General features: G+C 41.0%; 2 protein-coding genes across 2 annotated transcripts; one reads left to right on the plus strand and one right to left on the minus strand.

The window, feature by feature from the left end:
* Positions 1–10,786: 10,786 nt before the first annotated feature.
* htr7c (5-hydroxytryptamine (serotonin) receptor 7c) lies at positions 10,787–32,761 on the minus strand (the record flags this gene model as incomplete). The annotated part of the gene is made up of 2 exons (XM_083978826.1): positions 10,787–11,525; positions 32,295–32,761. The coding sequence occupies 2 exons, from the start codon at positions 32,759–32,761 to the stop codon at positions 10,787–10,789; spliced, it is 1,206 nt and encodes a 401-aa protein (XP_083834952.1).
* Positions 32,762–40,155: 7,394 nt separating this feature from the next.
* On the plus strand, positions 40,156–58,830 carry piwil2 (piwi-like RNA-mediated gene silencing 2; the record flags this gene model as incomplete). The annotated part of the gene is made up of 23 exons (XM_083978627.1): positions 40,156–40,569; positions 40,656–40,765; positions 41,661–41,771; positions 43,850–44,028; positions 44,155–44,245; positions 44,385–44,495; positions 44,717–44,834; positions 46,527–46,651; positions 47,928–48,008; positions 48,104–48,217; positions 49,181–49,369; positions 49,583–49,667; positions 49,930–50,019; positions 50,590–50,730; positions 50,919–51,032; positions 51,308–51,496; positions 52,852–52,953; positions 53,077–53,193; positions 55,542–55,630; positions 55,732–55,837; positions 56,458–56,711; positions 57,091–57,198; positions 58,674–58,830. 23 exons carry the CDS (start codon positions 40,156–40,158, stop codon positions 58,828–58,830), a joined length of 3,195 nt encoding a protein of 1,064 aa, XP_083834753.1.
* Between the last annotated feature and the right edge of the window lie 8,815 nt (positions 58,831–67,645).

The following is a 67,645-nucleotide window of genomic DNA, read 5'->3' on the forward strand; positions in this document are numbered from 1 at the left end:
AAGGGCAGAAGATGTTGTTATGATGCCATGTAAAGCCCTTTGAGACAAACTGTTTTGCAAGAAGGATAGACACTCTCTTAGCTTCAGGACCGGACTTTTATTGCCTGGACAATGATATGGAAATAACTGGTCAGCTCACGGTCAAGCACAGCACTCGTTTGGCACAGCATGGGCTCAATCCTCGCATACTGGCCTTATTTGTGTACATCATTAATTAAAAATAAATATATAAACAAAAACACATGTACCTGGACAATGATACGGAAATGACTGGTCAGCTCACGGTCAAGCACAGCACTCGTTCGGCACAGCTTCATGGAAGAAAATTAGCAAGTTAGCTTAGCCTTCGAGCTAAGGTCGCTAATTATAAACACTAAACAAAATAAACCCACCGTAACACATTTAGTTACATATGTGTAACAGTTGTCTGCGTTGTGTTGTTTATTTGCAAGAAGGACCAAAGGACCCTGTCTATTACACATGTAGTGGCAGTATCAAGATTTAACTTGGATTTTGAGTGCACAGCAGCAGTCAGGTTGCACAAAAGTGAATTTGGATTTGAGCCGAGCCATATGAAAACATGTGTTCCTGTTAAAAGGGTTTTCTATGTTTTTCCTCAGTGGATGTGAGGGTCTAAGAGCAGAAGATGTTGGTATGATGCTGGAGACGCACCTTGATTTATGCACTCGCGGCCTCAGCTGATGTTTTCTTTGCTCCAACTTGGTCCATTAAGCTGTGCCCAATAAACAATAACAGTCTTGTCTGCAAACTTTCTTTGGAAATTCTCAGGCGCACTGTGAGAATGGCTCCACCAGATGCCATGTAAAGCCCTTTGAGACAAACTGTTTGTAAAAACCAGCTATACAAATAAAATTGCCTTGCCTTGCTTTGCCTTTAACATGATAAAAGGGTTCAAGTGAATCAGTGCACAGATTTATTTGTTCTGTTTACACAAATGAACTTGGAAATCCTGTAGAGAACAGTCTATGGGAATTTTTAGCATATTATGCAAGGGGAGATGAGAGTCACTCAGTGTTTGGCTTTCCAGTCCTCATAATGTAAATAAGGTTAAAGCTGCAAAAGTAACAAATCATATTAAAACCTTTTCAAATATGAAATAAAAAAAAGAAAAGAAACAAACATATGGAAACTGCAGAGCAAAATAGACCATCCCCTCAACTACAGTGAACATTTTTGGGTATTGAAGTTTAAGCCGCAGCTTCAAACTGTCTACATTACATTCTGGTAACGTAATGTAGACAGTCCATCAAGGTTAATTCACTGTCAAAGCTACTTTGTGAACAATTTAGAATTTCAAACTAGTTTAAAGGATCCAGTAAAGACATTATAATTCTACACATAAACTTAAAGCAGAAGTGAGTGGTCCGGTCGTTTTCGCTAATGCTGCGTTCCAGGCAGGCTTTTGAAATCGTAAATTACAGCTTCAAGTCACACCTTACGACTTTGTAGCGTTCCAGGCAACCCACTCGTGTTTTTCCGACCTGTTTTACCGGTGAAAGTCACTATAACGGCCACTCGTAACTTCCGACCGGTGAACTCGTACCAGATCGAACTGGTACCACTTCACGGTCGGAAAAATACGAGTTTCCTTGAACGCACCATAACAGTCCTCGTCCCTACGTCACCACATTCACGGCGTTCCTTGGCTGCACACACAGCCCTGCATGCCGTTCTCTCTCCTCATTGGATAAAAACTGTAGGATACGATAAATGTTTTCTCTTCGGCTCAGAGCAGAGCAGAGGGACTGAGAGACCCGTGTTTCGGTCCAAACACTCTATGTAAGTGATTGCTGTCGGAAGATATAACTATTTAAGACTTATATTAACACAAATATATCACTCACTTCTGCTTTAAACTAATTAATTTCTTGCATAAAAAGTCTGCTACTTAATGTCCTTCAGCATGATAGTGTGTTTTATATCTGAGTGAAGCAGACAATTACTGACGAGGAAGAATTAGATCATACTAAATGTGTTTGTTACAGGTCAAGACATGCCATTATACTGCCATTTATATACATATTATATATATATAACTGTCTGCTGTGTACAAAAAAGGAGCCCATTATCTTAAATCACCAAAATGCTGTTTTATTCCACTGCTGTTTAAAGACAGGAAATGGGCAGTCAAGGCAGTAGAGCAGATAACAAGTAGCTGACCCTGTGACCTGGGTGACGGTGTGTGATGTGTACGGACTAAATGATGGTCAAATAATGTCAACTGCATACAAGGTTTATGTCAGCTTGGCCAGAAAGAACATGCTGATTGGATCAGCTGGGTTACTCAAAAATACAGCAAACCTCATTTTTAAAGGCACTTCAGTGGATTACAAAGCTCTCTATATTTTTCTAAATATAGTCAGTATGCTGCTGATGTTTTTGAGCCAGGTATTTGCATCAAGTGGGAGTTTTGAATTTTAGAAAATCAAACAGCAGGTGCTTATTATAGGTCCATCTGAAAAATCTGCTTTACAAGATGCTTTACATTCCACATTTTCTTACTGCAGTGTATTAGTGTATGAGGAAAGTGGCACGCTTCCTATATGTAAAAGTTACCAGGTTATGTAAAGGTTACATTTTGATTGAAGAAAAAAAAATTGTCTTGCAACAGTGTCTTACAATACTCCTCTGGATATGGACTTACGCAATTTCAAAGTTTATGATCAGTGCACAAAGTCATTGAGCTCCCCAACAAGATTATTAGATGATTTAGCAAGTGCAATTACAACTACAAAATACAGATTCTTTATGGGGTGAACACGCACACACTTAACAGATCAGTATCACAGATGAATTGCAACACAATGGACAGACTCAGCCCATACTCGTGGTGTAGGAGGGCTCTGATTCTTGGCAGTCTGTAGTGTGAACATGTGACAAAATACAAGGCAGTGAGTCAACACTCAGATACTCCACAACACAACATACATGGCAGTAAAATCGTAATCGTAAAAATTGTAATTTCTTGCAAAGGATTAATAAAGTATCTTTAACTTTAACTTTAAAATCAATACAATGTAAGCGGAGTGATATCTACTATGTTCACTTTGAAGTGTGCAATGCGGGTGCCCTCGTGTACAGTTCCTTTGATGCTGGTACCCTTAAAAAGCATGAATTTACCTTCAAGCACTATGACAGAACCTAATTACACAAAAGCTGCCTCCAGAAAATAAAATGAGGGTAAAGAGAGTATTTTGGCTGTCACTTGACACACTGCAGATAACTTCTCTGCTTGTTAATTTGCTACAGGCCCATCACCTCAGGAAGTGGCATAAACTAATATCAGACCCTCTTGCTGTGATTGGCTTCTGATGGTGGCTGTGGGTGGAAAATGATATTTCAGGACACACCACATAAATCGGATTAACACATAATTGACATGTTTACTGGAGTATTTATAGCTCCCATTTGATTGGAAAGTAGGGAACAAAACTACATTCATGGTCCAGTTAGCCTATCAGAGGATATAACTGTTATGGTAAGTGAAATTTATTGATAGTAACCTGGTTAAGGAATTCATCATTGAGGTATTTCTTACAAATTATGTTACTAATGAATGACCTCTGTAATGTTAAATGTAAAAATGGTAAAAGATAAAAATAATAATAATACACAATTATGCAAATAAACAAGGGACACCATCATATTTGTCTTGTGTCAGTATTCACAAGAAGTAACAAATCAAACAGATAGCCACCCACCATCCAATTAGGGAGTAGGAATTATCCCCTGTGAATCCCTAAAACCCCAGCTCACACACTTTGCAACTCAGTAACCTCTTCCCAATAGCTTGCAGTTAGAGATATACACTGATTCAATATAGTTTACATTCCCCTTCCCCACAAAAAGCTGGACTACAGGATGGGCGAACAGCTGCCAGATGAACTAGACAACCATGTCCAGTGAGATGCTCCATGCATTTGTCCTTGAGTGGGTCCCCCTGGACATCCTGCCCACAACCATGCTCCCCAGCAAATGGCAGCCCCTCAGTGACAAAGATAGTAATCTGCCTGTGGCAGAATTTCTTCAGCTCCTGGTTCACCACCCTGACCACTCTGTGTTGGCTGGGTAGAGAGACATGTGTCCCTTCTGTGACATGGTGCTTCTCCTCCCTAATGAAGCGAGTATCTGATAGTGTTATACTTTTCTCTACTGTAACATTGGATGTGTATAGCCTGTTTCTTTGTAGTGTTAGTTTTATATTTCAGCAGCTGAATTTGCATAATGATATGCTACACAATCTGCAAAGTAATATCGAGGAAGTCCACGTAAGTCTCTGGATGTTGTGGGGCTGTCGTGGCTGACATGCCTCTGCAGCATCGCGTGGCAGTTGGGGACAGTGCCTCTGGACTGGCAGACCGGGGTGGTGGTCCCTCTTTTCAAAAAGGGGGACCGGAGGGTGTGTTCCAACTATCAGGGGATCACACTCCTCAGCCTCCCGGGGAAAGTCTATTCCAGGGTGCTGGAGAGGAGAATTCGGCCGATAGTCGAACCTCGGATTCAGGAGGAACAATGCGGTTTTCGTCCTGGCCGTGGAACGCTGGACCAGCTCTACACCCTCCGCAGGGTGCTCGAGGGCGCATGGGAGTTTGCCCAACCAGTCCACATGTGTTTTGTGGACTTGGAGAAGGCTTTCGACCATGTCCCACGTGGCATCCTGTGGGGGGTGCTCCGGGAGTATGGGGTCGGAGGCCCTCTGCTGAGGGCTGTACGGTCCCTGTACGATCGGAGCAGGAGCTTGGTTCGCATTGCCGGCAATAAGTCAGACCTGTTCCCGGTGCGTGTTGGACTCCGGCAGGGCTGCCCTTTGTCACTGGTTCTGTTCATTATTTTTATGGACAGAATTTCTAGGCGCAGCCAAGGGCCGGAGGGGGTACGGTTCGGGAGCCACTTGATTTCATCTCTGCTTTTTACCGATGATGTTGTCTTGTTGGCTCCCTCGAGCCAGGACCTTCAGCATGCACTGGGGCGGGCATGTCCCGAGGAAGACCCAGGACACACTGGAGTGACTACATTACTCGGCTGGCCTGGGAACGCCTTGGCGTCCCCCCGGAACAGTTGGAGGAAGTGTCCGGGGAGAGGGAAGTCTGGGGATCCTGCTGCCTGCGCAACCCGGACCTGGATGAAGCGGAAGAGAATGGATGGATGGATGGATGGATGGATGGATGGATGGATGGATGGATGGATGGATGGATGGATGGATGGATGGATGGATGGATGGATGGATGGATGGAATCTGCAAACACAACGTAACTGAGTAACTGAGTTGGCATAATAGTTGGCAGCATACATCGTGAGGAAAAGGGGTGATGCACAGTTTATTCTTAACCATCTTGTGTCCACATTCCTTCTGGAAGAGCTTTGTAGCCAGAATCTATGTAGATACTATCTATAAAATGCAGTCTCCTTGCACTATTTGCTCACAATGGGTTTCCCCCAGGGGTGGGGCAGGGCGAGCAGTGACTGATTTGCAATTAAAGGGACAGGCTCTGAAACCAGCCGTTCTGAACAGGGCTGTTTTGAGAGGATGAAAAGAGCTGTGATATTTGATCCTTGGGGTATTTTGACCATAGCATGTCACGGACATGTCTTTAAGACACCTGGGAACTATTTTAATTTGTGGAAAAGGGGCATGATATGTCTCCTTTAACACGCAAATCCTTTCATACAGCTTTAATATAACTTCGGACTATGTGATATATGTACATGCTGAATATCTTAGTGACCATAGGTGTTGTTTGTGTTCTATCCAACAACACAACACAGGACAGACTTGAATGAATAATGTATGACAGACAATATTGTGTTTTGATCTTCTAACTACATGAATTATAAATATTACAGGATAAATGATTTGTTCCGAGCAGATTGTTTCATTCCTTCACACCTCTGCACTGAGTGTTTACATTCGGGCGTGTAAGGGACATATTGAAAGATAGTAAAATCATAGTGCTTTAATTCTCTTTCCCCATGCTTAATCAAAGCCTCCCCACTGATAGTGATGACACACATTAGGAGGCAGTGCAGGAGGCAAGCCACACTGACTGAAGCACTCCTCTCGGGCACAATGGTGTCCATTTTCCCGAAAGTAACCCCTGTTAACATGACTGCTGGGAGGCTGGGCATTTTGCGGGAGACACACAAAGTATGCCACAGCTGCTTGCTATTTCATGTGCTAAAACAAATGTCAACATGCTGGCTCAGGCCATTTTTCCTGCTCTTTACTCCAGGGTGTTTCAAGCATTTTTATGTCACTGCTCCTCAAATAGACACAAATTAAGCCACAAAGCCCGATTTAAATAGATTTTGGCCCAGAGACTCCGATGTGAGTTTTTAGTATTGAATTGTAACTGAATTATGTAACAGTGTTCAGCAGACTTGGAGAGTCATGGTAAGAATGAAGAGTATAATTAGAAAAGTCCATATGCTCTCATTGGGAACTGTCCCACCAAATCATCTGACAGACGGCGAAATGCAGGAATTGTCCAAGTGCACCACTGGCACCAACCCAAACAGACAGATGATTTTTAGACAACTGTATTTAATGACACAGTAGAAACACTGAGGCAGCTTCAGGAGTTTAAACAGGTCCTACAGGAAAAGGCTGAACACAAAACAAACAATGTTACCTTTTAGTCATTTTATGCACATGATGCAAACTATCAGCTATAATGATTTCTCCAAATGATGTATCGAAAAGTCAAAATGGGACTTGGTTAACCAAATACCTGCAAAACCGGTGGTATTCCCTGCACTCATGAACTTGCCCTTATAGTCCATGGGCCAGACCAGATTTCAGTACCACTCAAGGTGGCAAAGGTTACTAATATTTTTTGCAAACATCCACGTCTGTAGATGATATTTTGGTATGATAACCCCTCCTGAGTCACAGCTAAATTACAGTTATCACCTGTTGAAGTTAATTTACCCCTAGGAAAAAATGAATTTTAGATGCTAGTACATATCTTGGTTTAGACTTAAAGCAGAAGTAAGCGATCCAGTCGTTTTGGCTAATGCTGCGTTCCAGGCAGGCTTTTGAAACTGTAAATTACAGCTTCAAGTCACGACTTACTACTTTGTAGCGTTCCAGGCAACCCACTCGTGTTTTTCCGACCTGTTGCCTGTGAAAGTCACTATAACGGCCACTCGTAACTTCCGACCTGTGAAGTCGTACCAGTTCGATCTGGTACGAGTTACGGGTTGCCTTGAACGCACCATAATGTCTTGTCAGCCGATGGAGTTAGCAGCCCCCGCCCTCGTCATGGATCTATTGGTCCTCGTCCCTATGTCACCACATTCAGGCACATTCCTTGGCTGTACACACAGCCCTTCATGCCGTTCTCTCTCCCCATTGGATAAAACTTGTAGGATACGAGAAAAGTTTTCTCCTCGGCTCAGAGCAGAGCAGAGTGACTGAGAGACACGTGTTTCGGTCCAAACACTCTATGTAAGTGATTGCTGTCGGAAGATATAACTATTTAAGACTTATATTAACACAAAAATATCGCTTACTTCTGCTTTAAGTTCAGGATATTTGTCAGTGCTTTATATTTGTGACACTTACAGTTAGTCTACTTGCCAGCCCATAGGGCCCCATTGTGAACCCGGAAATGTTGAGTACCCCAAAGTTTTATGTTAGAAATATATAGTATGGGTCCCCAGTATTCAGAAACTGCCGGATGCTAACTTATATATATTGGGCAATTAGCACAATTGACATAATTAGCATAAATTAGCATAATTTCCTATATTGGGCAATATTTCAACAAAATTGACTTGGCTGATCTGGGCAATATTAGTGTGGTTTTAGGGGTTATTGATGATGCTGAATCCATTTCTGACATTTTCAAAATTCAAAATGGCTGTCTAAACCGGTAGTGACCAGATTTAAACCGCCAGTGGGCCGATTTTGATGGATTTCAATCTGGTCCCTTCCGGTTTAGACAGCCATTTTGAATTTTGAAAATGTCAGAAATGGATTCAGCATCATCAATAACCCCTAAAACCACTCCAATATTGCCCAGATCAGCCAAGTCAATTTTGCTGAAATATTGCCCATATAGGAAATTATGCTAATTATGTAAATTGTGCTAATTGCCCAATATATATAAGTTAGCATCCGGCAGTTTCTGAATACTGGGGACCCATACTATATATTTCTAACATAAAACTTTGGGGTACTCAACATTTCCGGGTACTCATTTTTGGCAAGTAGACTAAGTGGTCACCGGAGCTCTTCAAACTTTTAATCACACACATTTTTCCACAATTTCTGCCAAAATCATGTAGGGTACTTTCCTTTGGTCCTGTGACATCAAGGAATGTCAGAGACACAAAACACCAGCACTAGAATACTCACAGGACTGAAGTTAACTTCAACAGGTGATAACTGTAATTTAGCTGTGACTCAGGAAGGGTTATCATACCAAAATCTCATCTACAGACATGGATGTTTGCAAAAATTATTAGTAACCTTTGCCACCTTGAGTGGTACCGATAAGTGAAATTCTGGTCTCTGGCCCATGGACTATTACTGTCAGGCTGTGGAATTTAGCCTAGGGCTTTACATTTATCAAAACACCAATTGTTAAATGTTGGATAAACAACCTGACAGCTTTTTTCCTGTAGTTTTAGTTCTTCTCTAAAGATTTGAAGAAAACCACACAACATGCAGTTATCATTATTGTTACAAATATCAATGGGAAGCCTTCATGTTGACATACTGTGAGAAAATAATGAAGAGCAACAAAGCTAAAAGAAAAGGGGAAAATACTCTTTTGACAGGTGGTCATGATTATAAATAAATCCCAATGTATTTTTTTATGTGCTGGGTGTGCAAGACCAAGTCTCAGAAGAAACAACTGTGGCTTTGACTCTCAGTCTGTCCTCCTGAGCTGGTTACACAAATGAACACCTCCACACCTTCTGACCATGAGCCATGGCTCATCACTCACATGTCAGTTTCCACCCCATCCTACAGGACTGTTTCAGTCATGAAAGCAAGAAGACAGCTGTCACCCAGGCTCTGAATAAAAGATTTAGCTCCAAGTAGACAGAGAATAAAGGCAGTTTTTGGGTCACCATCCTCAAACATATCTCCAGAGTCCTTGCAGTAGCCTTGGTGCTAATTCTAATGCTATGGATGTTTTAAAAGCATCTAGCAGGCCTTTAGGTGCAGTCTTATTCCTCACAGTAGCCAATCCAGTCAGAGAGGATGATGAATTTTGCACAACAACTTGTGCACATCAGGCTTTTGATGAGGATACGCTCGTGGGGCTAGAAAGGGGACCAGTGTGAGCTGTGTGGAAAAAAAGTTCTTTTGATTCTCAATCTTTTAAGAACTGCAATTCCATTGCTGAGTCAGATGTGTTTGCATGAATATATATCATCTAAATTTAGCACTGTAGGCCACAATGGTATTTTAACCAAGTTTTTCTTTATTTACAATGTGTGAAGTGCTTTGACACTTGCCCAGTTTGTTTCTGAAGGTAATGACATGGGTCAAACAGAGCAAACACAGAGTTTACTGTAGACTGATTGATTTTACACAATATAAAATAGCAGTTAATTACAAAATGATGCAAGACAGTGCAGTACACCTGTTTGGAGGAAATGTACATTAATCTCAAGAAATTTGAGGTAGAAAAAGCACACACTGCTCAACTGATGGCATTTGACAGGTTTTTACAGGTCACCAAACAGTTCAAATAGAAGTGTGCCCAGGAAGGACGTGGCCATATCCTGGTTCGAAAGGAACGATAAACACTGTTGAAAACCAGTGGAGCAGAAGAGTCTGAGGAACACATCAATTCTCAAACTTGAAACCATAGAGTTCAGTAGGTTTTGTTTGTTGTATCATCCAGAAAGGTCGGCAATCAAACGTAGGATGAGACCGACCAAGGCAAATGAAGAAGAGTGACAACAGTCCACAGTATCATGGTTTCTGACACCTCTTGAGTGTGCAACAAAGTATTTGGGTGAAACGTGGTAAACTTTCTGCCAAACTGTCATTCACAATTCAAAACCTCTAATGATTTATGTATACAGTGGCTTTTAAGACAAATATGTTTCATGCAGACATTATAAACTACTTTCAGTTTCTTTTTATGACAACAAACACAGAGATTCCATGAATGGAGGATCTCCCCTCCATGTTGCATTTTAACACCATTTTCCACCCACCCCCGTTCATTTGGCATCACCACATTTCAAACATTTGTGAAACATTTAATGTGCTCCTGTTAAATTTAGTGAGAAGATCAAATTGAACTAGAGATAAAGTGATATATAAATAATATTGAATCCTGGCACAAAGCACAGTACTCCAGTGTCCAACTCCTGTTATAGATCGATCTGGGATGTCCTCAAATATTTGGTTTAGGAAGATGCTCAGAAGACACTGTGCGCACAAACCATGTTTATACTTATCAAACAACAATTTTGATAATATACAGTAATATGTTTGCCTTCTGTTGCCTTTGAAAGCCCTGGGATGATTGATTGTGTTTACATGTCATTTCCTTTGTCACCACATTATCCCATCGTAAATCCGGAGTCAGGACATAATCATGGCATATGCACAAAAGCAGTGTTGAGTTGAATAGCCCATCAAGTACGCTCTATAATTTTCTTCCCAAAAATAGAATGACTGAGTCACACACACGCTGAAGTGATTGCCACAGACATTGACTCACCAATTGTACAAGCACAGGGCCACCACTGCCCACTGTTTGAGACGGAACGCACACTGTTGAAGTACCCAGGTCTACACCTTTAGAGCCTCATGCACACCCACAGCAGACAGTCGACGGTTGATGTTGCGATAACGACAGCGGAGAAGGTCGCGGTAAGTAGAGCGCAGGTCTCGGTTGAAGAAGGCGTAGATGAAGGGGTTCATTAGGGAGTTGGCGTAGCCTAACCAGAGCAGCGTGCGCTCGAGCCAGATGGGCACACAGCTACACTCCACACCACAGATGAAGGGCCTGGCAGTGGATAGGATGAAGAATGGCAGCCAGCACACGGCAAAGACACCAACGATTACCCCCAGTGTTGTGGCTGCTTTCTGCTCACGCTTGAAGATGGAGATGTTTCTCCGCTCACGGTTCAACAGGCGGGACAAGGCGGCGCATTCCTCCACCACACCGGGAGGCTTCAGGCCCTGCATGCGCAGCGTCTCATTAGCCACCGTTTCAAGCCGCTCCCGCCGTGAAAGGTCGGTGAATCGGTGCTTGGCGCCACTCTTGCGAGCAGCCCTGAAGATCTTGTAGTACATGACCAGCATGACCAGCATAGGGATGTAAAAGGCTACGGCTGTGGAATAGATGGTGTAGCCAAAGTCTTGGCTAATTAGGCACACACCGGCTGTGTGGACATTTTTGGCCCAGCCGCAGAAAGGGGGCAGGGTGATGGATGCTGACACCAGCCACACTCCCAGGATCATCTTCGCCATCAGCTGACCGTTCTGTCGGGCTGGATAGGTGAGAGGCCGTGTGATCCCAAGATACCTGCGAGGACAAGATACAAAACAAGTATCAGTACCAACTCCCAGGCATGCTTTTCAACCCTGCAGAGCACACACTCTCAGAACGAAAACCTAAGCAAGTCTTTTGTACTAACCTTATTACACAACAACTGAGAACTGAAAATAACAATAAAGAGATAAATGAAAAGTAATACACTGCCAAAGTTAAAGCAGAAGTAAGCGATCCGGTCGTTTTGGCTAATGCTGCGTTCCAGGCAGGCTTTTGAAACCGTAAATTACAGCTTCAAGTCACAACTTACGACTTTGTAGCGTTCCAGGCAACCCACTCGTGTTTTTCCGGCCTGTTTTACCTGTGAAAGTCACTATAACGGCCACTCGTAACTTCCGACCCGTGAACTCCTACCAGATCGAACTGGTATGACTTCACAGGTCGGAAAAACACGAGTTACGGGCTGCCTTGAACGCACCATAACAGTCCTCGTCCCTACGTCACCACATTCACGGCGTCCCTTGGCTGCACACACAGCCCTGCATGCCGTTCTCTCTCCTCATTGGATAAAAACTGTAGGATACGAGAAATGTTTTCTCCTCGGCTCAGAGCAGAGCAGAGTGACTGACAGACCCGTGTTTCAGACCAAACACTCTATGTAAGTGATTGCTGTCGGAAGATATAACTATTTAAGACTTATATTAACACAAATATATCACTTACTTCTGCTTTAAGCAGGATATGAACCAAAGTCCCCAGGATGACAGGTCTGTGTTTGACCCCTTCTGCTTCCTTCGAGTAGCCTACAGTCTTTATAGTATCTGCTGCCAGAAATGCTTCTGGCTGGAGGTACTAAAGAGACTTTGTGCAGGTTTACTCAGAGAACGCCTTGAAGCCAAACATTATCTATCTATCTATCTATCTATCTATCTATCTATCTATCTATCTATCTATCTATCTATCTATCTATCTATCTATCTATCTATCTATCTATCTATCTATCTATCTATCTAAAACACTTTAATAAAGACCAACATTTCAATGAGAGGTCAAGCTTTGTCATTGCCTGGTGGGCAATTAGCTGCCATTCTTTGGCTTTAGAGGAGCTCAGCAGGTAGAGTAGGAGCCATCAATCAAACAGGCGTTTGAGTGGTTTCAAATAGCAGCTGGCAGTGTCAGAAAAATAAGGCAGTTAGGAGGCCTTCAAATCACATTCAGGGTTTCAACACATCATGTCTGAAAATCGTACTTCATCTTAACCCACAAGCTTTAAAGGTATAGTAGCATTTTTTTAAAAGTGGGGTTTTATGATCTACAAATAGATTTACAACATACAGTATTATGAACAGACCCAAAGAAATGGCCTATTTTTGCGGCCTAAAAGAGGTTTCACCTGAAAAAAAATACACAGTTCCATTGTTCGCTAGAATATAATTTTTTCCAGCCCCTCAAAGTGCAGGAAAAACACTGTTTTTATTTGGACCTAACCAACTGCTGATAGGCGGGCGCTAACCCTGGGTTGAGGGATACGTGAGTTGGTTAGGTCCAAATAAAAACAGTGTTTTTCCTGCACTTTGAAGGGCTGGAAAAAATTATATTATAGCGAACAATGGAACTGTGAATTTTTTTTCAGGTAAAACCTCTTTTAGGCCACGAAAATAGGCTGTTTCTTTGGGTCTGTTCACAACACTGTATGTTGTAAATCTCTGGGCAGGGCTATGGGCTGGCGTTGCTAACGGGAGGAGCGCAGAGAGTCTTCTACTGCAATTAAAGTACTTAGGGGCTATTTGTAGATCATACAACCCCACTTTAAAAAAAATGCTACTATCCCTTTAATGTTTCTGTGCTTTTGCACTTGTGATACATTCAGATAAAGGCATTAACTTACAACCCCACTTTAAAAAAAATGCTACTATCCCTTTAATGTTTCTGTGCTTTTGCACTTGTGATACATTCAGATAAAGGCATTAACTTTGTTGTCAAATACGCTAAATGCCAAAAATGACTCGGAAATCCATTCCAGTCCATGTTAACACTTTGCTGGCACACTGTAGCTACAGCATCAAAAAGTTGTTTGCAGGTACAAAATGGCACTGATCCAGATTCCCAGCTTGCCACAAGCTAACTTTTTATAGTTAGAGTAGTCATGGCATTTCTGCTCCACACACTGTAGCTTGTCAACAACTGGCAACACACAGTGCAAGTGGTATTGATCTAGATCAGAATTACTTGGAAATGACAAGAAGGTTACAACTATGTGGGTGAAATACTCTCCCTGCCCCCACCCACTCCTATTTTTCCTATTTTCAGCTCCTATCTGGCCATCATTTTCAATTTCTCATGCACCCCAGGCATGTAACCTACATGCAACTTGCACAGGAGTCAGTCAGTGTTTCCATGACAACAACTAAAAAACTTCCATCATTTATCTGACACATGTCATTATTTTGTTGCCCATGGCAGCACAGGTGTTGGTATGGAGGACCATAGGGCACCATAGAAGACCATACCATGTTCTTCTTAAACATCCCCTGGCTTAGGTTTGTTGTGCTCAGTGAATATTGCATAATAACTAGTGTTTATTCAACCCCAATCCTTCCAACCACTGCTCCGCCTGGCTTACAACTTACTTAAAATGTACTTAAACCTTGCAAGGGGGACTGAACACATCCAGGCGAGCACTGTCAAATAGATACAAGACAGATCTTGAGATGGGTACACTCCATCCTGTGGGAATTCTCAGGAATACATAATGGATTGCCAGTAATGCAACACTCCTCTCTGAATGCATTCTTCAGTAATGAAGGTGGTTGTGGTGCTTATTTCTCAGGATATTTGTGCATGTGTGAAGCAGAGGGCAGTTTTCCACAACCTATATGACTCATCTTCAGCCCTCTACAAAGCAGAGCTGATTCCGATGCACTCTCATTAGATGCAAAATCCTTTCACCATCCTCCTAGAGACAAACGACTGCCAGGTTGGATAAGATACCGCGCATTTTAACACTTCATTACACAGCTTCCTGCATGTATTTTAGCAGGATGAGCTGAGGCTGAACATCTGTGGGGCCTCCGTTGCTTTTATCTTGTGTGTTTTGACACAAAGAGATTAAACTTTACTGATCTCTGTGAGGCACAACAGGATACAGCAAAAAATGAAAGGTATACCATGAAGCCTACATAGACAACTAACGACCACATATGTGTAATGACTGAATGCACAGTATGGTGTATTTAATACAGTAAATATGATGTTCTTTTTGTACTGTATGTGTTTTTTATGTATGCAACATGTTCCCTGTCTCCGCAACAAATTTCTCCCTGGTGGAGACCAATAAACTAACCTAACCTAAATATACCGGAATAGAGCAAAATAAAAGCAATATGTATCATAAGTCATGGAACAATAAGATTGATCAATAACAGACTTTTATTATATTTAGAAAGTATTTTTCATAAATGTTCTGCAATACTGAATTAATTAGAGTGAAGAACATGAATCAGTGAATTGTTGAATATTACACAAAATCCATGATATATTTAAAATCCCATTGACTACTTCACACCACACACAGCACAGGCACAGCTAAAAACCAGATGAAAGGGATAATCGGTACAACCTCCTCCCATAAAACAGTGTGTGCTTAACACTCAGTGACACACACTAGGAGTTTCAAGGTTTGTTTTGTTTCATATCTCTGGAGGATTTGGGACATATCCACAGCCACAGCCGCCCTCAGGGATTACGCTGCCACAAGCAAACACTGTGCCCAAGATAATGGAGGATTCCATTACTTCCGCTAGGCTACCAGTAAGGGGCAGAGTAAAGTGAAGTGAAGTCTTCTGCGCCAGTGTGCAACAGTCGTCAGTCATCTCCAGGAGCACCTGTGAAACCTTTTATGTCTGAGAGGGGATACACGGTGAAATATTTACCAAGCTGCACTAGGTTTGGGTTGTAGGGTGATAAATTTAGAACAAGTTCCACTAAAAAGAAAGTAACAGTGACAAGGGGGAGGTCTGTCAAATACCTTTTTCCCCACAGAAAATTTCCACTTGAGAATCTTCACTCATTCATTTCACTACTGAGGCCTTTATAATTCCTGTCATCGCACTTCAGGGCAATCTAAAATTAGCCTCTGAAAAAGTGTTAGAGATATATCTTTTTTTTCTTCTTTTCGCTTCACTCTCACTCACTGTGTGAGTGAAGTGGGCACAGAGACGCAGACGTCGCCTGAGATATCACACCATTTTTGTTGAAGAACTGTCTCTTCCTGAACTGAGAAGTTCAGAAGAGACTGCTTTTTATCCAGCAGTTCGCAGTGTGTGTACACGACTTTCATGCTTGGTGTGTTTTATATAATGTGAATGAGGGAGGAAAAAAAAGGAAAACTCAAAAACCAGTACCTTATAGAGTCTATGGTCCGTGTAAATCAGATATATCTGCAGAACATACATATAATATATATATATTATTTCATAGAACACTGAAAAAATCAAGAATCAGGCTCAGAAGCGTTTATATATATATATATATACTGTATGTGTATATATATATATATATATATATATATATATATATATATATATATATATATATATATATATATATATATATATATATATATATACACACACACACACATATACATATACATATACACACACACATATACATATACATATACATATACATATACATATACATATACATATACATATAAAAAAAACTTCTGAGCATGAGTCTTGATTTTTTCAGTGTTCTATGAATAGTTTTTTCCAGTTAGACTAACCTTAAAACCCATGTAAGCTTTATCAGATGACAGCATTTCAACAAAAGTCACAGCAGAGTATTTATTCTAAGCTGCTCTGGGTTGAAGAGCATCATATCTGTCCAGTGGGAAACAACAATCTGAGTTCAAGGGATGCCTCAGCTCTCATATTCTATCCATCCAGAGTTGCTGCTCTCTCAGAGTCTGTCTCATACTTAATTCAGCCTTACGCTTCTCTGCTCAAATAATGGAGCACCTGTTCAGGTCAGTCTGTGTTTTCTTTTTTGACTTCAGCTCAGGTTAAGGTTAGAATGAGTATGAGTAAAATAGCAGCAGTAGTTTTTTTTTTTTTTTGCTCATTTAGACTCTTACATAAGCCAAACTGAGTCATCCCTGAACAGACGTACCGCTTCCTTCAGATTTGTCGGCGGGAACTGCTAGCTCAGGTCAGACCTGTGTCAGATAGTCTGTGAATAACTGCTGGCACTTATTTTAGTCTAAACAAGTATGCTTAAGGATTACCAAGGGCTTCATTGGTACAACTGTGTTAACTTTATTTTAACTGAGCAGTTATGACCTAAACGTCTGTGCTGGCAGACATCTAAATATTCAGTTTGTTGGTGTTGAAAAAGAGATTTATAGACAGGTGTCAGACTTGCTTGCCTGAGCCTATTATAATTTTAAGATAAAGGGTCCGTTTGGACCAAATGATCATTGTGCTCCTTACAATAGGTTATATCTAACCATCCAGATAGCTGATAATTACATTGTGATAACTCTAGCATCAGGATTTCAGGGAGTTGCCAGAAAGAAAGGGGGCGTTCAAACTTTCAGAGGCCTTTTAGTCTTTACATAAAGTTACTTCAACGCATCTCAAGCTCTGTCTATGAGAGCCACTAATGACTTTAGCTGCTCCTACTGTACAAGAGCATGTGATGATGAGAAAAGAGAACATGCTTCTGTCTAAACCAAATAAAATAGACTCTTCTGTTTAGAGGGAAATATCTGATAGTGCCCCATTCAGTGTTTGTCAGAGTGCCCCCCAGTCACCATATCCAAACTTTCGAATGGCACTTATTGGGAAAAAAGCACTTCCACTACGCTAATGATCCAAAACGGCCACACTGTTGAGTAAAAACCCAGTTAAAGGGACAACGAGGAGTTTCTATTTGGTTATAGAAAAGTCTCACGTTAATTGAATCTATGTACGTTACCCACACTTGTTAATGGGCCCATTTTCAATAAATATATTGTTTTGTCTCTATCGTTATTTTGTTATTATTAGTGGTGGCGGAAATGCTGGTCGAGCCGACCAACGTTTCCTTACTTTCGGTTTCGTGGCGAGTCATGAGAATAATGCAGCCAAATCGCCGTTTATGGTCGGGACTACGACGGTAACTGAACCTCTTTGAACCTCTGACTTTAATTCTTGATGAATGAAAACATGAGTCCGTCTTGCGCCGGTCGAAGAATTCTACGGTGCACGGGGAGGCTAATAAATGTAGTGTGAAAACGCTTCGCTTTTCCAAAACTCCTCGTTGTCCCTTTAAGGGAAAACCTCGAGAAAGAGGACACGGACGCCCATTCTCACCGACAGACGAAGGACGCTTGGGTGCACCATTGCTATTGCAACATAGCCATCATCAGCATTAACAGCTGTTCAGTATCAAACCTCATTTGTTAACCCAATAGGAACTGTCTCCAGTGGTGGGAAGCAAAGTCAATGTTTACTCTTCTCTCTATGACATTTACATTGTCACTTTCTGATACTACAGAGTCAGGACGTAGGCTTATCTGCTTTGAAGACATACAGCTGCTCAGAGCTTATCAAGTCCACCAATGATCACCAACACTGCTCCTAGACAGAAACCACTTTCAGTAGCAAGAAAAAGACTATAACAATCCATTTGCAGGATGGCTATACAGTCATTGATGAACATCATTTTCTGTCTCTTGTCGGCAGCTGTTGGAGGCGAGCCTTGACATTGTGAAGATTTTTTAGTCTATATGTTGTGAGGCCTAAATCTTTATGTAACAGAAACCCATCTTAAAATAGTATCAGCAATATATCCTGTTTCTTGGTCAGCTATTTTCATGAATTATTGTGTACATACACACGCACACACACCTTACTTCACATCCACTCCAAGTCCTGACCTTTATGATGTCTGTTTTACTTCCTCCTAATTGTTGTAAAGGGTTACTGTGGATATTTTATGGCCTTTGCAGCACAGCACAGCGCACCACCTGTCCCTATCGGTTGTTTAATGGCTCTCACAGCAATCGAGATGATGGGCAGCTATTAGTGCTACGGTGATAAATGGATTCCCCCCTCTAACAGTCAGTGTGTCCATCCCTTCTGGAGCCAGTTGTCCTTGGACAACAAAGCAAGAACTACAGGCTGTGCAGAGCAGATGACAGCAGAGTAGAGAATAGGGGAAAGAAACTCAAAGAGATACGGCAACAACAAAAACAAAAACACTTTGGCCAAACTCAACAGCATTATAAAGTAGGCCTACTACATTGCTAATTTAGGAAAACAACAGATTATGACTGTGCATAACACTCACAGGGCTCTCTTTCATGGCGCAGCGCAGGGTGGCGCAGCTCAGCGCAGTGGTAATTTAGTCCAGTGCAGCGAATTTGGCAATTTGGTAGACTGAGGTGTGCCAAGATGGGTGTGGCAGCACAGCAGGGGGAGGTGTCGACAGATTCAGATTGGCGCAGTGACAATTTCGTACCAAGAGGCTCTGCCAAATGTGCGCTGAAAGCTCGCCAGCTCCAGGTTTCCAGAATGTCAGGCACATTTCAATGCAATAATTAATCACAACCACTATTTTATGTAACTATCTGAATCAGCACATACATTGATATCTATATCGACTGTCCCGTCACATCTGATGTCAGATCAAAGGCTGGCACGCGTAACGGAAACTCAACCTGACTGAATTAACGCAGCTGAAACTATGATGCACACTAACGAGAAAAAAAAAATCATCTCTCTCAGCCAACCACAAACAGCCTCAGCATCAGATAATGAGGGGAGACTGGGGACAGTTGCAACACTTCTCACATTTTTCTCAGCTCCTCAGAGACTATTTGGACGAGGCTCACCAAACTTTGATAGATTAAACATACATGTGTCTGCTAAGAGATAATAACGGAACGTTACGAAACGGAGCCGTTTTCGAGGTAAATACAGAGTCTGCTTGCTGAAAAACTGTCCCTGAACGCAACGCGCATCAGCAGTTTTGCATGAATTTACCTCTAAAACAACTTATTATATATATTATTATCTCATAGCGCGGTGATTGTGCAGCTCACAACTTGTCCACGACAGCGTTTTGGAGTTGTTGGATTGTGTATTTGATGAGGAAAACAAGAAATTAATTTAGCCTCCGTAGCATAGCTCTGAGCAGCCTGCTGCTCCGCTCCGCCGTTCTAAAAATATCTTGCACCGACAATTAAGTAACGAACCTACTGCTATGACTATAGCGATTATGGCAATGGGCCAATTTGCCAAAATGTTGAACTATCCCTTTAACCAACTCCTTCTTCATTGCTTAAACCCAACCAGTGCAAAATCTTTTGGGGGAAAAAATTCGCTGTTAAAGGAATTGTCGGAAAGGCAGGAGGTTTAAAAAAAGAAAAAAATACTGTCATTCCGATCATAGGAGGCAAAAATTGTCGGAATGATGGGACGTTTGATAGAAAATTAAGTGTTGCCATTTAGACAATTGGAGGCCTATGTTGGACTGGTGGGATGTCGGAATGGTGGTTGCCCCCCGAGGTAACTGCTGCACCTGACCAAGAGAGAAGTCTGGCACATGCAGTTTGCAATGTGCATGTTCAAATTGTGTTACCTTTAGCCTATTTACTGTTTTTTGACAAAATGTAACAGCTCAACAAGCTTCATTTTCTGGCTTTAACTTTCATTGTCAAACTTCTGTTTTCAAGGTAAGAAATGAACTTATTTGCTCAACATCAATGGCCTGTTAAGACACAGTAACTCTTGCTGTTTTAATGTTCTCACTTGCCGCCTTTGTAGAAGCACTCACATATATCAGCTGTTTAATGTGGACAAAAGAACAAACCTTTCAGCCATCATCAGCGTAAACAAGTCACGGATGTGACACTTTATAGGTGAGGTTTTCTGCAAATGACTATGCTGCAGTGCAAGCAGGTCCATTTCATTTTAAGATGGATAAAAACAAGCCGTTCTCATCACAAGCTGTTTACCATTCTTCTCTCTCAGCTCCCTGTCCCCTCAGACTCTGACAACATCATGTGACCATGATCTCTAACTGAGGTTTCGACTTCTTCCCTCTGTCAGTAGCAGCATCTGAGAGCTTCTCTCTCCCCAAGACACTTGGAGAGAACTCACACCTATTTGTGTTATCTGCGGCTGCATTCATTACCAAGTGTTTTCTTGTTTTTTACTGCCCCAGCATTAGACGGATGTGTGATCTGACAACAAAGCTGCTTTGAATAAACTGAATAGAAGAGAGTCATTGAAATGCATAAATCATGTCAATAACATTTCTGGCTGCTGTAAAATATTTGGTTAACTTTGGTAATAGATTTCATACACAGTATGCACATTATTTACTGTTTTATGCCTGCACTAAATCATCAAGTCATTTTCTGTGTGATCACCCCAAACTCCCAGACATTTTATTCATATTTGGGGCGGTGTTTAGTTCAGTTGGTAGAGCACCCGCCCCCAGCTCTCTGCCTCCCCATGTTTGACTGTTTGATCGGTCTCAACCAAAATGTTGCAAATGAGTCGTATGTAAACATACAGGCCAACATGGAGGACATTATCTTTTTACCATCATTGAGCATTACTGCAAAATGATTAATTTTAAAATGTTTCATCTGGTACATGGGTTTATGCCAAATTATTTTATTTGGTGCTACAAATGGTTAGTGACATTTATTCTGCAGTTGGTCTCTCCTGGTTGAATGCCCAGCTGCCTTAAGTTGTTGCTGCGTCTTCTTCCATAAATTCACAGATGGTCTTACTGCTTCTTAATGCTCTGGAGCTGAAACAAATTGGTCCCAACCTTAATTTTCATGGTCTTACCTATAAATAATTATTATGTAAGCAAAATACAAATTTTACATATGTGTAACAACAGAGAGGCTTTTTTTGACCTGCGCTGTGAGGAAGCTTCACAATTAAAATACTTTTTGGGTGGTGTAGCCCTATGGGTGTAGTGTGTGGTGTGTACTGTTTCCTGGATCTGGCCCTGAGTGGATGAGAGTCACACCATTAACTATCACTTTGTGAATGGATTTTTCTTTTTAATCTCTCTCTTTTTTTTCTTCTTTTTTTTTGCATTAATCTCAGATCTTAAATGGACTTAAGGTGGCAGCCATGTTGACCAGATTTGTGAAGCTGCTTTCTTCTAAAGAAAATTAGATTTGCACATATACATGTATCCCATTGCCTCAGTGAGATGTTTCCATAGAAAATCTTTGATTTGCAGTGCCATTACTGACCTGACATGAAAATGTACATGGGTGGCAAACCCCCAACAGCACCGAGGCTGCAGGGTCATTCAATGAGAGCCCACAACTCCTGAATGAATATGCCGAACCCCTCTTCATTATTTTACAGTGTTACTGAAGTCTGTGAGTGGAAGGTGAATAAGTATATGTGCCAGTGAGTCCATCTTCCTCTCCTTTTCCTGTCATGATGATGTGAAGTGAACCAGTGTGAAGAGCCACCCTCCCTCCCACCCACCCGACCCCCACCTCTCCAGTCTTTGTCACCTTCCCTTCGGTTCTGTCCGGGTGTCTCTCAAAGGACACCTCGAAAACTAAATCAGCTCAGAGGAAAGGCTTGGATGTGGGGGAGGAATCTCATTCTTCACTTCCTCCTGTTTTTCTTCTGACCTTTTCGAGAAAAAAAAATGCTGAACAATTTTAGTTCCCAAGGATATCTCAGGCAGCTTCTCTTTTGAGCCATCTCACTTTCTTCCAGTTTGGCATGTAGCCAGCAGTTAGTATAGCTGAAGTAGCTGCACAGCCCATTATATGTCATCATTTTGTGGCTTGGTAAATGGAAAAGGACAGTGAGCAGGAGTTGTATCTAACTTGTTCCAGAGTCAGTAGACACCACCATGTAACATAACAGCAGCAGTCGAGGACTGTGCTTTTTTTCCACCTCATATTCTTTTACTGACCTTTTATTTTCAGGACATGAAAATATCACAGACTCTTATTTTTTTTTTTAAAGCCCATATCTGTTTTAATTTAAAATGAAGCAGCTAGTCTGAATTCTGGCATTTGTTCCCAGACCTCATCTTGTGCTCACATGTAGTTCTGATACAATAACGCATCATTGAAACACGTTTATCAATATAGTATATTTTCAACTCCAGATCTCCCTGTCAGTTTTTTAATTAAGAGGAAAAACAGATCAAATCCTTGAATAATTCAATTGTTAGTATTTGTCAGAAAGTCCAGCATTATCATTAGACATGAATGAAATTTTGAAAAATAAATTTAAAAAAAAACTCCTGATCAAAGGCTTCATATGGATTTTTTTCTGCCTGGCACAGTATGATGCATGAAAACATGTTCAATCCACAAATGTCCACTGGGGTGCGTGCGATCGTAGCGGAAATATAGCGGAAATAATTAAAGTAATTAAAGTAAACAAACACTGCATATCTCCAAAATCAGGCAGGTTTCCAGGATGCCATGTAGCCTATTCATTGTAATGTGACAAGTGCCGATGAGAACCGGTGTCAAAAAGGAAAAAAGGAAGAAAAAAAAAACAATCGATCACGGACTTCATGATCAATTTTCCATGGCAACGAACGAAGCTTCGAAGCTTTGATTTTTTTGGGTCAGCCCTAGTAACATAACTGACAAAGGCATCAAACAGAGGAGCAGAGAACCAATAGAACAGAACAACAATATCCCTGGTCGCTAAAATTACATGCAAATAATATCATGTTAGTCTTCATCCAGATTCTGTGTTCATCATTTTAAGAAAAAATATGCAACTGATAGTAGGATAATAATTAATATTCTATGAAGGACCATATACTGTAGACAAAATTAATTAGAAAAAATCCCTAAGGGAATACCTTATGTTCCGTTATGCCAGAATAATAATTCATGCAAAAAAAAGTAATCTCAGCAGCAGACTCCTTTTTTTTTTTTTTTACAAGAAGTAAGTAAAGTGAATGTAATTTGTTTTTGTAGCAAATGGCCTATATCAGAGTGTCAGATATGGAGGTGGAATCAATGTTCCAGTCTGAGCAGTGTGTACCAACCAGAAGAAACTATGACTGATGACAGGAATATTCATTACCAGAGCAATTTTATTGCTGTTATCTCGCCTGTGAGCAGTGAGAGGGAGAAAATAATTCAGAGTTATTCAGCCTCTGCCTACTGGAAAAAAACAAAAACAAATCTAATTGTACAAGATTACGTTTGTACAAGTCAGAATTCATCTCAACAAGGCTAATTTGAAAGATAGACATGCAAAATACCATTGTACGTGAGCAAACATAGTTGTGACAATAAGGTAGGCTACTGATAATTCTGATCCAGGGAAGTAAAGGTCACTTTTGTGTTGCCAAAGCTGTGCCCAAAATGATGGGTGCAAAACCGTTAATTAGAATGCCTTGCATGCAATAGGGTAGCGCTACGACCAATCAGAGCAAAGAGCAGGATGACGTAGATTAAACTTTTCCCATATCCCGTCGGCAAAACACCAAATACATCCTTCTTCGAAATGAATGACTTCAGTGCAGTTTCTTGCTCAACTTTAAAAGAAAATGACAAGTTAAAGCCCGCCCAACGACTCTCTAGACAGATTGTGCGCTGTGATTGGTGAACACAAACGGTGTTCACAGTTGTTTCACATGCACTACAGTGACAATGCACACTTTAAACCCTTTAAACTAATGTAAGTAAAATTGACTTTTTTGTTATAAAATTTACCAGAAATGCGACTGTTGTGTCCCAAAAAACATGACACAGACAAGGTGTGTTCGGATATTAAAACAAGAAATGAACATTTTTTCTATTGTTTTGAAGGATTGTCTTTTCCTATTTGAATGCAAAAATGAATTTTTTGCACTGTTATATATAATCAGAAGTGTATTGAATGTGAGAATTATGTGCTGTTGCCCTTAACACAGATACAGTACAGATCGGAGAATTAGAAATGCAATATTTCCTTGTTTGAAGCAATATTTTTTCATGGTTGTAATAAAAAAGCAGAGGTGTTTTGTGGCATATGCCCCAGATATTTTTTGTTGTTTATTTCTTCATAAATTAATGAATTAATCTACTGTCCCTGGTATTTGTATGAATTTATGTACTTAAACCATTAAGTGACATCTCAACCGTTTGGTAGAGATCAATATTTTAAAAACCACAGGGTCTGATGAAAAAAAATCATTGATTGTGCTTATGATTCACCTAAGGGTAAAAGAAATTCAAAGAAATCGTTTTTTCACCGGTTTCTTCTTGGTGGGGTTGTTAAAGGGTTAAGTTGGATGATGTTTTCATACAGGTAAGAGATAGCTAACATTTATGCTGCACAGAGAGACTAGAGGAAAATAACAGCAGGAACTCAACAGCAATACACACTTGAACTTGAACTTTGGGGTGGAGAGACAGTGGAGGGAGACAGTAAATATAGCACAAACTCTGGCGTCTCACTGGGCCTAATCCACTGTATACACACACACACACACACACACACACACACACACACACACACACACACACACACACACACACACACACACACAACCCATGACTGCCAAACTGAAATTCTAACCACTGCTTTAAACTGCAGTTGCCTGCTTCTGTCTACATTGCTACAGTGTTTTTTCACGGCTTGGCTGGCCAACAGACGAGTGTAGCAAAACAACTGACAGAAATTCCTTCTAAGAGCAACTCTGCACTAACCATTTGTAATATCTTCCAATTTCCATTCTTTCACAGGTGTGACTTCATCAAATGCAGGAAAACCATGACTAATGGACTTTGTGGATTATTTTTTCCCAGGGTTGTTCCCATGGTCTTGAATGAGTTTCTTCCCAGTATCAGATACACAGATACAGTTATTTACATAAAAAAGAAAAAAATGCTGCACTGCATACAGCGCTATGACCCAGTTAGTAGTCAGTTCTAGGGTTCAGCATCTTGCTCAAGGGTAGTTTGGCAGTGGTAGGAGTGCCATTACTGTAAGTCAATTTGCTTTTTCACAGCTGGAATACCAACTCACTGCCGGGAGTCATATCCCTAACTTCTAAGCATCAAAATTTAGCACCAAAGTCACAATGAATATTCCCATCATGCAATGCTCTTAGATGATGTGTTAAGTCAACATCTATAATAGATTACACGGAGCAATGAAGAGTAGTGAAAGAAACATGAGGCAGTTCATTAACATCTGCATGTAGGCTACCTGGGACTTCTTTTAAAGGAGATATCAGTGAAATGTTTTTGTTAATATAAGTCCTAATTAGTCATATTTTCCGTCAGCAATCACTTACATAGAGTGTTTCGACCGGAACACGAGTCTCTCCGTCACTCTGCTCTGCTGTAACCCGAGGAGAAAACTTTTCTTCTGGGATACAAGTGTTATCCAATCAGGAGGCAGAACGGCATGAAGGGCTGTGTGTGCAGCCAAGGGATGCGCGTGAATGTGGTGACGTAGCACGAGGACCAATTGATGCCTGACAAGGGCGGGGGCTGCTAACTCATGGTGCGTTCAAAGAAACTCGTACTTTGTGTTTTTCCTTCCTGTGAAGTCATACCAGTTCGATCTGGTACGAGTTCACGGGTCGGAAGTTACGAGTGGCCGTTATAGGGAACTTTCACAGACAACAGGATGGTAAAAACACGAGCTACGGGTTACCTGGAACGCTACCAAGTCGTAGTTGTGACTTGAAGCTGTAACTTACGGTTTCAAAAGCCTGCCTTGAACGCAGCATTAGCCGAAACGGCCGTGAAGCTGATATCTGCTTTAATAGCTGCCTTTGGAGGTGGTAAGATCCAGTTTAAGAGGAGACACTATAGTATTTTGCTCACACTAAACATAAACACACATTGATACACAAGACTGGTCACTATGAAAAGTAAAGTTTTCAGTAATTCATACTGCCTTATTCAGTGGACATGATGAATATTCAGGCCATGTGCACAGATGAGCTGAACACCATGACTCGAGTCATCAGTTATTCTGCAATGGAAATACTATGCTAAATGTTCAAAACAAAATCCATAGCATGATCCGTGTCTTTGTCTGTGTTTGTGTTTGTTTGCAGTCTCATGGCTCCATCAACAGGAAAGCCATTATGTCATCACTTGGTCAATGCTTGCTAGCCCTTTGTTCAGTCCTGAGGAATAATAGACCCCACCTTTGTTATGCCAAAACACAAAGCATGATTTATGCCACAGTAAAGTCACGAAGCACTTTGCCCTTTTCTGCTTCCTGTCCCCGGAGATTGCTAGGTAAATATGGTGACAAGCTGGGAATAGCAAAGTAAAACTCTGTATCTGTGCGGTGGTTACTCATCCATCATCCTCCGTGTCAAATCCCAGAGGGTTGGGGCTGCAACATACCAATACTGCTGCTGACGTATGAAGGGTGGGGATCTCCAGCTATTCAGGAATGAAGGGTTTCTCACAGTTTTCACTAGGCCTATATTTACAGTACTTCCTCAAAATACTTATAACTGTGTGTAATGAATGCGTACTTCAATGAAGTAAAACAGAAACATTAAATAGGGGTCAGAAGTTTTTCCCCAGCATAAAGGATATGCATAGTGTTCAGAACATAGGGAGAACAGAACCTCCTTCACCTAATTCTCTTTTGTGAAATCACTTTGGCTGCATAATTTCATTTCAGTCAATTATCCATCAATAGTAGGCTACAATTGAAATATGATGCACAGCTGGAGCTGATTCAAGGGCTCACTGATTAGTTATGTAGGGAAAATCTCATTTAAGGGGCTCCCAACAGTCAGTCAATAAATCAAAGACATAAATCAATTCACAGAGCACAAGCTCTGTCACTCAAGCATGGCTGTGCTGTTTCAACGCATGTAGCAGTTTCAATCATTATTTTTCTGAATATAAATTCTAACCAAGAAGCTGTTGAATGGGATGTTTGCTTGACTTTAGTCCCCTGCAGAGAAACAGCCACATGTGCAAGATTATGCGGCTTTTTGCGGCAATGCAAGCTAGTCCACTGTTGTGGACTACAACTAATAAGCATGTTTTCATTATGAGCATGCCATTTTACTCAAACCACTTCAAGTGCAGACTCAAAGGCCTTTGTAGACTCTGTAGACTTCTTCCTCCTCTTTTTCCGGTTCTGTTTATCAGATTGCTTTCAGTTAAGTGTTTTCTTTGGTTGTTTTTTTTGCAAATTCACAGGATCTCTTCACAAAGTCCAAAGTGGTTAGAAGAATAAGGACAAGGATGAAGTTAAGTCAAACAGAAAAAAAATATGCACTGTAGTTTAGTCAGCTTAAAAAAAACAAGCGAGACATTCCTTCTCTCAAAAACTGATGTGTTTTGTTTACTGTATGTTGGTGGTAATGGATTTTTTTATTTTCATTCCACATGTCATCAGTAGGTGGACAGACGACTAAAACTTCTAAATATGGAAACATCCACATGTTGTGAATGCACCTACCACCATGGACCCATGCTGCACCTGCTGTAGCTGCCATAGATTGGACAACAAGCCAGAATTAAATTGCTTTTTCAACAAACTGACAAGAAGCCCCCAGATAGATGTCGACATATTGCAGGACAAATTTCTCCAGATCTCAAGTGAGTAACCTGGCTTGACTGTGACCTTGTAACACTCAGTACCAACACAACAGACAAACAATAGGAAGCTCTCTGATCACATGGTAAGTAGACAATTTGTCTCACTTCATGTGCTTCTGTACTAAAAGTCAAACAGACAGTGAAACACGGTGGAGACAGATCTGTGGTTGATAGTACAAGCAGCACTTATCAATGATTAACTTGCCAAATGCCTTCACACAACATGTGTATTTAATGGCGCTCTGAAATATTTTCATTAACAGCAGTTTTGGTCTGGAATAACTGCTTGTTTACAGGATGTGGGCCGTGGTAGATTTTAAATTTAAATGTTGTTTCCTCTGTAAAGTTGACAGTGCTTTTTCCTCTCTGTATGAAAAAGCTGTTGTGGCTTGTAAAAAATGTCCCTTGTGGTCTCTAAAACATCTAAAATGTAGGTCTCAGTAAACTGGTTGTGATCACAGGATTTAAGAACTCGGTGTAACATCCTATTTGGTAGCGAGACACACTCTCTGTTCCGATGAAGCATTCCTTCACAAGCATGAGTTGCCTTTGATCTGGTTTCGCCAGTCTAGCTGGAAACATCCAATCATTCACGTTTCGGCAAGGTGGCCGGCAAGAGGGAAGTGGATAGTGCCTGAGAGAGTGAGGCTCAGGAGTCACATCACATTACCTGAGGATGCATCAGCTAGGTCAAGTCATCTGTGTCTGCTGCAGGTGGATGTTCCCCTGCTGCACTAAGCAAGCACCACCTCTCCTGGGACAAACTTACTCACTGACCTCACAAAAATATCATCAGATGTTGAGGGCAGGTCGATGGCGGAGCTGTGTGTGAACTTGGCTCATCAGTGACACACCAGTTAGCAGAAAGGATGTGAAGGCTGTGGCTAACCTCGCTGCCGTCCATGGTCCCTAGCTAGCGTGATTTCTTTCCTCAAATCCCCCTGCAGGAGTTTGCGGGTGTGATCACACCTACACTGTATTTCCTGCAGTCTGACTGGTGGAAAGGTTTACTTGACTGCAGTTATATGGGTTTTTTTTTCTTGACCTATATTCTATCCATCTTCTACAAGTTTCCAGATAGTTAAGCCAGGCTATACTTGATTTGCAAATTTAACCGGCGCTGGCTGAACCGAGCTCCTCCATCCCCAAGCATCTTTTCTTAGACGTCTGGGGAGCCACGGGAAAAGGACCACCCTCTCTTCCCACTGTTGTGAATAAATCATTCATATTTGACTTTTGAATAATTAAACATGCAGCATATTACTCTCAGTGAAGGTAAAAACTGACTGTGGCCAAAAGAGATACTTACTTTATAGGGAAGTGGACACGAAAGTGGCTTTGCTTAAAGTGCATGCTGGGTTGGAGAACGGCGTTAGTTCAGGCCGGCAGCTTTGGGTTTATAACTTTAGTGAAAGTGAGTGTAAGGATGTATTTTAGAATTTTAGGTCACTGTGGGAAACCAATGAGCAGGAACGTTGGGTGGCAATATTGGATTTTTGTTATGCATTAATGTACACTTTGCTGTGTGATGAATCTGCCAAATTAGATTTTAAAAAATCTATAATCTATAATCTATAGATGACTGTGTATGGGAAGACTCATTCTACTTCAAGACAATACTCCGTCCGTTTATGAACCTCTGCCAAGCACCCCACACACACACAGACACACACACAGGTGCAGGCACACACACTGAATCATTTTTACCAATTGAAGATTTAACTACAAATAGAATATTATTTTCCCACATTGTTTTCTGCATGTGACAGTAAATATGAAATCAAAAAGTAGTTGTAGTTGTGATTAAACTTGTGTTAACGTGGATGGAGAGCATTAGAGTTACTCTAATCCACCAGGACGACAGTGGTGAGTTTAATAGTAATCCGGAAAACGGTGAGTTTACTGACACATAGCGGGTCTGCGGCAATAGACTGACCCAGAATGAAGGGCGAGGGAACAGAGGGAAGGGAGGGGGGTCACATAGGGTTACATGGGAAACAAAGACATTTGCATCTAAAGGTTCTGATGGCCAGACAGGATTGAATCAACATGAGACATACAACTCAATTATCAAGGGGTAGAAGAAAAGCAAATTGTATCAGAGAAACAAAGACCTAGACGAGAAGGTGTGTTGAGTGAGTGAGTCACTCATAGGGTTTTGATCTCTCCACTACACCAAATGAATATTTTCTTCCACAGCATCCATGCCAGGCCTGTCTGACTTTATCTATCTAAAGGAGCTGTGTAATGAGCTCTGAGAAATGATGAGCAGCCCTCTCTGCAGCAGACTTTGTCTTTGGGGAGTGTGTAACCTGACAAACACACCTGTTGAGTCCTGAGCCTCATCTGCACTCCCGCTTCTTCAGCTTCATTTGGAAAGCATGTCCTTGGGAATCCTAAATAGCAGTAACGAGCCCTAATTACAGCTAATTGTGTGCCTAATTGGCAGTTCCCAATCTAATGAATTATCTCTTTGATTCCCATTTTGAATCATACACCAAACGCACACTGCATTGTTTAATTAAGATGAGTCTGTTCTCATGGAGATTAGTGGGAAGAAACAGTTGACAGAAACGTCTGTGCAGTTTGTGTGGGGATGAAAAATAATCCCAAAATGACATCAACTCATTTTATATTCTCAGTGTAATCTTGTGCCCAGCAAAAGGCAGAGGGACTCAGAGATGCTCTGCAGGAGTGGTATGGTTTGGTGGGTGTGCTTGCTTTGATTTCACAGTAACACATTCAATCATACTCCACTCTATCTTTTCAGACACGCTCGCTCTCAGGCAGGTCCATTTGTACTTTCTGAGTATATGAGCAATCAACATCTCTAACCTCATACAATGGCTGTGACACCTGACTGAGCTGCTTTGCCAAACTTTCACTTATCTTCCACTGGATAACAAAGACACATTTCGCACACTGGCACAGTTTACTTCTACTCAGGTCTCGTATATTTGCTGGGGTCACAATGGAAATAATGTAATTCTGTACAAGTAAGTCACACAGTGTAGTGCAGTTAATTTAATACGGGTGACCAGCTCATGACCTCAGTAAGGAGAGTGATGACCACAGATGACACACAAATCAGAATCATTGTCCATCCATCTTCAGTTTTCATTGTGACCTCTAACCTAACCTCTAAACGGCTTCTCTGACTGTTCACAACTTCTCACCCTGCAGCCAACCAGCACAAAATGCAGTCACAGCTCTGTCAGCATTATCACAGCTGATTGTCTCATAGCGCATCTGTATTCCTCATAATAATAATAAGAATAAGAATCTTGATGCAAAACCTGAGTGACAACAATCAGATCAATATTATTATGGCCTTTTCTTCATTAAGGTCACTGATGCAGAGCAGTTACACCAGTCACTTGACTTTTATCTCATCCTGGATGTGTCTCATTTGTCACAAGCTATCAGGATGGGCACTGGCATTATGAGCTGAGACTCCCAAGAGCTGCCAGATGCAGAGTGGATCTTGATGAATGTTGATTGGTGAGTGCCCAAGCCCTGCTTCCCTCCTGTTTAAATGTAGAATTTAAAGCAACTCACTGTGGGCCTAATGGGAACTGGCTTTCATGAATAATTTTAGAGTTGAATTTTGATGCCAAACACCGAGGTGATAAACCCCATGTGACAAAAAAATAACTGCAGAAATCAGCTGCTCCACTGTGTGTAAAGTGAATTTGCTTTCATTTTATTCTCATGGGGCCGTTTTAATAGAGAGCAGGTGCGACCTGTCCCTTATGGAAGGGTCATGAGGAATCATCAGAGTCCCAGCGGCAGTAAGTTCGATGCGGGCGCTGGCCCTAAATGCGTAAAGGAAACACTTCCCGTGGTCCGCTCAAGCAAATTAATTAAGCATGTCATAAATTAATCATGGTGTGCCTTGTAATTTTCTGGCTGAGTGGCTTTAACCGACACAGATAATCAGAGGAACAGCTTATTTGAAATAAGGCATTTAAAGGCCATTTATTTCATGCGTCTAGATTACAGTTCATTACTCCATTTGATACGTGATCTATCTATGCTTCTATCCTCGGTCTAGTTAAGTGGTTCAGAGCAGTTTATTAGAGGCCACGTATTTGTGGTCTCCGTGTCAGTTTAAAAGCGAGGCGCACTACATGCGTAAGGTTGGTGCCGTTTTAAAATAAGCCCTCGGTATCGAAGCAGCCCCGATGCAGCTACCAACTTTAGAAACTCACCTATCCACGCTGATCACACACAGGGTCATGATGGAGGCAGTGCAGCACATTACATCCATGCCGATAAAGATGTTGCAGAACACCTCTCCAAAAAGCCACTTGCCCCCGGTGAGGTCTGTCACTATGACGAACGGCATCACAACTATGGCCACCGACAGATCCGCCACTGCGAGGGACACCAGCAGGTAGTTTGAAGGTTGTCTCAGTTTCTTCACCACGCACACTGCGATCACCACCAGCGTGTTTCCCATGACTGTGATCGCCGTAATGATCGCAAGCATCACCCCGATGATGATCTTCTCCGGGCGCCCGAAATCCTGCAGCTGCTCCCCGCAAGACTCGTTCCACATGGCTGTGGGACTGATGGTGACGAGGACGTTGTAGAGAAGCTGCAGAGTGCCATTGATAACTTCGGAAATGTCCTCTTTCTTGTTAAAAGTGAACTCAATCCCCGAAGTATTGAACATCACGACAACGTTACCCAGGCAGGAGTGGAAGGGACGCCTCGCCAGTGCACTCCAATTACGCGCATATTTGGATACATGTAACCGGCTCTCGGCTCCTGTCCAGCAGTTTTAGATTGAGGCTATCACAGCTGCACCACATCGGAGCTGCCAACAACCCACAGAGCTTATTGCTGGGTTTCAGTTTAAGAATCACCCGTCTGCAAGAAGCGCTACAGCCTATAGGTGCATGGTCCATTTCTGGACGACAATATAACTTCTGTTCCAAAACTAAGAAATTGAGAGAAAAAAGGTTGCACAATCTAAATCCAGCTTATTCCTATGCGCTCCTTGCTCAATGCACGACCCTGAGATAAATGAACTCCTGTGTTTGGAGGATTGCGCGGTGCAGACAGTATCCAACCATGTGACGTGCAGCTCAAGACGCACAGACAGAAGAGCTGAGCACAGAGATGTAGCAGCCCAGTCTTTTTTGGAGACAGAAAAATAAATCACCCGATTATAAATAGAATATCTCTCAAAAACAAAACCACTTAATGAATGAATTCGCTCCTCTCGTCAAAAACACTCTTTACTGTTGTTATGATGACTTAAGTGATCAGGCTTTTCTGGTCCCTCACATTTAAGCACAGCAGACCAAACAGAAGAGAAAGCCCAGCACTGGGAGACCATGAGGACACATGGGAGAGATTCCCAGGACTGTGGCTGCTTGCCTCACCATCCAGGCAGGAACAGCTGTGGTGTGTTTGTGCCCTCTGGCTCTGGGGGGGCCGATGCTACCCCTCCATTGCCACCCCCACCCCTCCCTATAGTCTGTCATAGCCCACCACCCCTCACATCACCACACAGTGGCCTTTTACTCACCACTCTACAACTCAGTCTGACAGACAGGTTAGTAATGATTGTCACATCTGATTAATTCAAGTGACCACTGGCAGTTTCCGCTAGACCTCTTGCTACCAGGGAAATGTGGTCCATTTACACTGAGGATATTACCAATGTGTAGGTGTCACAGAAGATGGGTCAGGTTTGCAGGGGAAGGCAGCTTCTGAGCCACAATATGCTGTGCAGCCCTCCAGACCAGGAGTGTCTCTTTCAGCCCCTTTGGCGGTCTTGTAATCAGAGGGGTTAAACAGGTATCATAATGACACATATAGGAGAAACCATGACAAGACTATTTTAAATCAGCTGCAATCAACTGAGCTGGTTTGTGTTTGTGGAAGCGACCGCATAGACAGTCATGGGGTCCTATAGACACAGACAGGTGTTACTCATCCGGTGCCTTAAAGGCAGATTAGGAGATTCATCCAGGCGTTCAGGTGTCGATATAGTTAGGTCTGTTAGCTTGCAGACATCAAGGATGGCTCTCACTCTTAAGCATCACTCCTTCGATTTAGTGCAGTCAAACTTAGATGCAACGCAGGTCACCAAACTTAGATATATGAAAATGCTGCTTTAACAACCCAGTGAAGCAGCAAGTTATGTAATTTTAGTCTAATAACAGAGAGAGACCCTAACAATGTAAAGTAAGATGTCATGTTGCTAAGACTTTGTCCAAATAAGCCCTAAGGGAGTCCATCTGATTTTCACTCACAAGCCCTGGATTCCTCCGGATGGCAAAACCCATAATGAAACCAAAACACCATGTAAACATGTAAATAAACTGCACTTTCTAGTTGCTTCTGAAATTACAACATGTCAATCATTTTCTGATGTTGAAATGTCAAAGCAGTGCCACAGCCAGACAGGCTGCATGAGTCATGACAGGTAATGCTAATGTCAACTCAGAGCCCATGCATGTGCCTTTGACATGAACTGACATAATGTTATCAGTCAGGCAGTTTGAAGTCAGATGTTTGTTCCTTGGATGTAGATTACAGCTGAAGGCAGACAGGTGGAGATTGTCCCTCCTCAGTGGCCAAGGAGGATATAAACATTGTTTATCTTGTTTTCTTGGCAGCAAATGGAGGATTTACGAACATGACCTTATTAAAGTGACATAATCAGGCACAGAGCGGGAGCTGGGCAACAAACACATAATTTCATCATGACAACAAAATAAGTGAGGGGCTGCATAGAAGAACACTTTGTTGCAGAAGCACAAAATGACCAATGAATGACACACAGAGTATTGGTGTGTTATTAAGTGGGATGATCACCTTCGAATAGCAAACAAATATAAGACCCAAAGATGTTTTCCACCTGTGCTTTAATCCTTTTACCTATTGTTTGTTTTCCCAGCTAAAATCATGCCCGTTGCTCCTGTCATCCTAAACCCCTTTATCTCAATGAAACGTTATCTTTATTGGCCTTTGTTTACTCTGTTAAATTTCATTATCAAACCACAAATGGATAAGGTACATTTAATAACATAAACGAGCATTTGATTTTGTCATAAGGTCACAACATTTATGATAAGGTCACAATTAAAAATCCAGCTCTGCATCATTATAGCCACATCAGTGATGTTAAACCCAATTGGAAAGTCACATTTTTAATAGTTCATTCTAAATAAGTATGGTGAGTCCATTAGCAAAAACATTAGTAGTTAGTAGATTACAAGAATGCTGTAAATAACTGTAGTAATAGGCTCTACTGTAATAGGTCAGTGTTTGAGGTTTAGAGTTGAAACCATGATCAGCAGTGGTTTTAGTGGTTGAGTGCTGATCATGACTGCAGTCACATAAGGTAGTTGTGTTGGGAAACCCTTCATGTGCAGCGACAATAGATGTGTGAATATTGACAAAATATTGTATGACTATAGACCTTCTAGTTTGTCCATTCCTGTGAAGCAGGCAAGTGAGTCAATATACAACAAGCACGATCAATTTCAATTGCCTTCACATCTCACGTAATTTGGTGTTAACCTAACCAGACTCTGGAAATGTTTACATTTGTTGCAGTAGATCAACAGATGGCATTGCATTCCTTTAAACTAAAATCATTTACAGTGCCCTTGGGTTCACTTTTGGTTTTAGGTTTGTGGTCCTTCAGTCTGAAAAAACAACAACAACAAAAAAAAACTTTAAAATCATAATCTCAACTGTTAATAATAATAATAATAATAATAATAATAATAATAATAATAATAATAATAATAATAATAATAATAATAATAATAATAATAATAATAATAAAAGACTCAATAGGAGAGTTAATCTGACAGCAGTGTGATGAGACACATCTTCCCATCTGGTCCCTCCCGGTCCCTCCTCAAAAAACCTAATGTAGCCTAAAAGAAGCAGAGTAGGCTAATGATTCGTTTCAGGAGCAGTGATTACATTTTCTCTGCAAAGTGCAGGTAAGAGCACAAAGTCATCACCTCAATACTATTGGGAGCATTTTGGTGATTATTTGAAAAGTTTAAGACTAATAGGCTAGCTGCTGCGCAGCGATGGGACGGGTCTGGGCTATTTTTTTGGCAAATTTAGGCAAATTCTGAGCAACAAACAGGAGAATATGAAGCCAGGACAGTTGACCTTAAGTCAAGATTCCTTTATTTGTCCCACAGTGGGGAAATTTAAATTTGTGCAGCAGCAGCAGCAGCAAATAGCAACAGGATAAAAGAGAGAGAGAAAAAAAACAAAATGAAACAAGAGGAATTATAATTTTCATTTTGCACCAGTTGCGAATTGAACCCATGTCATCTCCCACCTCCACAGACATTTCCCTTTTTATAGCCTATAACAAAGAGATCCAAATAGCTACATTTCAGTATGAGACCTTGAGTTTTTGTTAGAGCATCTTTTCATTATTGTCAATCATTGTCAATAAATGATCACAGTTCTGATGTGAGCTCGTTATGTGAAAGCCAAGATTTGTCAGACTTGTCATCATGGGTTAATTCTCATGAATGACTAAATGGTGGTGATAGGCAACACATAGCAAATACAGAACTAATTTCCATGAAGGCTGAAATCCATCATCTGGTTCACTTTACTCATTGTTAATTCTCTATCTTGTGTATTTTAGGTTTAAAAAACAATAACCATTATTATGAATAAATAGCCTACTTCCCCAGTGATTCTGGTGGGCCATAGGCTATCTGTTCTGCAGACACAGAATAAACCCCCTGTGGAGATTTTTAATGATGAATATTTGTTGTTTCGATTTGTTTCCCCTTTACTTAAGTTTGTTTGCATTGGGATGCCAGTATTGGATCATTTAATTCTTACTTTAAGGCTAATTATTCCAACAACATGGACCTCACCACGTCATGAGTCTGCGATGACAGTCATCTACAGACGGCTGTGCTACTTTGGGGTAGGCTACTTGTCTTGCTCAGATGTATTATCAATTATGATAAAAAATAGTGATATTGAAGGTATAGACATTTTAGGAAAAAAATTTATAATTAGTCAATTTGCTGACGATACGACTTTATTTTTAAAAAATGAAGGACAAATTCCCAAAGTATTAGATATCATAAATCAATTCTCCAAAGCATCAGGCTTGAAACTTAATATTGATAAATGTGAAATATTTGCCCTTCATGATCAGTCGGCACTCTCAATATGTAACATTGCAATTAAAACACAAGTTAAATATTTAGGCATAGTTATTACTAGAAATAAAATAGTAAGGGAGAGTGAAAATGTTTCTAAAAATCTGAATAAATGTAAAACCATTCTAAACTCTTGGTTACAGAGGGACATCACTGTGTTTGGGAGGGTTTTGCTCTCTAAAATGGAGAGTTTGTCAAGAGCTATTTATCCTGCTTTTTCACTGGAAATTTCAGACAAAATGATTAAACTTATCAATAATTTAAACTTTAAATTCATTTGGAAAAACAAATGCCAGTATATTAGAAGAGCTGATGTGGTTAAAAGTATTGAAGAGGGTGGCTTAAATGCTATAGACTTCTCAGTTATGAATGGTGTTTTAAAATTAAAATGGCTCAATTCATTTATTTTGTACAAAGACTCATTTTGGTTTAGCATTCCTAATGCAATTTTTCAAAAAATGGGAGGCATTGATTTTTTGTTGCGGTGTGACTATAATATGTCTAAACTGCCTGTGAAACTTTCAGATTATCACCAACAAGTTCTCCTTTACTGGAACTTAATATATAAGCACAATTTTACCCCTCACAACTCACCCTTGTGGAATAATAGATATATACTGTCCAATCGTAAATCATTGTTTTGGGGGACCTGGTTTGACAAAGGAATTTGGGCTGTTTCTCATTTGATGGATGATCATGGCGATTTCCTTACTCATGAAAACCTTTGTGTCAAATATAATTTTCAGTTTTCAATTAAGGATTACAATAAAATAATCAAAGCCATTCCGGTTCCTTTTAAAACAATGACTCAACAGCTGCTGATAGCTATATTCTAATACTTTTGTAATGAGATCACTAAGTGTGTTAGGAATTAGTCTAGGTAGTAAAGTATTCTCTAATAAATTTATTAGAAATATTTTAACTGAACAGTATTACCCTTGTCAACTAAAAAGAAAATATATTTTGAAAGATTACAATGTTGTGGAAGCAAGAACGATTAGAAAGCGATATTTGTCTTATCCTGTCCCTCAGAAAACAAAAGAGATCACATTTAAAATACTGAATGACATTTATCCATCAAACCACTTCCTACATATTAGATTTAATTTGGATAATAATATGTGTGGTTTTTGTGAGAATGATATCGAAACAGTAGAACATATTTTCTTTGAATGTGAGTGTGTTGTACAATTTTGGACTTCATTTCAAAACTGGTTGTTATCTAAACACATTATTTTGCCCCCACTAAATTGGATGTCGATCAAGGTTGGACTACAGTTAAAGGAAAAGAACTTGGACTTTTTGGTGAACATTTTAATTTCCCTTGGGAAACACTTCATCAACAGATGCAAATACCTCAAAGTGAAACCCCACTTCAATGGATGGATAAACGAACTCAGAATGTATAAAAAATCTTACATGAAAAGCAAAAATGCCCTAAAGTTATTTTCTTTGCTGGACTTATTTACTATTGTGGACTGAGACCCTCACGTTCTCTTTTCTTTTCTTTTTGTTCTTGATTGATCAAGATAGCTGATTCAGCACTGTGAATGTATACACTACCAATGTGCCTTAAATGTTTGTATTTTGAAGTTACTTCAATAAAAAAAAAAAAAAAAAAAAAAACTTGTCTTGCTCAGATGTTGTGTCACCACGGGTGAATACCAGCAGAGGGCGACAAAACTATACCATGCAGTTTGGAAATAAGTGATTGGCAGGTTTAGTAAACCAATGCCCCTCTGCTCGGTCTCTACAGGCCATCCAATAAGGGCATCGGGAGGCAGACACCACCTGTCGACCCCGGTTCATCATCAGACCAGTGAGTCAATCAACAGTCAGTTCAAGGTAAAAGGCACATCTTTGGATGAAAGGTCAGGTGATAAGCTTTCCTGCTAATAACTAACACTGTATTATTGTTTATTGAAAATATATTGAGTTAATGTTGGTATTTTTGGTTTTACTTAATTTCGCGGTTTTTTTTTTTTAGCGTCAGCTGCGTCATTTTCTCGAGCACGTGTTTCAGTCAGCTAGCAGCCGTCAGTGTTAGCTAACGTTAGGGCTAAGCTAAAGGCCGATATGAAACCGTTTTGTCAGGTGATAATTGCAGTACTAAATGAATCGATTCCGTCTATTGTTGATTAGCTTAGTTTAACTAACGTGCCATTGACGGGATACACTGTACGAGCTAGGTCTCTGTGAAATGTCAGGGGCAATTTGATGAGGATGTAGGCTAAGTGAAGACGCCACCGCCTATTAGCTGCTATCATCGCCACAGTGCCAGTGGGTTTATTTTCCCTCCATAGTTTACAGCAGCCACGCAGTCCTTTCATGACCAGCACAGTCACAGTGTCACAGTGACACGTGTGGGAACAGAACAGCTGCAAAATCCTTCATCTCTGTTTCAAATGTTTTTTATTAGGCTAATTATGGATTTATATTTTATTTTTTAAATTTTTTTTTTTTTTTTATAGGCCTATATGTTATTTGTAATTTCACATTGACCTTAAATTCTATACAGCTACCATCCATTTTCTACAACCATTTTTGTGTGTATTTGAAAAACTCTAGGTATTATATTTAGAAATTATTTAGTTCTGCATGTTTGCATAATCTGGGTATAGTATCTCTGCACACAGTGTATGTAATGAACATTTAGGCCTACTGAGCAAATGAGCTGCATTGATGGTGTTATTGAGTCTCTTGGTCAGGTAAGTTTGAGCTTGCCTGGGCCAATCAGGATTATTCCTGGCAGCACTGAGGCAACCTAGTTAGTAATTCGTTAGTGACCTTGACATGCACCATTTGTAATACATCACAGGTGCTGCTAACTTTTATTGGATGTTCCCTGCAGTTACCCCATTGTTGTGTCAATTGGTGGTATCCGATTGAATGAATGGATCCAAACAAGCTTCCTGACCTTAGTGGTATGACGGGCGTCCCCTGGCTGGGACGCGGAAGGGGACTACAGCCTGGGGAGCTGGCTGTAGGACGTAGTAGAGGGCTGCTGCTCTCTACAGAAGGGCCCGGTGTAGGACGAGCCAGAGGTTTCCCCACCACTGGTGATATCCCACAAGGACGAGGAGTGACTGTTCCCCCCACTGAACCTGTGCTTGGACGAGCCAGAGGACTGTTGTTGCAGTCTGAGGATGGAGGAGTTGGACGAGCCAGAGGACTGCTCTTCCCAGCAGCTGAGCCGAAGGTAGGGGTGGCAAGAGGCGCTATCCTGCCTGTTCTGGAGCCACAGCAAAAACAGATGCCTCCATGTGAAGCCACAGCGCAAGACGTGAAGTCATTGATCCCTAAAGAGGTGAGAGCCAGAGATGTGTGTATGAACTTCTGAATATTTTTTATTAACCCTCTGTAAGAGCTGCAATGGTTTTTGTCTGCTTACAGATCGACATGCCAACCCAAGGTCAAGGGTCAACGCTGGTGTCCATGTTTCGAGGAATAGGCATTGACCCCTCAGTTACTTCATGGGGAAGAGGAACATTGCCAGTAGGTCTGTACTTACAAGTTTATTATATCCATTTTACATGACCTTGGAATTTGTTTGCAGCTGTAACTGTCAGATGGGTGTAGGTGTATCATCAATGGGCAACTTTTTCTGGACAACAGACCAATCCTTAATTCATTTCTAATGCTGCAACTTGTTTAGACTGGGAGGATTTGGGTTATGGTGCATACAGGTTTGTCTCAAAGAAATTGTATGAAGTGAGCAGAACTAAATACAAGGTCCAGTATATTAACCATAGACTGTAAAAAGAATGGACGTAGCACCCGTGACGCCACCCATTGATTTTGGTGAGTCTGTTTTGTGCCGCTACTACGGGGGTTTGAACCGCGCCATGTTGGATTCTACTTGCCATATTTGGAGCGGTGCGGCCGTTGGCCGGCCGAGAGCCCGCCCACTGGCCTCGTAGCAGCGGTCTCCGGACCTGTCACTCAACGGTTCTGCGCCCTAATTGGCCAGAACTTTAAACCTAATAATAGTAAAACAGTAGAGTTAAAAAAAAATTCACCCCCCTCAGAGTGTGTGCGGGGGTAGAAACTATCGGTTAAGACCAAAAAAATAAAATGTACCAGGCTGTAAATATGTTTTTTTAAGCTGTAAAATCGGCTATTTTAACATGGGGCTCAATTGGAGTTGCTCCCTTCTGGAGCCAGCCCCCAGCGACAGCCGAGGGGATTGCAGTTTTTTGAACGCGGAAGTGAGCTTCACTTCTCAGACCGACAACTGCCCCCTTGATATTAACACATGTAGTTATCAACTTGGTGTATATGTGGTTTAAAAAGTGTAATATTGAACAAATGGAGATTAATTAGTAAGGCTGACTTAACTAGTTTGAGTACGTGCACAAGAACCACGAGAATGGAAGTGTTAAATGTTATTGCAGGAAGAGGAGCAGCTGGAGATATGGGAGACCTGAAGCCACAAGGTGCCCCCGTAGGTGTCATCAGCAGCCCAGAGAGTGCTGGCAAACCTGAAGGAGTGACCGGCAGAGACGGCAGGTAGGAGGCAGAGGGGTAAAAATCTATTGACTAACGGGGTGTCTGTGGCATCCTAACCCCTTCGCTTTATAAGTAAATTATAGACATTTATAAGACAAAGGTGATTTGTGAGGGGGGGTGGGGATGTAATGTAACATACACAACAGAAAAATAAGAACAACTCTGTAATGACCTTGTTATGTTGCTTGTTGTATATGTTGTAATTTCTGTGAAAGTGTGAGCATCTTATTTTTAATTTTCGTTTTGCGACAAGAAGACAAGCTCATCAGAAAAGTAACACAAAGTCACAGCCTTCCGCTGTCACAAGCACAACATACAACACAAGATAATTAGGGCTGTCAATAGATTTGAAAAAAATTAACTAATTAATCTAATATTTTCTGTAATTAATCATGATTAATTTATAAACGAATAAACTGCATTTGTCCTCTTACGACTTGAGCTTATAACGAAAATGTATTCACGTATAATCATCAAATTAGTGTAGAATAAACACAAAAAAGTATATTTAAATTCAAAGACTATTTTAATGGCTTTCTTTAAACTTTAAACACAGGTTCTTTCCTGTGAAGAACAAAATTGGCACAAAAAAGGCCACTTGCTTATATCCTCCAACAGAAATAATAACAAAATCCAGGCCTCCGTGTTGAAGTGCAGTTTGAATATCAAAACCATCAAGACCACTCCAGACCACTTATGGGCATGCACCAACATATTTTGTTTTTCCTTTTTTCCTACGAAGCTGTGCTGCGGACGTGCACGAAAAAACAACCACATCACTGAATTTCCCTCCGTAAATTAAATTGAATAGCTATAGACCGATCGGTTCATTGTTTTATTTATTGATCTGTAGGTGGTGATTTGTGTACATCTCCAAGGCAGCGCTGCTCTTGTGTCCAATTCACACATGAAGTTTCACTGTCGTTCAAACAAACTCATCAACAACTAAACAAACATTCAATAACTAATCTAGAAAGAATGAAAGCAGCCGGCGGTGAACCTCTAAAGCCCTGCGGTTAAGTTAATGGGCTCTCTGTCTTACCCCGGGGACGCCGCTGTTACCCGGCCGACCGGCTCCGCAGACCTCTGTTGCCTCTGTGATGCTCCGCTACGGTCGCTGCTGGTGGAGGGTCACTGCTCCGAGAACGTCGTCGGAGCAAACTTCATCATCATGTGGATAAACTAACCGCATATTGGTCATCTAAACGGTAACTTACTCGCATGAAAAAATATTAAAACTGAATAAAGTGAAGAATAACAGCGCTACAGCGTGTACATGCTTTGCTTGCACCGGAAGTAAACAAAACAACGTTAATTGCGTTAATTTTTTTTAAACGGGTTAAATGTTTAAAATTAATCTCCAAAATGAACGTGTTAACTTTGACAGCACTAAAGATAATACAACATAACATAATAAACACCCAAAACAGAAACGCATATAAAGGACAAAACAAAAACAAAAAAATGGGGGGGTATCTTAATTTACACCAATACTTATTATTGATGGCCACTCGTTCCTTGCACCACATGGGATAGCCTTTCATAAGGAACAATTGATAGCAGTTCAGTGTTTCCTTTTAGGATTTTTTTAAAGAGTGGCGCTAAGTTTCGTTTTTACTGAGGAGGAAATATGAAGAACTCAGCTGTGATTGAAAAGCACCTAAACAGAGTCGAGAGTTGTAACTGTAGTGGAAAGGGGTGCAAAGTAATTGTAACTGGTAGTGAAAACCCAGCTTTACATTATTTTAACAAATAAATTTAAAAAATCATAATTCTGATCATAATTAATAATTCTGAAGGTGTGGCAGCTTTTTAAACATTCATTTTAATAATTGCAATTCGGCCTAGTAAAGACACTGGTCAATTCTCCAATCTTTGAAGAGCAGCTTCTGACCCTTCCTCATGTGGTTGGATAATAATATACAGTTTCCCACAATGTTATGTCTAGAGTTTCCTACAGTAAAGATCGTCTCTTGTTGGCCATTCCAGTATTTCATATAACATCAACTAAGCATGAACTGTTTTCATGTAACCGTTTAACCATTATTGGTGGTGATGACATGTATGCAATCCTACAGTTTCCGTGGCCGAGGTTTGGGCCCGCAGACAATGTTGGGACTTGGAAGAGCAGCAATGCCACAGCTTGGATTAGGAAGAGGACGGGCAACGCTGCCTTCCTTTCCGCCAGGTCGAGTTGAATCAATTCCTCCTGCTTCTGAACCACCCACACCCCCGTTCTCTGAGCCATCCCATGCGGGTAGGTGAACTGGTTATGAAACGAACTAGAGATTAAATTTATTGAGATTAAGATTGGATATTAGGGCATTTAAAATAACTTGTTTGTAAACCCATCCTTTAATATGTCTAATTAAATTATATGAAGCAGCCACCCCCCCTGTGCCCACCACTCAAGATGTCCCAGAGCTTTCAGCTGGTGCACCAGCACAGAGAGAGCTGAAAATGGAGGCAGTCCAGTGAGTAAAGTCCTGAACGTTTTCCTCCAGCTGTATTATGGACACTTGAGGTCTAAAGAAATGTACAACTCATGATTCAGGGTAATTGACTGCTCATGTGTCTTTTGCTGAAATGATCTGTTTGTGCATATGCATTCAGTGAACCACTTAACAAGGCTGGAACAAAAGGAGCTCCTTTAAGTATTGCCTCAAACCACATCCCAATTCGCTGCATGAATGAAGCCGTCTATCAGTACCATGTGACGTTCACGTAAGTACCCCCAAGAATCATTGATTTTTGGTTCCCTCTATGAGGCAAATATTACTGGTAGAAATAAAAAAGCCAACTAGGAGGAGACAGGATAAGTGCCACAAGGTTATCACAAAGTAGCCATTGTTGAACCCACATTGACAGTCTACACTAATAATTGGCACCAACAACCTCTGTGTGTATTCTTAGGAGTTGAGTGTATTTCTGATCATGTTTTTCAGTCCAAATATTGAATCAATGGCAATGCGTTTCGGCATGATGAAGGATCACCGCTCAACCACAGGGGATGTTGTGGCCTTTGATGGCTCCATACTCTACCTGCCTGTTAAACTGAAAGACGTGGGTATCAGTGTTTTCTTTTTGTGGCCAACTGACTGACTAAGGTGTATTTACTCAGGGTTTTTCCTGGACGCGTCTGCAGTGTACAGGTGTGTCTCAGTGAATTAGAATATCATGGAAAAGTTTATTTATTTCAGCAATTCAATTCAAAAAAGTGAAACTAATACATTACATAGATCCATTAGACAGAATTAAATATTTCATGTCTTTATTTATTTATTTACTTTCTTTTATTTGTAAAGATTATGGCTTAGTCCTAAAATTCAGTATCTCAAATTGTTTTTATATAACTAGAAAGATCAATTTAAAAAAGCATTTTTAATATGGTGGTAGGGCTGGGTGATATGGCCTTTTACTAATGTCATGTCCCGATATTTTACCTTAGCCTTTAACGCTTTGATGCATATAATCATGTCGGTAAGATGATTCTGTGTCTACATTAAAACATTACTGTTCATACTGCATTAATATATGCTGATTTTAAACATTCTGCCAAAAGGGTGAAATCATAACTAAACAAATTTATCAAAACTGTATTTTTTGAGCAGTTATTAAGCAGTTTTTTTAAAGTATATTTTTTGGCTTTTTTGCCTTTATTTGACAGCACATAGTGCTTATTTGACTGCCCGACGCAGGTTTCGAACCGGGGACGCCTGCATTGAGGACTGTAGCCTCTACATGGGGCGACCGCTTTAACCACTGCGCCACGCACCGCCCCAACATCATGTAATTTTGAAATTAATTCTTCCTCCTCCATTTTTTACCTGCTGCTGTCGCTACCCGAGATTTCTGCCAGCTGAGACACTGCTACATGCTTCATGCTGTATGACGTTGCACGCAAGACAGAATGTGATGTACGTAACTACGTGGCGCTTGTTTTATCTCTCTGTGCAGAGAGACGAGAAAGAGTGAGAAAACCCCGCCCGGACTCAAAGCAACTGCGTGACAATTGAGTGCATACTTGAGTATTCACGATATAGTCATTTTCGATTTCCCACAGGGGACTAGCCGCAATACATCGCGTATATTCGATGTATCGCCCAGCCCTATATGGTGGTAATGTTGGTCTTCTGAATAGTATGTCCATCTATACTGTATGTACTCAATACTTGGTTGGGGCTACTTGACTTGAACTACTGGAAATAGACCATGATATTCTAGTTTTAGATGCACCTGTAAAACTCAAGGATGTGGGACATTGAAACAGGCAAACAGCCAAGCATCTAACAGCTATGTAGTTGGGATGCAGCACCGTCAGGTGTGTTTATTGACAAAAGGAGAGGAGATTATAAACTAAAAAGGACATGTTAGCCTGTCGATATGGTAACGGTAACAGGTGACTGTTACTGTGACTGTTACTGCAGCTCAGCCTATTTAATTTTGAAGATTAAATAGGCTGAGCCGCGAGCAGCGTATATATCACTTGGTTAGAGCACACCTGCTGCAGCAACCCTGGGTTAGATTCCACCCGACAGTCCCTTTGCTCCTCAAAATAAATGCATAAAAAGCCCGGAGAAAAGGAAATCACCGACTTTTCTCAGGAAAAATCCTGCAGGAGTGAAGCTCTGAGCTGATTCTAAATTGTGTATGTAGATCATAATTCATATTTCTTGCTGTGCAGAAATGCGTGAAACAAAATCTGCCTGGATTCTGCACCTCACACCTGATGCTCTATTTACTACCGATCTGCAGGTGGTCGTTCTCAAGGGTTTGAGACGGACCGATAATGAGGAAATACAAATCAAAATCCAGATGACGAAGATTTTGCCACCTAACTCAGATTTATGCATCCCGTTCTATAATGTGGTGCTCAGGAGGTATGTCAAATGAAACCTTTTTTTCTGTTTGGCCTGGATGAATCACTTTAGATTTTAATAAGCTGTCATATTTAAATACACCTGCAGAAATACACATGGATGACATTAAATAGCACCAGTAAATAATGGCAATAACCTTCAAACTAACCTGTCAAGTTATAATTACCCTCCATCCACTCGTAAACATGACCCAACTTTAATTCAGTGTTGGATATATTTTTCCTGATTCAACGAACTTTGAACTTTGAAACTGTGAAAAAGTACATTTAAAGCAGAAGTGAGTGATCCGGTCGTTTTCGCTAATGCTGCGTTCCAGGCAGGCTTTTGAAATCGTAAATTACAGCTTCAAGTCACAACTTACGACTTTGTAGCGTTCCAGGCAACCCACTCGTGTTTTTCCGACCTGTTTTACCGGTGAAAGTCACTATAACGGCCACTCGTAACTTCCGACCGGTGAACTCGTACCAGATCGAACTGGTACCACTTCACAGTCGGAAAAATACGAGTTTCCTTGAACGCACCATAACAGTCCTCGTCGCTACGTCACCACATTCACGGCGTTCCTTGGCTGCACACACAGCCCTGCATGCCGTTCTCTCTCCTCATTGGATAAAAACTGTAGGATACGATAAATGTTTTCTCTTCGGCTCAGAGCAGAGCAGAGGGACTGACAGACCCGTGTTTCAGACCAAACACTCTATGTAAGTGATTGCTGTCGGAAGATATAACTATTTAAGACTTATATTAACACAAATATATCACTCACTTCTGCTTTAATATAGTTTTAGGTCCTTGGTCATTGGCATAGAGAAACCTGTGGTGGCTGGGTGTTGCTAAGGTTTTGTCATCACCAGGCAATTCCTAACAAACAAGACAGTTGCAGACTAAATTGGTAGACCTGCCCTAATAAATCAATTTAAGTGAGATAATGAAGCCCAGTATGTTTATCTTTGTAGCTGGCTCTCAAAACGTTAGCACATACAACTTTAATATTTTGCTAAGTTCATGTAATAAAAAGTGATATAGCATTATCATATATCGAAACATAAAAAATCAACATGTAATTTGCCCAGAGTTGTTCTGTCATCTGCCTCCAGCTGTATGCTCCTCTTGGCCTGTTTCTCACAAAGCCAGACTGCTTTAGGAAATTGATAAATTATCCTGTTACTCACAAAAGCCCTTTAATGACATAATCTCAGCCGCCATAATCACTTCACTCTTGTTTACTATTTAGATGATCAGATGGTGTGACCGAGTTTGTTCTTGTTTCATTAAGGGTGATGAAAATCATTGGACTGAAACCCGTAGGACGAAATCATTACGATCCAGAAAGTGCAGTCGTTCTTGGAAAGCATCGGTTAGTAGAGTTGTATTTAAATTCCTAGGTCATATAAACATAATGATATCTCTTTATTCATTGTCCTATTTGCCTGTTTTTTTTTTTTTTTTCAGGCTTCAAGTGTGGCCAGGTTATTCAACCGCCATCAAGCGCACAGATGGAGGCTTGTTCCTGTGTATAGATGTGTCTCACAAAGTCCTGCGGAACGACTCTGTGCTGGATGTCATGTGAGTTTACTCAGCAAATGAGAAAATGCTAATGAGCTTTTGATTTGGAAGTTTAGATGACATTGTCAAAGTGGGTTATTTTATTATGAAAAAGTTGTTAAATTTGAATTTTCAAACCCTAAAAAACATTTGTGTCAGTGCCAGTGCCCACATTCATCAAATTTTAAAGATCCAACATATAAAATGCTACTTAGGCAGAAACTGTAATCCTAACCTGAAAATGTCTGCAGCAGTAGAGCAGAGTCAGATCATAGAGGAGCAGAGTGTTGAGAATTCACAGACCAGACAACGGCGGAGGATTTTGTGTCAAAGTGAAAAGCTAAGCTCTGCCCTAGTTTGGATTTAACCCCAATGCCAAAAGGCAACCTGATAATATTAATCAGAAAATGTGTTACGAAGGTGACATCCTCGGGGGCAAGATGTCTAATCTACAGATGTTGAGCTGAAAAGTGTTTGCATGTAAAATATCCAGTAGAATTGGTTGGAAAAATTATAACAACAACGATCTGGGTTCCAATTGAAGGCTATAATAAAATGAAGAATGCATCTTTAACACCATTTGCTCTGTGTGTTGTATGTATGGGTACTCAGACATGCTTATGCAAGTTTAAACACTGACTGTACCATGACCAAACTGCACATATGAATGTCTAGTCCTGCTTCATAGTCATTCATATTTAAGTACCATGTTGCAAGATTTGACGTTCTTGTCCTTTGGGACTGAAATGAAGCGTTGACCACTTTAGCCTAACCCTCTGAGGATTTGCTTTGAAGAGGTGAGTTGGAGGGCAGCGACTTGACAAATGCAACAGGCTCATCAAGTCTATAGATTATTCATAATGAAAAACCTTGGCCTTTCTTTGCCCTTTCTGCTGGTACAGAAAAGGCCAGAAAGGAGGCGCACAGGTTTTCAGTTTGAATTGAAAGAGAAAAAACTGATCTTTGACACTTGCTGTCTTTCAGGAACATGTTGTACCAGCAGAGCAAGGAACACTTTCAAGACGAATGCACCAAAGAACTGATTGGCAGCATCGTCATCACTCGCTACAACAACCGCACTTATCGCATCGACGCTGTCGAGTGGAACAAGTCACCCAAAGACACCTTCCATCTGATGGATGGCTCACAAACCAGCTTTGTGGAGTACTACAGGTGAGACGGCTCTTGTCTTCTTAGCTGAACAGGAAAGTTTAGTATAGCAGTGTTTTGTGTATTTTGTTAGCAACTCATGTTTTTCAAAGCAGCACTGGAAGTCTTCATTGTACCTGGTTGTAATATATAATACATACATATAAAAAGCCAATTCTTTGATCACAATTCTATTGTTATTACCATCCTACTTATTACCTTCTACATTATTAACAGCAAGAACTATGGAATCACAATCAAAGAGATGGACCAACCCCTGCTCATGCATCGACCAAAGGAGAGGTCCAAACCAGGAGGGAAGGTGAAACCTTACTTCAGTTGTCTCACTGATAACATTAAAATTGCTGAATGATAATTTCACTCAGCTGAGCAGAACCCTAACCTTTGCTTAAGAACGCCCTCTTGTGGCTACAATGGGTCTTGCAATCTGCTTTCAAGCATGTCCATGTTCATGCACTGGAACTCATACAGTCAAAACAAATTACAAGCTCAAACGGTTTTCTATGCAAGAGGCACTCTTGAACCTACTCACGTCATTTTATAATATAAATCTTTTGCAGCAAATCATTACTGGAGAGATTCTCCTAGTGCCAGAGCTTTCCTTCATGACGGGAATCCCAGACAGAATGAGGAAGGATTTCAAGGCCATGAAGGTAAATTAAATTTGTCCGCACAGTGTTCTTCTCCTAGTGTTGTGGTCTAAGAGCTTGTAACTTTTCAGACGAAGCACAGTGTTGTTGCATAGAGGCTCACACAGCACCAGTGAAGACTGTAAAAATTTAATGGATTTTATGGCAATCCGTCAGCAAAGTACAGAGGAGGTAGAGCCAAGGTGGCACCAAACAATAAATGCACTTTGAGATTTTGATCCATGAAGTGAGTTGAATATAGATTTTTATTGTAAAATTAAATTCTCCCGGGTGGATACAAACTCGTCATAGAGATGCATTTGTGAAAATGCTGTATATTAAAGAGTAGCACTTAATATATTCTTAATCCATAGAATATCTTTATTGTTTTCTCAGGAGAAGGTAGTAAATCCATCCTCCTGCTCTAAACCCTCAGACTCATGGCAGTAAATGGAAAGTGTTAATGGTGCCTAAGATTAGGGAACATAAAGCAAAAAAGATATTGTCGTAAAAGATAAAGGGGACTGAAAATAAGACTAAACTTGATAATAAAATCTCTGCACACACTGAGAATATCTTTTTCATTTATTGTAGGACCTGGGCATGTACATCAATATGAGCGGTGAGCAGCACACACACTCAATAAAGCAACTTCTGAAGAACATCAGCACCAACCCTGAGAGTTTGAAGGAGCTCAGCCGGTGGGGACTGGAGATCGGCTCAGACATACTTGTGGTAAGAATGTGTATCACTTACTGTAAGGCAAGACACTGATGTCAAGTGTCCATGGACTTTATTCTTGTGTGAGTGTCACATAATAAATGAAACAGGTAGGTAGTAGCTCTGTGTTTCATAGCTGTTTTTATCTTGTTAGTAGCTTTAATTTATCTAAGAATGTTGCGTATTTGTTTCCCCTGTTACAGATTAAGGGTAGAACTTTGCCCCTTGAAACTATCTGCCTGCAGTCTTCATCCTTTTCCACTGGTGCTGATCTGTCGTGGTCCAGAGAGGTTGTCAGGGATGCTTCAATCAGCTCGGTGAGTACCAGACAAATCTCTCACGCCGTCTTATTATTTTTGGTCAATATAATTTGGTCATAATGCAAACTATGAATCTTTTTAACTGCAAAGTAGAGGAAGTGAGGTGCCACTACTATAGATTGTGACATTTTTCAATATTAGCAGGTTAAATGTTAATTCCCAGCGTCTGTCTGCAGTGATGGTGGTCACTACTGTATATGCCCTCCTCAAGCATCAGTGTGTATCTGCGTGACTGATGCATTAAATTTGTTTCTCCACCAACTGACTTGTAGATTCCCATGAACATATGGGCCATCTTCTACCCTCGCCGCTGTGCTGAGCAGGCTGAAGAGCTCGTTTCCACCTTTAAAAAGGTGGCCGGGCCTATCGGGGTACGACTGGAGCGACCTATTCGTGTGGAGCTCAAGGATGATCGCACTGAGACTTACGTCAAGAGCATCCACTCTCAGCTCACCAGTGAGGTACGAAATCGAAATGTAGAATGCAATAGTAAAATAATAAACACCTAACATCACTTTTGCAAATATTTATTCTGCAGAAATTGTAAATAAATTGATTAGTTATGCATAAATAAAAAAACAAACCCTTGTGACCAAATAGCAATTATGGGTGGGCTAAATCATTGGTTCTGCCTCTATTTTTAACTGTGCCTCTGGTTGCTGCAGAAACGAGGTCACTAAGGCTGTCTTTACACTGCATGGTTCAAGTGGCCCAATTCCGATTTTTTCCTCAAGTGGCTCAGATTGGATTTGTAACATGAATGTGTAAATGGGACAAATGTGCATTGAATCGGATATTGTCAGATCAGATTCAGGCCCCCGTTGTATGTGGAAATAAATCAGATACAAATCGGATATCTGCCAATGCGTCTGCAGTCTAAACAGACAGATCGGATCTCTCCTGGCAATGCGTGTCATACGTCATCAATGAAAATATAAATTCACGTCAACCTCTGTAGTCGTGATTGACACGTGGGGCTGACCTGGACTACTGTGGTCAGCTGTGGCCAGCTGTAGTCACTGTCACAGGAGTTACAGTGTTTCATTTTTGTGGTGTCAGCACGTCTGTTTTTCCCCCCTCACTAGTTCTTGTTTTCATATAGGCCTACAGTAACATTCATTTCTATGCGGATCGATACGAGGGCAAGCGAGGGAGTGTGAAAAAAGAGAGCGCGCGAGATAAACACCAGATTTCACCTTTTCCTACCGGCAAAAACTGAACCAAGCCGATAAGAAATCAAGAGAGGAAAAACAAACAATGTACACAAATGTGTCCAAGAGGCTGTCCTGTCCTCACTACGTGAGTGACGGATATCGGATCGAACGGTGGCACAACGTTACTGTTACTGTCAGCTGCTCATCTCACAGCAGCTCCGCTCCACGCAGCCACTTCACTAACGTTATTTTGTAACGTTCACTTTGTAAGTGACGTGTTGGATATAAACTCTGAACACCAGACTCACCTTCGTTTAAAAATATTATGGAATCATAACGTCACAATCTCCTGTAGCCTATTAAAAAAGAAAAAATCACTAGTTTATTTCCAGCGGGTTGTTTCATGCAGGCACAGCAGGTGTAAATGCAAATTATCAGATATGGGTCACTTCTGATAGAACATGTAAATAGACAGTCAAAAAAATCGGATATAGGCAACGGATCGGAATTGGGCATCAAGGCCTGCAGTGTAAAGACAGCCTAAATAACTGACGGTGATTCTTGTCTGTTTGTCCACAGCAACTGCCTATGGTACCACTAAAGTAAGATTACTTTGCAGTTACTTCCATCATCTGCAAGTTTTCTGTCTCCTTTGTTTTCAGCCTAACATGCAGCTCGTCGTGTGCATCATGCTCGGCAGCAGAGATGATCTCTACAGCGCCATTAAGAAGCTCTGCTGTGTTAAAAGTCCCATCCCTTCTCAGGTTTGTAGTGTTTGTGCAGATTAGAAAATGCTGCATAGTTTGGAACTATTTGCAGAAAATTTGTTCTTATTCGAAAATATTATTTACCTGATGAAAGTAAAAGTTTTCTTGACTTGTCGTCAGGTTATCAATGCCCGGACAATATCCCAGCCACAGAAGTTGCGCAGCATCGCCCAGAAGGTACTCTTGCAAATAAACAGCAAGTTGGGAGGAGAGCTGTGGACTGTCAGCGTCCCTCTGGTGAGTTCCTTCATGTTCTACAAGAGCAGCAAGTCAGCTGCTCTTCTACTGAGACACAGTGGTTAGGGGGAAATGTCTGAGGGGATACTGTTGGCTACAGCTGTAACTAAGATGAACTGAGACCTGTGGAAACAGTAGGGGTTTCACCAAATAGTCGACTATTCGAATATTTGACTATCAAAACCACTAATCGACACTGTGCGTCATAGTCGAGTATTCGTCTCTTTTGTTTTTCTTTTTTCAAAAGCCTGGCTTCTACCACCACCACCCCACACCTTAATCATGCTGTCACTCTTGTTTAGGGCTGGGTATTGTTGAGAATCTCACGATTCGATTCGATTTCGATTCATTAGGTCACGATTCGATTCGATATCGATTCGATTCGATATTGATTGAAATGCTTCAATATCGATTCAGTATCAAGCAGAAATACACAAATAAGAGTACCAGTTTTTTTTTTTTTTTAAATAATTATTTGTTTAGTTTCATGCCTTATGAACAGCCATATTATAACTCATAGCATAACAAAATATGACACTGCTTTAACACTGAACTACAGTGCAGCTAAATTTAAATTAGGCTATGTGTTACTTTCCTCTTGGAAAATAACTCATAACATTTTGAGTAATAAAACAATACAAAACAATATTATTAATAATAGCCTACTGCACAACTGAAAATATTGTAGCGACCCCGCAGTAATGTTCTTGTTATGATGTTTAAGTTCTGTGATTTCTGACTGACTGTCAATGTGTATGGTACGGGCAGGTGGGATGAGAAACTGAGGGGCTGGGGTGAGTGTGAGGAAGACAGAGTCCTGTCTGTGTGTAGGTGAGTGAGTGAGGAGGAGCAGAGGAAGAAGTGAGAGCAGCTGTCAGATAAGTTTGTGTTATGTTGTTGACTTGTCGTCGGGTCTGACGCTACAATATCAATAACAACGTGTGCTTAACACAAGGGGGCAGTTGTCGGTCTGACTTTAGCTTTTTCGCGGCACGGAGAAATGCGCATCTGGTGGCTCAACCTGGTCAGTGGGTGCTTGAGCACCGGAGCACCCACGGAATCGGCGCCTATAAATACAAAATGAATCCCCACATCTGCTTTCAGGTTTGAAGGCGCTGGCTTAACGCTGCTGCTGCTACTCACTCCCATATTGTTATGGTTTGGTCTAGTGCGGCCCCCGTCCGTACAGCGCGAATCACACGAGGGTGTTGCTCGCAGCGCCCCCACTGGCCAGGGGCTTGAATCGATTCAGAAGATTGCTGAATCGATATTGAATTGCAGAGAAAAGAATTGCAATGCATTGCTGAATCGATATTTTTACCCAGCCCTACTCTTGTTGTCATCCCCCTTCTTCCTCCATCTCACTCCGTCGGTTGCGCGACTGCCGGTTACCGCTGCCGCCGTGTCTACAGTGCAACGGGACAAGAACCTCACCAATAAACGACGCCTGTAAACTTTATGCAACCTGTGGACCTTTATGTTTATTGGCGAGATTATTATTACAATTATTTCACAGTTTATATCCGATGTTGGTCTTGTATTTCAGTTTGAGCATGGGGCATATTCAGAGCTTTTGAAACAGCATCCAATGACTGAAGGTGGATATAACTTAAGTTATACATGGCATGGTTGTTGTTGAACATGGAATTGTTTGAAAAATTATTTAACGATGCTCAATTTGACTTTTTTTCTGACGGTTAGCAGACACTTATTCCCCAATTATTGACTGTTAACTAACAAGATTAAAAGGCACCATTTAGAGTGGAGGAGTGTCTGACAGTAAAAATTAAACACTCAGTGCTGAGATCTGTTTACGGCCAAGATGAAAAATATATTTTAGAACTTATTAAAATGAATAGCAAATAATGGTGAGACTTCTAATGTATAAAAGATTAATAAAACGTAAACACACTGAATCCTCCCAAAACCTCCTCCGCAATATGTCTATTTGTGTAACTGAACGGTGCGCATCCATGCTCTTTTTTTTTGTTTTTCTTTCTATCTCTCACTCTGAACGAGGGTAAACAAAATTCACGCTTATCCACAATGTATGACAGCATTGTGTATTTATGGTCATTAACAGAGACAAACTTAGTGTAGAGAGTTAGGCCTGGCAGCAGTGGTGCCACTTGGATTTTTAAAAAATTGACTATTCGTCAGCATTTGGGAAGTATGCGACAAATACTAAAATGCAGTATTTGTCTATGCCCTAGGAAACTGCAGCATATTTTAAAGTAACACAATGACACTGTAGCACCACTGGAAGAATTGTTGTCGTATGAAAGTCAGAGGTTGGAACATCACTGCAGCTGATGGGGAAATAATAAACCCCTGTCTCACATGAATAGAAACATTTGATGGTGGTTGGAGTAGATGTCCACCATGACACCAGCAAGGCTCATCGGTCTGTCATGGGCTTCGTCGCAAGTGTGAACAGGTAAACCTCTACTCCTTTCTTCTCCTGCTGTGGCCTGTTCTGAGACCATTTGGGTCAAAGTCACTGGTGGGTTTGTCTTGATTGGATGTTTTCCTCTCCAGCTCACTGACACGCTGGTACTCCAGAGTAACTTTCCAGACCCCCACTGAGGAACTGATCAATGGCTTCAGAGTCTGCTTGCTGGCTGCACTGCAGAAGTACTTTGAGGTAAGTATTTCCAACTTCTATTGGGTATATGACATCATTTTGTGGAGTCATGGGGGACTGGAGCCAGTCCCCACTGAGATGGGGGAGGGATGGGTTCACCCTGAACAGGTCACCAGTCTGTCACAAGGCTGATACATAAAGACAAACAACATTCACATTCACACCTACGTACATGTTAGAGTCACCAACCAACCTAGTGTGCATGTCTCTGGGCTGTGGGAGGAGGCACAAGGAGAACATGCAAACTCTCAGGTCTGGGGATCAAACCCAGAACCTTGTTGCTGTTAGGCGACAGGGCTAACTACTAGACCACCTTGCTGACCCTAGTGAAAACATGCTGCACAAAAGATGTCTTGCAATTCAATTGCTCCTAAACCACACCCAGTTGTTTTGATCAATGATCATAGTTGATGTCCCTCCGTTGGCCTCTGTGTTCCTCTTAGCTGGGTCAGTGCCTCAATAAGAATATACTTGTGATCTAAATCTGGATATGTCATCAGGATATGGGATCAGAAAAAAATCAATGTAGTGCACACTGCACGTTTTAATCTGAATGAAAACTGCATAACTTTGGTGAAATGCCCCCCTGATATAGCATCCGTGTGTGTTCGTCTGTACAGGTAAACCACAACTTGCCAGAGAAGATTGTGGTGTATCGGGACGGCGTTTCAGACGGCCAGCTGAAGATGGTGGAGCAATACGAAATTCCACAGCTGATCAAATGCTTTGAGAAGTTCCCCAGCTATGAGCCCAAACTGGTCTTCATCGTGGTCCAAAAGCGCATCAGCACCACCCTCTACTCGTGTTCTTCAAACAGCTTTGGCACTCCTCCACCAGGAACTGTTCTGGATCACACCCTCACTCAGAGGGACTGGTCAGTGTCTGTCCAAATAAATTAATTGTGAAAAACGATCACCATCATACATTGAAGGCTGACACTGGTCTTTGGTAAAAGGTGGGGTAGGATTAAACAAGGAAGGAAGCAAGGAAACAAATTCATGTGAACAGATGATGATATAACGGCAGCCTTATATGTAGAAAGTTAAGCCATTATTGTTTTAGCAGACCAACACTGCAGTTGGTAGAAGAGGGGTGCTGTAAAATCACCTGTGTGCATCTGAAAGGCTGCGGCCCCATCTCCTGGCAACAGCAGTGAATACATGCACTCTGATTAGAAGACCAAGCTCTGTGTGTCTGATGCCCTCTACTTGACATGTTCAACTTTGTAATGAACTTGTTTATTTTTCTTGCAGGGTGGACTTCTACCTGATGGCACATCACATTCGACAGGGCTGTGGACTTCCTACACACTACATCTCTCTGTACAACACGGCAAACCTCACACCGGACCATTTGCAAAGGTATTGATAGTCTATTTCCTTTCTTTTTTGCTCACACTGATGCTGGGGTGTTTTCATAACATGTTGCTCATACTATCTGTTGAATTAAGGAACGACTGAGTAATTGTTTTATTAATTAGTTGGCAAATGGTTGTCTTGTTAAGTTTTTTTTTGTTTGCTTTTTTGGGGAGAGAATATATATTTCCCCAGGACCCAGTTTTATAAAATTAACATAATTAAAGAAAAGAATTGGCACTGGCAGCACTAACAATAGTAGTTATTTATAACATGTCGAACATGAGTGTGTCCCGGTTCAGACACTTAAAGCCAGAGATGGGGACTCGAGTTTGCGACTCGAACTCAAGTCGCACTTAAGTCGCACCCACAGAGACTTCAGACTTGACTTGGACTCGTGCCCAAAAGACTTCAGACTCGACTCGGACTCGTGTTTTGAGACTCGTGAACAATCATTATTTTTTTGGCTCGTGCCTCCCTCCTGACAGGACGACCGACGATCTTTTTTTTTTTTTTTTTTTTTTTTGCCGTTAACACACCACTAGCGGAGCAGCGCCACATGGCCGGTAACGTTATTCAGATGGAGGTTAGATCTTCATATTGAACTCCTACAGAGTGCAGCCAAACACCAGTGTCTAAAGAGAGAGGAGCAGCAGAGCTCCTCTGACAGCGCAGTCAGCTGCTGCGGGTGAGTGACAGGCGACAGTGAACTGGCTTTTTTTTTTTTTTAATAGCGGCACCGTCCGTAGCCTACACGTGAGACACAACGTCCGTTTGTTGTCAGACCTTCCTTCACGGGGACTAGCTGCTGCATAACTGGCACACATCAGGCTACTGTAGGCTAAATCCTCCTGTTTATTTACGTTTTTGCTGTGAAATATGACTGAAGGCTCGTATGGAAGTCTGGACGTGTCGACACGCCCCCAGGAGTTGACAGAGCTAATTAAAAAAATAATAACAACCAGTTCTTCTCTCAGAAACATGCGGTTCCAGAAAGGTTTTGCTGCACATAAAGATGTGAGCTATACCATCCAGATCTTATGACCTATAATTGACAACCTAAATCATTTTCCATGTTGTTCATCTGGGTTTTCTAAAAGCAAAAAAAAGAGAAAAGGCCAGTGCAGAGGGGCAGAGCAGCCATGGTTCTTTCTTCATATTGCATTGCAATATCCTGTTTAAAGTGATCATATAATAAACAACTAATCAATACTGTATGCTAATAGATAAAGGAGTGATAATAATACAGTAAATGCTTTGAATTTCTTAGACATAGCTGTGCAGTATTCTTAGTAGACCGGATAGCAGCAGATGATAGAAGGGTCATTACAACCAGAAGAGATAGGAGACTTTTATTTTTTAGAGACTTGAGACTTGACTTGGACTCGTGACCAGAGACTTGAGACTTGACTTGGACTTGCAAAAAAAGACTTGTGAACATGCTTCAAAACTCATGTGATGTTGTTGTGCTCCCACACCAGGCTGACCTTCAAGATGTGCCACTTGTACTGGAACTGGCCGGGCACCATTCGTGTTCCAGCACCATGCAAATATGCCCACAAACTGGCTTTCCTTTCTGGTCAGTTCCTGCACTCAGAGCCGGCCATCCAGCTGTCAGACAAGCTCTTTTTCCTTTGAGCTGCACAGGTTACAGCAACCAACTGCTCAAATCACAGCAAAAACTGCCAAGGAAGATTTTACTGAATGACAAGCAACTCATTACAAGAAATGAGGGATTTACCTAGTACTTAGGAAATGCAACACTATGTTGCGTTAGTAAAATAATGAAAATATGTTCGGCATATTTGTAGACAAATGTTTTGATTTCAAGTCAAGTGAAACTAAATGTTAGTTTTAAGTTTGAAATAAGCATAGGCCCAATATTTGCAAAGGTGGGACTCACTTGAGTTTTCAATATTTTGTTGGCACTGTTAATGTGGCAGAATTAGTGGTCTGTTATTGGCCTGTTAATGTTCGAACAAATTGTTTACTGTTCTTTATAAAACACTTCTAATTAGGTTAAGAAATTATACAACTTTAAGCCTGGCTTGATGTTCCCTAGCATCGCTAATGCTTTAATAGAAATGTCATGAATAAAGTTTGCATGTCTGGATTCAGTAAAACATGAGTCTCTCTTTTCTGTTTTTTTGTCTGGACAGCAACAGCAGAACCAGCCCTGTAATCACCAGTGTCCTCGTCAGAGACATTGTAATTCTTTCGTTGGTAAACCAAATGCTAAGTGACTGACTTGTTGCTCTTTCAAAATGAATGGGCACAAACAGTTTCCATCACATGGGTTTTTACAGAATTGCCAGCACAGTGCATTTGAAGGAAACTACAGGTTTGAGTCACAGACCAACTCTTTATTAAACCTGGGACAATATTTAAAAAAAAAAAATCATTTCATTTCATTTCTCCTTTTATTTATTCAGGGAAGGTCAATTGAGAGCGAGCTCTCTTTTTCAATGACGCCCTGATTACAAAAACACAATTATACAATATACAAATTTATCAAGGTCATGATCCACAATTACATACAGGTTGTAAAACATTTGATAATAAGCTTTTAAAACTATCTAAGGAAATAAGACGATTTGTAGGTTATTCCACTTTTGGGGGGCATAAAACTGAAAGGCAGTCTTCCCCAATTCTGTCCTGATACTGGGAATTTGTAAAACCAAGGTGTCCTGTGAACGAGTGTGCAAGTTACAAATTCTAAAAATTCTCGACTGACGTAGCAGACCAGTGATCCAACTGCTCCATAGAGATTCCTAGTTGACACTGTCACATCATTTGGATTATAGGGGCCACACTCAGGATGCGTTTGTCAACCTGCAACAAAGCCAAGTTTCTGGATAATCCAAATGCGTCATGCCGTTAGTGATTAAAAAGTCTCAGTTCACACATCATGTTTGCTACCAGACAACTTCACTACCATATTTGGAGTACTGTGCACAGCATGTAAATGTCATTTTGATAACAAGAACAGCAAGAGGGAAAACCACTTTTGAAGCGAGTATAATCACCAAACACCCAGGGTCGTATCCCTTGTTATAATCTTTATTTATAGAGCACTTTTCTGAAACAGGGTTTCAAAGTGCTTTACAAGGCATCAGAAGAACAAAAAGTCACACTGGAAAGATAGATAAAAGAAAGAAGATGAGAAAAGGTAAAACTTAAGTAAAATCAAAGGCTGTCTGATAAAAAGTATGTTTCAACAAGTGAAAATGGAAAGAAACACCATGTTTTTCAGTAACCCCACCAAGAGGGAGTGTGTAAAAATGAAAATAAAATTGGTCCTAAAACTGAACCCTGAGGCACACCAAACTTGAAACAAGAAGACAAAGAAAAGACATAGGCCACTTGTCCTCGAGTTAGAAAGGGAAGCTGATAATGAACCAAACACGGGAAACATAAAAGAAAAAAATATATATGAGGCTTCTAAAAGGCAGCTTGACCAATTTTGTACATGCACAAGGAGCTAAAATTAGGTCTCAAGTCAAACATTACATTGATGAGAAAATCAACTAAACATTTTCTTAACCTAGAAAAAAACTAATACAGCTTGTCATGGTTTTGGTTTGATTTGGATTTTGTGTTGGCCTGTGTTTGTGTTTCTCTTTTTTCTTCCCTCCATTTAGGTTGCACACCTGCATCCAATTCCACCTTCATCAAGCTCCTCAAAAACTCCTTCACCAGTGCACCAGGCTGCCAGATTATTTCGTTCCATGCGGTAGTCACCACGGCCTCTCATCTTGTAAGTCTTGCCTGTCCTGCCAGCACCTTTTTAGTAATTCCTCCGTTTTGTTTCCCTGTTTTCAGACAGCCACGTTTGGAGTCCACCGTGCCTTGGGTCAGCTCGTCCCCTGCCGCCACCACCTCTTCAGTTCTCGCCCCTCAGTTGGTGGTTGTTTTTTGTTTGTACTTGGACTTACCATTTTTGTTAATAAACTCTTTTCATTACCTGCACCCCCGAGTCCGGCTCCAAACTCTGGTCCAAACCTCCCACCTGACACAGCTTTTTATTAAAAGCTTGAAAATTGGCAGAGAGATCGCCACTGTTTTTTTTGTTGTTGATGTTGTTCTTGGTATTTGTTGTGTAACAGTGTTCAAATTTAAGGGAGCTCAGTGGTGTGGCTTGGTTGTGAAAATGGGATGACGCCTAATACATATCCATAGTAACCAAAGAATCTAACATGATTTCAGGAATGCAGCATTTGCTGTATTCTTTTAAAACAGACACAAAAAAAATCTAATATGAAAATAATCTCACACATTCTTACACACACTGATTAATTCTTCATAATTTATTTATATTTGCTTTAGTTTGTGCTTTATTTTTGTCATGGTTGCCATGACAGTGAATCCTGTTTAAATTGACATTTTCACTGCCAACGTGTGTCTGAGCAATTTTTCATGATGGTAAGTAAGCTCATAGTTATTTTTGTAGTTAACTCAACACATACAGCCCAGCATCAGCAAGAAATCAGCTTTGTTTAGGTTTTTTTTCTTTATAATGTAATTGTATAATAAATGTTTATTGTCTGGACAGCCACCCAAGAGTAAAGACAAAAAAAAGAAGAAGTCAAAAGAGGACATGCTACCCACTACAAGCCAGGTAACTATGGTGATAGCTAACATTGCTAAGTAGATATTTTCCAAAGAAGTTAGGCTTTTAAATTGGTTCCCAACTACTTAGAGGAAACTATTTTCATCAGTTGAGGACATTATAGTCAAAACTCTAATGCTGTTTGGAACCCACTTTAATAATTCATAATATATTGCCAGGTAATGTCACAGGGCTTACATGGAGAGATAAACGATGCTTAAATTCAAACCTTCGGGCAATTTAGGGTCACTAATGAACCAAATGTGAATGTCTTTGGACTGTGGGAGGAAGGTGGAAAACCCAGAGGGAACGCATGCAGCCACAGGGAAAACATACAAATACACAAAGAAAGACCCCAGACTGCTCAACACATCCATAGGAAAGAGGAAGTTTAAAAAAAAAAAAAAAAAAGTAACAACTGATATATCTATAAACACAGTGAATGAATACCAAAATGCAGATGTGCAAAAAGTAATGTGCTGTGCAGATTCAAATGAATTTCCCAACGAGGATAAATAGATATGCATCTATCTTTTAGATGCACCATTTAAAAAAGTCTGACCTGTTGTGAATGGCAGTACTGGGGTGGGTTTTCTTCAGTATAGGAACCAGACAGGGTGTCCTCTACAACACAGGCCTCTAGAAAAAAACAAAAAAAACATGCTGGAGTATAATATAGTACATGTACAGCAGGTGGGCACAGGTGTTGAGCACCTGAAGCCTCCAGTGCCAACAACCTTTTTCAGGCCGTTACTCAGCAGCTTCTTCACCCGAGACGAGACGAACAGAGATTGTAAGCAGGTTGGCAGTGTTGTTGTTGCTAGGCAGTTTTTGAGCAAAGTGTTGATGGGAGTCTTATAGGCAAAACAATTGTAGAAACTGTTCAGTTTGGCAGGTGTTGGCTCAGTCGATCAGCAATACTTAGCATACGTCTCTAGTGTCTTCCTGCTGCTGCCTCTGCTCAGCCTTCCTCCTATAGGCCTCCTGTCCTTCTCTGATATTCACTGACAGTTGTTTATTGTCTGTCTTGTCTGCTAACAAAGACTGAGAGGGACACCAAGGAGGTCGCTGGGAAGTCAGCTGCAGTGGACAGGTCTTCATCGCCAGAAAAAGATATGGATGAGGTAAGACCTGACCACTTTCTTAGCTTACAGGGATCAGCTGACGTGGTTCACTGAACGCATTTGAAATTCCAGTTTCTGTTAAGCGTAATACACAGTTAATGTGCGACTGTATGTGGAACTACTCTCTTCGGACACTGTCACAGCGGTCTCTTCCTACAGCTGTGGGAGGCATGTGTGAGCCACACAGAGGGACTCGAGAAGGCACAGAAGGAGAAGAAGCACCTGCTGATTGAAAAAGCCCTAAAGTCCTCGGAAGACTCGGAACAGCAGAGACACATAGAGAGGACTGAGGCCAAGATGAGAGAAATTTTCAGGTTGAAGCAGGAACGTGAGAGATTGTGTGGAACAGAAACTGAAGTAAGCCTCACACAAATCTTTCTCAGACACAGTTTTTCTGCTTTACACAATAAGCCGAGACGCAGATCCTGGAATTCCAATGCATTTATGTAAAAAAAATAACGAAATAACAACAGACACTCCACTACAAGAAAAGTTCAAACTAAAAGCGCTAAATATAAAATCTTATTTAGGAAACAATACAGAAATAATCAGCAAAATATACTGAAAGCTACAAAAGTGAATGTGTTTGTTCTGCAGAAAAAACACTTTTGCATGATAGTAATACTGTATGTTAATCCTGATGCATTAACATGTAAACAGCTCTGTGATGTAGTGGGTATTTTCACCCAAAACAGTTTCCAGTCTCCCAAATGTAACATCTGTATGTCTCACTCTCTGGCTCGATTTGTATGCCTCTATGTGGGCAACAGTCCAGGGGCATTATGTCCTCAGATTGTCCATCTGTCTGTTTGTCTGTCCGTCCCATTCTTGTGAATGTGCTATCTCCACAATGTCTCGAGGGAATTTCTTGCACAAAAATTCACTCTGACTCAAAGATGAAATGATTAAATTTGGGTGAGCAAAGGTCAAAGTTCACAGTGATCTCATGTTCTTGTGAATGTGAATATATCAGCAGTGCCCACAGGGAATTTCACTGCATCTGGCACAAACATTTAGTTAACTCAAATGTCTGAAAAGATAAAACAGAAAAAGTGATGATATCAATGAAATGATAATGTTCTACAAAAACACCTGTGGCTACAAACCAGAGCTGTTACTTGGAAAGCTTTGATTGTTAACTACATCTCCTGCCATTTGGTTGTTTGTTGGAGGCCACAACCACAAGGCAGTGCTTGTATGTGCTATTAGGTCAGGGGTGCTATGAATTGCTTACCCACTTTGTTTTAATGGAAGTAATGGATAGCATAAACACAGTCTTCATTTCTTCGTGCCTGCAAGGGAAATAAAAATCCAATCCTGCTCCTTTTTCTAGTTTAGATAACAATAAAATAAAGAACAGATGATTAGTGGTGAAACTACACCAGTTACTGACACAGCAGTATTCATCTGTCAGCAGTGCCTCAAATCATTACAGCCGAAGACAAGGGTGTTGCAAATGTAATACAGTCTGCTTATGTACTGTAAGTGTGATGGCTCAGGCGCAGCCAAGAATGATTTACAACCTGAGAGAGGTGATGATCTAGAGGTGAGGTGATTTTTTTTAACTAGAGCTAGGCTAACAGTTATCCCCTGACTGCCAAGTTGAGCCATTATTCCAGGTTTGCTCCTGCTCCATACTCTATGCACACACATGAAATGGATATCAATCCTGTCCATGAAGGTTCTCAGTCATTCGGGTCTTATTCTTGTGGAGTTGTAGTAAAAAAGCAACTGGACTTCTTCTCTTGTTTGAAGACGCTCTTGGATGAGGGGCGAAACGTCTTCAAACAAGAGAAGAAGTCCAGTTGCTTTTTTACTACAACTCCACAAGGATATCAATCTTCTTATGTAATCCTCAATGCTGAGATTGTGGCACATGCAATATGTAATATTATTTTTAATTGCTATGAACAAAAACCTCTGACTGTTATAATAATGTCAAGTACCTGCAATTCACTCATCATGTTCACGGCGTATGAACTTCACATCTGAGCATAACATTTGGTCGTTGATTCCAGGAGCACCAGCAGAAGCTGGTACAGTTGGAGAGTGCCCACCACAGTGAGATCTCTGAGCTGAAGATAGGTGCATTTGCTGTGACCTCAAAGACCCATATGGAGCATGTGAGGTCAGAGGTCAAACTTCAGAAGGAACTAAGCCTTTCACAGATGGAGAGGGTAGAGGACGAGGCGCTCATTGATATATCCACTAGACAACGCAAGCAGGTGAGAGGCTTTTGGTTCTCCAGTTAGTTTTCAAGTTGTGCCTTGTTTTATTTATGCATGTAGGCATCTGCATCACACATTTCTATTCTTTACAGAAACACCAAGCTGGATTAAGGGAACATAAACTGAGTAATGTAAAGGAAGATCATGGTAAATACACTTGTGTCCATTTCTAAGCACAAGTCCCATCATGAACTGCTTTTGAACCAAGATTTCTCTCTGTTGCTATTTAAATAGAAATAGTGGCCCAATATGTGCAAAGGACCATAGATATGGTTGAAAACATGAAGAAAAAAATAATTGACATGGTTAAGGAGATTGATGAGCACATGGGACGCGTAATTGCAAAGATCCTTCAGGAACACGTGAATGATTGGAGAGAAATCCAAGACTTCATTCATGGCTATGATGATAAAACTGGGAAGGTAAGCGAAGTCACACTGAAAGACAAGATGATGCACAGTCTGTCACACATGAGAGCTGAATGTACCCACAAAGAGCCCAAATACTCATCTTTGACAGAAAATAAAATTCAATCAACAGCATATAGCGTATTAAACTCTGTGGAAACTGAAAGAAATTGATACGCCGTTGTTTTTGATTTTGTATTGTTAGAGAAAACTTGAAGCTGTGAAGGAAGAAGTGAAACGAAAGGAGAGGATGATCATAGCACGGAAGCAGATAAGCAAACACCTGAAGGAGTCTCTGCGTGAAATTGATTCAAAGTTGTCTGAGAGAGACTCAAAACTGAATGTCCAGAGAAAGGCCATGGTCGAGGGATTGAAGGTTTGCTGCCTTGCTTCATTTTACTGCTTCAGTATGCAGTATGCATTATCATTCTGCACAAAGAGGCAGCAGATATACAGCAATCTGCTTGGCTTTAAGGAAAAACTCCTTTAATTTTTAACATTTTACTCATCAGGTCAAATGTCCATACACAAGATTTTGTCTTGTTTTTCTGTCTTGCTGTTTTTGTTTTGTTTTTTTATGCCACCACCAGAAGTCACAAAGCCAGGCCAGAAATGTTAAAATCCTCATCATCATCCAAGGGATTGAATTTTACCAGTAGGACTAAAAATAACTCAGAGTTCTTTTTTCTGAAACTGTGTTAATATCTCCAACAGACGAGCAAAAAAATTACTACACAGGTACTCGAAGAGAAGCATGACCTGTATTTGAAGCACCAAGTGTTAGGGCTGAAATATGATCAGGTAAACGGCTTACAACTATTTGTCACGATACTACGTAGTTTTAACTTTATTCATCTGCTTAGTTGATGAACACTGAATGGTGTGGATGCCTGCTGGTGGTTATCGTGCAGGCTCAGCAGGAAGACGAAGAACTGCAAGGGAAGAACGCCAAGGCCCTAGAGGACATGCAGCAGAAAAGCTGCCTGGAGGTTCTGATGCTGGAGAGGCAGATCAAGACCGTGACAGAAATTCTGGGGAAAGAGCAGCTTAAGCTCTGGGTTGCACTTGCCTTCAGACTGGGAGACCAAACAGCTGCAAATAACATTGAGGTGCCATCTTATATCTATACTTTATACCAGCCTGTGTTCAGTCGTTTTGGATGTTTCATAGAATCGTTACCGTAATGGCTCCATGACCTATTCTCCAGCACCAAACTGGGCCAACTAAAACCATGTCAGGTTTCAGAATTATTCTAACAAACAGTTTGTGTTTGCTTGGAATTGGTGTGACTTGTTGTACAAGAACAAACTACAGAATGTATTCTTTCACCTATAGGCACTGTTTACGTCCAAACGTGCTGCCATCGAGGCCTTGAAGGATGACATCTCTGGAGATTTGATGGTTGGTCAAACCGATTTCACGCACACGTTTGATTGACCCGAGAGTTGTTGATGCTGTGCAGCTCTGTTGATATTTTTTGCCGTAATGTGATTGGCAGGAATACAACAAGTTGGTTGTGAAAGCCACTGCTTCAGAGCCCTCTGTGGACAAGTGGCTCTCAATTGGTGTCATGGAAAAATCCATCAGGAGGGTTTTAGAGGACACCAAGGTTAGTCATCAGTTATCTTGAGGTTTGGCATGCATACGTTTAACTGATTCAAAGTAACTGTCACAGTGTGGTGTCGTCCGTTTTGGTGCTGACATTTTGATGAAAAATAATAATATGTGTGATTTGCAGAAATCTGTTCACCTAATGCAAGAGCTGATGACTATCTGCATCTCTGAGGACAAGGATTTTCTGGGACTGAACTCTGTTGGTGCTGAGTCCAGACAGTGACCTCAGCTCACAGGTCTGACCTCATCTGTTCTCTCTGGATACTTTTCAACCCAAATCACCTCCATTTTTTTCCACTTCTCAAGTCATGGTGGTTTAAATAAACTGCACAAACAGATAATGTAGTGTATCAAGACTAAAGATAATTACTTGTACTAGTACTTAACTTGGACTTGTTTTCATAGTGTTTGTGTGGGAGGAGCCTGATGTTTGGAGGCTGTCAGGCTCTGTCTGTCTGTGTTGACATTCAT

This window comes from Trachurus trachurus (genome assembly GCF_905171665.1).
Source record: "Trachurus trachurus genome assembly, chromosome: 9".
NCBI lineage: Eukaryota > Metazoa > Chordata > Actinopteri > Carangiformes > Carangidae > Trachurus > Trachurus trachurus.